Raw genomic sequence first — 60245 nt, 5'->3', positions numbered from 1 at the left:
GGAACAGCTATGGAAGAATGAAGAAGGACTACAACATGGAGATGCGACACAGGTCCACTGAACAAAAGGGGTCTATTCAGACCAGCAGATCACTGTGTCCAAGCCGCACAATGTTCTGGGGCAATTTACTTCATAATTGCATGCCTTACTTTTCTTACTTGGAAAAATAAATACAACAATGCCTTCTCCACAGGGTTATGAGAAATTTAAGTAAGACGTGATAATATCTGGCATATTTTAGGTACTCAAAGATGGCAGCTGACTGCTGCTCTCCTTTCTCTGAGTACTGTGCAAATGTTTATGCCTGTCTTCAGGCAGAATTGACTTTCTCCTCTGCATCATACTTATTTCTACATGCGTCTTATCTCTAGCACTCATGTCCAAATTCACTGAGAAGAGGATCTATGCCCTATTCATGAACATCTTTCTTAATGACATTTTGTAAATGTTTCTTTGGATGAGTAAGTTTAACAACAGAAGGACCACTGAAAGACAATATGGAACTTACAGGAACTTCAGGCAACTGAAGATTAGGAATGGAGATGTTCAAACCAGGAAATATCTGGACACTTAAACCAGTGGAGACAGAGCGAGAAAGCCCTTGTAAGTGATTAAAGTACCCGTGGATTGTGTTCATGGGAAGGAAGCAAGATGCTAGAGAGAGACCCTAGACTGGGTTTTAAGTTTATGACTTGAGTATACTTGAACAAGTAAAATATAATTGTGGGGCAAAATGGGAGGAAATAAATGAACATATGCATAACTTTAATGCTAATAAAAATGAATGCTTTGTAGAAGTAATGACTGTAGTTCTGGAGTTAGGGAATTTTAGGTTTGAATCTTTAATCAGTTATTATCTGGTTAACTATGGACAAATTATACACTTTCTCATGTATAATATATGCAGAATAATAGTACCTACTTCAGGGGGATAATGAGGGGATTAAATAAGATAATTTATGTTAAAGCACTTAGCACAGTGGCAGCAATGCAAGTACTCAAAAAAATGTCAGTTTTAACAATAACACTTACCATCATCGCTTTCATTTCACACATGAAAAATACAGAATCTCTAAGAAGTAATTTTCCCAACGTCACATAGCTAATAAGTGATGGAACCTGGAATTAAGCCCAGGTTGGACAGTGAGCAAAGCCTGTTTGTTTCTACCATATTGTGTCAGACTTACAAGAGAAGCTTGGGGTTTGGACACATGAACAAAAGAATAATTCTCAGAAAGGAAGAGTTGGCACAGGTCTGACCTTGTTGGCGGTGTGTATTCTTCTGAACTGCTCTGCCTCACAGAAGAATTAGTCTCATAGTTGGCGTGAGGATGCCTTCCACCTGAGGTCTGTGGTCCTGGCCCCGACCATGAGGGCTGGAAAGAGGTAAAAATAGGAAGTCAGTCTGGTCACTTCAATCTTCCTTAAATGCTCGTGATAAGTGGGAAATTGATCAGTCAGGACAATGTATTTTTTATAATCTTTATTTATTTTTGAGAGAGCAAAGGCAGGCATGAGTGAGGGAGGGGCAGAGAGAGAGGGAGACAGATGATCTGTAGTGGGCTCCAGAGTGACGGCAGAGAGCCCAATGTGGGGTTCCAACTCATGACCTTTAGAGATGGGCAAATGTTCATGAATTTGGCTGTGGCTCTGGATCTATTACCTGTTGTCATAATCAGCTGCTGCTCTTCATCCACATATCACCTGGACTTAGACAAGCAGGAATGTCGTCAGCTTGACCTTGACTTCTTGGGAGTGGAGCCATTGTTTCTAAGGAAAGAAAAAAAAAAAACATGTCCTGTAAGTTGTCTAAAATAAAAACATATTTAAACTTAAAAAAAAAACCAGAAATATATCAGGTTGCAAAATAACCTCTAAAAGTCTGTACGTGTACACATGGCCAAAACGCATATTTCCAAATGGAGTAAATTTACTTGAAGTATTTTTTTTACATAAGCTTAAAAACTATTCCTAAGATACAGGGTAAACTTACTTTATTTTTAAAGCTGCTACTGAAAGCTTACAGTGAGTAAATGAATTGTGCTGGGTGTTGAATTATATAGTGATAATTATAGTAAAGGCATGGACAAATAAATAAATTTTGTACCATCCTTATAAGACAGTTAAGTCTGAAATCGTGGGGTAAGAAGAAACAAGATGCAAATAAGATTATGCTCGATGTTTAATTTTATCTCATGTTATCTAACTTCAGCATTATACTATCTACTGTTGCATAATATCTGCATCAAAGAACACCAGATGCTTCAGAAAACAACCCCCAAATCTCAGTAAGTTACCGCATCAATGTTCGCTGGTCGCTCATGTAAAGGCAAATGTACATGTTCCTGGTCAGGAGATTCTCCTCCAAGGGTGACTCAGGAATCCGGTTTCTGACCATCTAGGAGCTGTGGGTCTGGAGGGATGACAGAGAAGAATCATGCAGAATGGTGAAAAAAAACAAATTAAAAGTTCGGGCCTAGAAATGTAGCCCAACATAATGCCCGAGGCAAGCCAAATGACTCCATCCATATGCAAGGATGTTTACTTAACAGTATGCATTAATATACAATGAATATATATGCAGAACTGAGAATTTTACATTATTAAATATAGCTTTAAACTTTGACAAAATGAGACTAAGAGTCTTCCCAAGATATCGAACAAATGAGAGCACCCTTAAAAGAATGGGGAAACATTAAGTGGAATCCAGAATCCAGAATTTTCAACGTCCATATGATAGGATTTCCAAAAAGGCATCATAGAAAGAATTGAATGGAAAATATAATGCTTAGGAATTTTTCCAAGCTGAGAATATTCACTATATTCTAGAGTGAAACAACCAAAAGTTACAGTGCAAAGGTTAAAACACCCATTCCTAGGCATCTAAGAGTGTAATTTCAGATCAAGGATCAAGCGGAAAGCCAGATTACTTATAATAATTTTTAAAAATTAGCATTAGGAGTCTAGTCAGAAACATAACAAATAAAAAGTCTGTGAAGAGAGCTTAAAATCAGAGAAGATAAAAGGAGAAAAACTTTGAACATACACTTGTACAACTCATTAAAGAGAGAAATAAAAACATTTTCATATATACCAGAACTTGAACACATGAACACATTCTGAAAGAGCTAATAAAAGATGTGTTCCAACAGTATCAGCAACAACAAAAAACTAGAAATAAGTAACAGGAGGCAAGAACAACTGTACACAAAGCAAAACAAAAATCAGGAACTCACTGTGAAATCTAAATATTAATTTTCTTTTATCTTTTAATTTTTTTAATTTATTTTTAAGAGACAGAAAGACAGTGTGAGCAGGGGAGGGGTCAGAGAGAGAGGGAGATACAGAACCTGAAACAGGCTCCAGGCTCTGAGCTAGCTGTCAGCCCAGAGCCCGATGTGGGGCTAGAACCCACGAACCAGGAGATCATGACCTAAGCTGAAGCCGGATGCTTAACCAACTGAGTCACCCAGGTGCCCCTCTAAGTATTAATTTAAAATAGCAGGCTTATTGGGGAACCTGAGTGGCTCAGAGGGTTGTGTCCAACATCAGCTCAGGTCATGATCTCACGGTTTGTTGGTTTGAGCCCTGCATCAGGCTCTGGGCTGACAGCTGAGGGACTGGAGCTGCTTTGGATTTTGTCTCCCTCTCTCTCTGCCCTTCCCCTCCCTCTCAAAAATAAACAAACATTAAAAAATTAAAATTAAAATAGCATGCTTCTAAATATTTGGAACTCAAATACCAAGTAGTAGCAGCATTAGATTTTGAGATGACAGGAGGAAAGAGTGAACAATAATAAAACCATGTTGAGTGTTTTGACTTTTTGCTGAAGAGTTATAATTACACAGTTATTAGAAAATTTTAAAAATTTAAATATTTAAAAATTTAAGAGAAATCTGAAGAGTATTAGAATATCAGGAAATTAGCAACTTGAAAACAGGAGATACAAAGAAACAAATTCATTAAGTCCATGAATTTGTCTTTTGTCCAACAAAACACCAAAAAGGGAGGAAGGAAAGAATAGAGAAAGCATACTGCTTCAAAGAAGGAAATAAAGTTGGCAAGATTAAATTAAAAGCATGGTCTGTATGAAAGGTCCAAAATCTCTCCTTAAATCCTCATAATGGATTTAAAGCAAATAGGGGAAAAGAGCTTTGACAGGTTAAATATAAGGGAATAGGAAAATATGCACCAAAATATCTAAAAGTTAAAAATATTATGCAAAACAAACCATCAGTATGATGGGGAGTGTCACTGTACACTGACAAGTAGAGTGGTTTATCTAGAAGATGAGACTGTTATGAATTGTATTCACTAAACAAACTCATTTTTTAAAGTTTTTATTTATTTATTTTGAGAGTGAGCGAGCATATCAGCAGGGAAGGGGCAGAGAGAGACAAAGAATCCCAAGCAGGCTTTGCACTGTCGGGACAGAGCCCGACACGGCGCTCAGTGCCAGGATGTCAGATCATAACCTGAGCCAATATCAGGAGTCAGATGCTTAACCAGTTAAGCCACCCAGGCGCCTATAAACAACATCATTTTTAAATGTGTAAGGCATCAACTCATAAAATTGTAGCGACAACTTGGAAAAGTCACAATAACCATCAGACACATTGAAACAACTCTATCAGAACTCATTAGGTCAGAGGCACACACCCAAAAAAAAAAACAAGAAAGCTTGGAAATTTAAAGTACAATATTAACAAGCTTGATGGTGCACATAGTTACAGAACTACAATCAAATCATACATATTCTTTTCAAGTGTGTATATTTATAAAAATAGACTAAGGGCTCAACTACCAAAAAAACTCAACCATCCTGAGAAATAAGTATCACCCTATAGAAATCAACAATCAAAATGGCGGCCAAAAATATATACCTACATATGAAACAACTTACTTCTAAATGACTCAGACTCTAAATAGAAATTTAAAATGATTTAGAACTGACAATCAGAACTGCATATATCCAAAATTGTTGGCTGTAACAAGTGACACAGAGAAATTTATATCCTTAAATATGTAAATGAGAAAAAACTCTGCAGAGTGACAAGTGGTTAACTAAGCTACTAACTTGAGATGAAAAAAAAATTCATCAGAAATTCCACCTCACTTTTAATTTTAGATGGCTTTTAAAGTCAGAGCTCCTTTAAAAGGATTATTTGTAAGAAATATTAGAAAGCTTTATCCTTGTTTAAAATGTACTCCATTAATCCTTTATTATTTAAGTCATTCAATTCTGAAGGGCTTTTGCAATTGTTTTCAGTTGTGATTTCAATTTATCTTTGAAGCTCCAGACCATCAGGGAACATCACCAGGACAGACATTAGTGCTAAGTAGAGAAGGATTTGGGAGGTTGGGGAGAGCTAACTGTACAACTCTTCTTTTTTCCTGTTTTATTGAGATATAATTGACATACAACATTGTATATGTTTATGGTCCACAATATAAGGATCTCACAGATGTACATATTGCTAAATGATTAGTACTGCCCATCCTTCTAAAATTCTTCTGAGAAACTGAAGAGGAGGGAACACTGCCAAACTCATTTTTATGAGGCCATCATTACCCTAATACCAAAGCCCGATAAGGACACTACAGGAAGGAAAAAAAAAACAAAAAACTACAGGCTAGTATCACTGATGAACACAGATGTGAAGATTCTCAACAAAAATACTAGCAAATCAAATTCAACAGCACATTAAAAAAAAACCGAACATCATGATCAAATGGAATCCATCCCTGGGAAATGAAAATGTTCAATATATGCAAATCAATAAACATGATACACCACATGAACACACTGAAAGATAAAAATCGTATCAACTTAATAGATGCAAAAAAGCATTTGACAAAATTCAAGATCCATTTATGAGAAAAATTTCTTAAGAAATTCAGTAGAGAAGGGACATACTTCAACATAATAAAGGTCATATATGCATACCTCTTTATTACTAGCAGACATTTTAACATTGCAGTGACTTTCCTTTTCCTATAATATAACCACAGAAGGAACTCTGATGATGAACACTCAGATAACTAAGACACACTATACTCCGTTACCATGGGCACATTTTGTATACTGCTAAAGGTACAGAATACTATCTAGAAGAACATCTAGCAATAACATGTATGTAAAACACAAATGGGCTAATCATCTGTCAGTTCTGGGTCAGTGTTGATTCATCTCCTCCCCATGGGTCTTATTTTCCCATCTATTTGCAGTCTTGGTAAACTTTTATTGTATTGTAGACACTGATTTTTACTTTGCTCAGACCTGGATATTCTTGTATTCCTAAAACAGTCTTCAGCTTTCTTGTGGGATACCAGTAAGTTCTTGGAAGAGTTTGATCCTTTCAAATCTTCCTTTAAGACTAGTTTGGCAGGACAAGATTAGGGCTTAGTATAGGGCTTATCGTGGCTCCCTACCAAGACAAGAACTTCCTGTGTATTCTACCCAATGTTGTATTCATCAGCCTGACTGATGGGAACAGGGACTGTGCCCAACGCCCAGCATGTATCCAGCACTTTCACTTTTAATTCTTTTAGCTTTTCCCTGCCTCACCTGGAGTAGTTTCCTCACATGCATGTGAGGATCAGTGCTCAGCTCAGTACCTCAGCGGGATCCTTTGCAGATCTGCGCAGTTCTCAGTCAATGAAGCTCTCGCCTCTCCAACAGTCTATACCACAAACTCTCGTCACCTCGGTCTCCCTGGACCCTCCAAATCACCAAGTCCACTGTGTTCTGCCTGGGTTTTCAGCCCCCCAGTGGCACCATGGCCTGAAAACCCTCTAAAGATAGTAAGCTAGACCAATTATATGGCTCTCATCATTTGTTTCTCATTCTTTTACTACCTGACCTCCAGAGTTTAATCCCCCGCCGGTTACTGCTGTTAAAGGCATGAAGATAAATCAAATCCCTGTTATTTCTTAAGTCTTCTGTACTCAGTTTTACAAGAGAAGAAAAAGGAGAATGTCTATCTACCTACACATTCATCTGTTTGTATGTATGTGTTCGAGAGAGGGCGAGAGCAGCGAGAGCAGCGAGAGAGAGAGAGAGAGAGAGAGAGAGAGAGAGAGAGAGAGAGAGAGCGCGAGCGAGCAAGCGAAAAGTGAGAGAGAGAGAGAGAGAGCGAGCATATTTTAAACCTGAATTCCCCAGGTGGCTTTTTTTTTCCTCTCAAATACTGTTAGAATTTTTAAATCAGCTACTAATGATTCAGTCCTGGCTGCTACAATCACCTACTTGGGGACCAACTTTTGTAGCCTTTTCTCTCTCTGAACTTGATAGTTGTTTTAAGCCTCTCCCAAGAGGATAACCGGGATGTAGCGTAGAGTTTGGAGCTGGCATCTCTGGGATGTACTAGAGGAAAAGCACAGGAGACCACGAAGCATCACACAGTAATGCCAGGAATCTGATTCCCCAAAGACTCCAGGCAGGATCCTTCCCACGGAAGTGAGGAAGGTTTGTCTCCCTGTCTTTGTTCGGGACTTTCTTATGTTCCCAGAACGCTTGCATCATGATCTAATAATTAGTCCACAGACTGTATCTTCTGATTAAACAGCTCGTTCCCCCCACCCGTCCTCACCCAGGTTCCTCACTGCGCTTAAAGTATAAAACTAATTTATATACACTAAAACCCTGGACTTTGAGGAACTGGTTTTCTGAGTGTTCCACAAGACTAGCAAAGCTTTCTAATAAATTTTAGCTTCATAAACAAGCAATGTCTTGCAATACGAGTAGTACAGGACGATCAATGTCACATGATCACAACTCAGCCAATGGTTCTTGAAATTCACTTTGATATAGAAGTGCTTGGGATTACAAGCATGTTTCCAGAACAAATTATGCTCACATACCAAGGTTTTACTGTATTTTAAATCTCATGGTTCTTTCTATGTAAATGGATACACCTGATATATATTCCTGACGAATGATTTAAGTTTTTCCCGCATGAAAGGAAGATTCTAACTCTATGGAAAATTTAAAATGTTTATGACAATACATGTAGACAGCATTTTATTGCTCTCGAAAACTAAAAGAACACATTTAAAATTTCCCATGTGCAATGTATCAATTCACCTTCAACAACATAATTGGAAATTTTATCTTCTCCTGTTTGTCCCTTCCTTCCCAGTTTTGATTCATTTTTATGTTTAGCCCTTTAAGTTTCTTGTGCATTTGAAAAAGATTTAATTCACTTGTATCATCCTGTCCCCTTTAACTCTTCCGTTTCTTTACACACCTCTGGGATGCCTGTAAAGGCACTTGGTATCTCTATAGAACAGTACTGGTAACATTCTTATTTGTTTTACCCATGGAGAAATAAATCTACTTCAAAGAGTTAATCCTAGAATCTGCTAAGAAACTGGTCCAAATGTCATTGGCTTCTCACAGTGAAGTCAATTCTTTCAATGTAGTAAGATAATGCACCCACTATTATGAGAAAATTCTTTTTCGCTTTTGGATTAAGAGTATTATTAAGAAATATCCATTTAAAGCACAGTCAATGACAGTTTAAACAGGAAAAGCTATTCATCCCAGATTCATGGTATATAAGCTTTTAGACTATGTGAGTGTGTGTGTGCTTGTGTGCATGTGTGGGTATTACTTATAGGGGTAATAGAATGTTTATAAGATCACTTCTTTTCTGATGGAGAGATGGATGCGTGGATGGAAGGCACTGGAAGAAAGCATCAATTACTTTCATACAAAAGGCAGTAAACACAAAATTTTGAAAAAATTTGCATGAAGCCAGATACACAGCAAGTTTAGTTTCCCCACAATCTTTGCTATTGATTAAACTGGTAAACTCACCTTGGTGAGGCTGGCATAAGGGAGATGAGTGGCCAGAGACCATGCCTGACAGTGAATCTATTAACAATGATGGCTAAAAAGCACAGATTCTGGAAATAATTAAATAAAGAAGTCTTTAGGACCTGGCTAGGAGTCAAAATATGGGTGAAAGCAAGAAAATGAGACATCAAAGAAGAGCCTAAAATCAAATCTTGGAGTCCTGTAATAGAAGGAACAAAGAATAATGAGGATGAGACTTGAGGAAAATGTGAAAAGTTCAATTTCCCAGAGAATCTTCTCAAGACCCTGGAAAAGAGAACAAATCCTTTCATGAAGATATTTAAAGCAGACATATTCATTTACCTGAAATGGCCTGAACGAAATTCTACCCAGAGCCCAGAGAGATTAACTGGAAAACATTTACATTTTATTTTCATGTGCTCGTCTTGCTTTTATTATGTGGTATAGCAGACACGTAACACTGTATTAGTTTCAGGTGTACAACATGATTCAATATTTGTACATAGTGAAAAATAATCACCAAAGTACAGAAACTCTTTTTACTGTGATAAGAAGCTTTAAGACCTATTCCCTTAGCAGCGTCCTTTCCTTCCTATATGTAGCACTACATAAGCAGCAGTAGGAATATGGACTTAGGTTTAGACTATGTAAAATGAGTTACTGCTTTATCTTTTCCCCTTCAAAGAGGGCACCACTAACAACCCATCTCCGGGCACAAAAATATACATACCACTATTCATTTCAGCAAAACCCCTAGCAATAGTAGTGGTAGGTTTCCTAGGAGTTGTTCAAATGGTAAGGAAGGGCAATCTCCAGTCCTTCTCTACTTTGTTGTAGGCAATCCCCTGAGGACCACAATATATTTTTCTAAGGGAATACCCCAATGCAGTCAGAAGCTATGAGAGGGGTGGACTATGGTGTAACAAGGGCTTCCAACATATCCTTGGAATTGTGAGAAACTCCTAACACAAAAGCTAGTGGAACACAAAGATCAAATTAAAACCTTTAGAATTGGAATGGCTAATGATTTTACTCATGATCAATGAAGTGGTTTATTTCTAAGATTCCATTTAATCCTAATAGTTTAATCTCTTAAATAAACCAGCAGAGGATAATCTGTGGGAAAAAAGCACAGAAGAGATGGTAAAATAAAATATAATCCTTGGCTATGTGCACGATTGTGTACGTTTAGGTAGGTGTCACTGAGAAAGTATACAGGAGACATTAAGCTTACTTGAAGACTGCAATCTTATCTTATAAATATAATCCATTTATATTTAAATTATTAAATGAAAGTTCTTATAAGATGTATTGTGTAATCAAAAGGAATTCCTGCTGTTTATATTACAATGCTTGTTTGGCTTTTCTACAATTTTTCCAGGGGCATTTTTTTGTTTTGTGGTAAAATGTCTAGAAGAGGGTGACAAGGTATCATCACTGTACAAATACTTGTTTCACAGCTGTGAAGAAAGTATAATGAGAGGAGGAATGCAAAATAGACAGAATAAAATAAGATCTGTATGTGTTCCTGCCATAAATGAAATAGGTACTCTGTGACTCCATAATTACCACAATTGAAAAGGTAACATACATAGAAAGGTTTAAAATCTACTGCATATACTTTAAAATAAATAGCTAATATAAAAATATTCACTTTTCCAATAGAAAATTGTGGGAAATTTTTTTCATCTTTTTTGTTCTTCACTATACTGCATATGCATCATCATACCCTGAAAATTGTGGAAAAAAGCATTTCCCAGTTAGAAGGAGCACCATTAAAGTGCACTAATGCAATGTTCGTTGTTGGCCTAAGTCAAACAATACTGGTAATTATAAAAAGCAGCACCCATCCTCAAGACACATACACCTACAAACACCTGGACATTCCACCAAAGCACCTAGCAATAGGGGTGGTAGGTCTCTGTTCTGTATAGAACTTGATTGTGTGACTTTTCATACATTTCTTCCCAGAGCCACACGTTCACAATCATGGGGAACTAGGTTGGCTTGCACTCCTTCTTATCGGGCCTCGGGATAAGAACTGGTCCTTCTGTTCTTGCTGCCAAGAGGGATTAACTTGCCTTACTTCCTTGCGCCAGACCAGGCTGGCCCCCTGGAATAGATCAGGGAGGGAAGAGAAATATGCAGATGCCCAGGCACCTAAGATTGTGACATATAAGAACAGAGAAAAAAAATCCCAGCTTCCTCACCACTACACTGAGGCAAACTTAATGACTAACCAGAGGTCACACACGAGAACTGTACACATTGCCCTGGCGGGGACAGATAGTGGCAAGCCTCACCTCAGGGGCCGACGCTATGCCCAGGACCCTCAATTGGGGCTCCAACCACACTGTTCACCACAGGCCTTCCCCAGCCAGAAGGCTGCGTGTTGTGAGTACCCCAGTTGATGTACTAACCCTTTTTTGTACTTCTCTATACAGCTCTTCCTCTTTACGTTTACTATAATTGTTTAATTCCATATATTTCCTTTCCCTTTTAATTAATAAAACTTTTATCCACGAAATGAAGTGCAGCTATCGTGAATTACTAGTCTCCCAGAAAAATGGTGCCTGGCTCAGGTCACTTTCATGAGCACACCTCCACTCCTATCACAGAGCAGGACAGTTCCACATACTCGACATTCTGCTATGCCTCCATCTTCAGAGCAGACATTCCCTCAGTTTCCTTTCTTGCCTAGGTGGATTTCCCGCAGCCAACCTGAAAAAGCACCTGCTTTAATCCACCTAGTAAGTATTTCCCACATCTTGCCCTCAATCCTCTCACTTCCCCGTGGTATCCCACCATTCAGAGGTGGCCTGGACAGCAGTTATGGTCTGTTGTCAGATAATTTCCAGGAGGTTAAATATTGTTCATAAAGATAGGAAGCGTGACAGTTCATTGGTAATTTCCACCTGCCAAGTACTTTGCTAATTGTTTCACACGTTTTATTAACCACATTTTAAGAAGAAACTGAAGATAAGAATGAATACTTTAGTGAAAATCACACAACTGTGCAAATGGAATCCAAACCCCTTGTGTGTCCTACTCGAGTCCAAGTACTTAATCACCATTACTCTCTTGGTGTCCACATGTAACTAAAGATACACTGGTAATGAGCCAGTTTCTGATGGCCTGAGGCTAAAGAGAATATAGTGAGGATGATTCCAAAAATTCTAGAATTACAGAATACTCTAGGACCTAATTGGTTACTAGACATTTCTGGTAGAGAAATGAGACAGACTAGAGGTCCCAAAATAAGCTTCGATAAGATGGCATGTGTGAGAAGTAAAAATTCAGGTAAGGATGTGTATCTGGCCAGCGTGAGTGATAAGAAGTGATAAGAAGCCTTAACAGAGCGCCCCTGGCTCAGGGGGCGTACGATGATGGCACTCAGCTCCAGTCTCAGCTGTGAGTTTAATACATGTGTGAAGTCAGCCACTGAAATATTCGTAGGTCACTCTAGACATACAGATCATTGATATCCCCTCTTATGTCTCAGTATTTAAAATATCTGTTATTGACACAAGTTCAAGTTCCACACCAGACACTTGCCTAAATTTAAACTTTGTGAAATGTTTATAATATGCTATTTTCTGAAAAATGCAGATGATTTTGGTTTTGTCTATTACCATAAAATCCTTTCTTATTTTATTTTGAAAAATACCTTCTTTGCAGGAGCAGTAGGCAAATAGAATGATAGGCTTCGGGACATTTTGGAAGATGTTCATACATGGACGAAATATCTCAATAGATTGTTTCCCACCTTCTGAAATGGCACCTGAATAGTCCTTCATCCTGCCATCATCACAGACACCAATGTAGCAACCAGGTGTGGCCAGTCCAGGTAGTTCATTTATGCACCGAAAGGATGCTTTTTACTCATAGCACAAAAATGTCACAATACAGATAAATTTTTAATTCTATACAGTAGAATTATAGCGTGAGATAATTGTCTTACAACTGAGTGACCCTGAAAGCTCTGAAGACCTTCCTACTCCACACTTCTCACAGAGTATAAATGGAATGTGGATGTCAGTGAGAAAAGTCAATTGTATTTTTCCGCAGGTTCACCATAATATGTTTGTTAAAAGTCCATTGCCAAGACTAGTTTGTTGCTAATCAAGTCATTTTCCAGGTGTTCTAAAGAGGGAATTTATTCAGTTTCTTTCTTAAAGTTTATTTATTTAAGTAATCTCTACACTGAATGTGGGGCTCGAACTCATGACACCGAGATCAAGAGTCGCATGCTCCTCTGACTGAGCGAGCCAGCCACCTCTATTCATAGTTTCTATATTGGGAAAACTTAATCACTTTATCTTCTACCAAGTCCTGAGAAGACAGAAAGTAAATAATGCCTTACTGAAAAACAAGGGGAAAGTTAATGAAAAGGTTAGGGAAGGGAAAGAAAAAGAACAGAACCCCACAGAGAAGAAACAGAGTTGCATTTCTTACATTTAGTCCTGATGTATCATGAAAACTAATGATATAACTCCCATGAGCCACATGCAAATCAGAGCATTAATCTCTAGCAAAATGGTTTATGTTACAGGAACCCACAAACAGATTCCCTTCAACTGCAGTAAATCAAACATGGTGGGTAGTTTCCGTTTGACTGATGAGTACACATGTCAGTGGCAGGAGGGCAGTGACATATGGAAGAGCAATAAATATTTTTTTCTGACACTTCCACAGCCCTTGTTCAATGACACTAAAGCAAGATAGAAGACTTCAGGAGAAAATGCAAGCCTGTCTCTATTAGCTGTCGTGCCACTGCCGAGGCAGCAACTCCAAGGTGATTTGGTGTTCTGTGGTCTAGCTTGCACATTTAGTCTTAAACAAATGAATAGCCTGAAAGCAAAGAATTGATAGTTCCCTCAGAACAGTGTTTGCATTTTCCTTCCAATTATGGCATTCTCCCAGTAACTAAGATTTCCTTCAATGACAGCAATTTAAGCAATCTTTACATTCTATGACCAGGGCCTGACCAAATTTTGTTGAAGCTTTTCTTCTTTGTCCTCCTCAACAATATACTTCGTGTGCTTTCTGTTTGCTTAATTACCCATTTCTAGTGGGAAGAAAATCAGAAACAAATGTGTCAGAATGCATTATGTTATAACCCATGTCCAAGAGATCTGGAAGTATTTATTTCCAAACACCTTGTAGTAATTTTTTTAAAGATCTCAGTTATTTCCCTAAGCCTCCCCGAATGTCATGATTTTGGCACCCACCAAGTACAGTTATCAATGGCTACTATGTTTCCCTCAAATAGGCAAAATGCAATAGATATTAGACATGTAAACAGAGTCATTTCCAATTTGACCTGTGTGGCTTCTGATTCTTTTTGAATACCTACTGTCATATACCACAACTCATATGGTTCAAACACATTCTTGGGCCAGTATTGGAAAGATGTGCCACTCAAGACAGATCCAGAGAGTCAGGCATATTCAGGGATGCTCGGGAACTCATTCATGTACATGTGCGCAGCAAGTGACCAGTAAGAGACAAGTTACTCATTTTCAGATCCCAAAAAAGAAGTGTGACTGACACAGATGCCACATCATGGTAAAAGTAATGTAAGGTTCTGTGGCCATGTTTCTAGTAGCTGTGTTGCTTGCTGAAAGCCTTTATCCCAGCCTCCCGACTGTACTCAAGAGAAATGAACAAATCTGGTTTGGTCTCACATTCATTCAAAATCTGGTTTTTCATATGTAGGAAAACAGTGGAGTATTGTCCAATTAATAAGGACTCAGAAAATGAAATTAAAATTTTCTTCTACAGCTAACTATCTTTATGACTTTGGGTAAGTCACCAATCACTTGCAATTGCTCATTTATAACAGGTCTTGGTTATGCTAAATTAACCTATCGTTGTTCTGGTTCTCAAATTCTGACTTTCTAATTCTTGTTGAATCTAAATCTTGTTGAATAGATATACTTATATCCACCCATTTCTATTTAGCTATTGTGTTATCGTCAGAATTCAAAATCCACAAATCATTCTTGGTTATAAATTATGTTATATAGTCTTGATCTTACAAGATATTTCAAGATTGAAAGTTGACATGAATCCCAAGTATCTTTCTTCTATATACCTACTATGCAAACACTAAAGAACTAGGAATTAAAAATTAAACCTGCTATGTAAAAGTTAGACAATCTGCCATAATAAATAAAACCAAAGAGATGAAACTTCACCATAGTAAAGGGTAATGTTTCATTCAGACATTCATATATTCACTCAACAGCCATTTACTAAGTGAATACCATGAGCCAGATGTTATACCAAATAGTTAAAGACAGAGCAATGAATAAGAATAACATGGGCCTGATCTTAAACGGATCTGTCACTTTGGGGGAAAGTGAAGTCAGACCCCATTAATATTATATTTATAAATGTCTTGTTAGCGTGGTCCCTTTCTTCATAAAACTTTCAGTTGAGCTGGGAGAAAATGTTAAATAACTACATAAACACTTTCACTTGGACAGTTGTTTTAAAGAAGTACGATGTATTGCATTATTCTTCTTTCACTCTTTTGTTCAGCTTCATTATTTTCCATTATCTTCCATTATCTTGTCTTCTAGGTCACTAATTCATTCCTTTGCTTCTCCCAGCCTGCTCCTCATTGCATCAAGCCTGTTGCCAGTCTCATTTATTGCATTCTTCATCTCTCTTTTTTAACTCTTTTCTCTCTGTGGCAAGGGTCTCCCTGATGTCTTCCATTCTTTCCTCAACTCCAGTGAGGATCCTTGAGATTGTTTCTTTAAGTTCTCTATCAGGCAGGGGCGCTGCCTATATTTTGATAAAGATTGCCATTGTTTTTTTTTTTTTTTTTTTAACGTTTGCTGGAATTCACCAACAAAACCACATAGTCTTGGGCCTTTCTGTGCCAGGAGACACTGATTCATTCATTCTTGTTATTGATCTAAAAATTTTTCTTTTTTCTTAGATTCAAGATTCATGACTCAATCTTGGTAACTTGTACATTTTGAGGAATTACCTTTTTTCCCCTAAGTTATCTGATTTGTTAGTATATATTCTTATAGTAATCTGTTATCACATTATGCATTTCTGTGATCACGTGCTGCATTGTTTTTTGTTGCATTTCTCACTTTGCTTTCTGACTCTTATTTTCTCAATGCTGTTAAAGCATTGCCAATTTTGTTTATTCTTTTGGAAAAACTGGACATTACTTTCAATTTTATGCTATTCTTTACCTTTCTTATTATAAGCATTTACAGTGTATATTTCACCTAACATCTATTTAATTTATTTATTTTTGAGAGAGACAGGGCAAGTAGCAGTGAGAGAGGGAGAGAGAGGATCCCAAATAGGCTCTGCACTGCCAGTGTAGAGTCCAACACCGGGCTCAAACCCATGAACCATGAAATCATGCCCTGAGCTGCAATCAAGTCAGACGCTTAACCAACCGAGCCACCCAGGCACCCCCTAACATCGGCTTTTGCTACAGCCGATAGATTTTAGAATATTGTGGGTTTTTCTCTCTGGTTTTGAGACATATTTTGATTTGCATTTGATTTCTTATTTGGCCCACTTTTTTCAGCAGTGGCATATTAATATTTACATATTAAATATTTAATATTTACATTGCAGATTTTCCAACTTTGTTTTATCATTGACATTTAGTTTTGTACCACTGTAGTTAGAAAATACCCTTGGTATGATTTCAATATTCTTAAGTTTGCAATCTTTGTTATATCTCTTTTTACGTGATTTAACTAGGGGATTCTCCTTGTGTGGACTTGAGGAAAATGTGTATTCTGTTTTTCTTGGATAGAATGTTTTATATAGATCTTTTAGAACCACGTATTCTGAAGTATGCTTCAAGTTAAAAAATGTTCTTACTGGGGGAAAAAACACTTTAACCAAGGGTAATTGTTTAAAATAAAACAGGGGGCACCTGGGTGGCTCAGTCAGTGAAGCCCCCAACTCTCGATTTTGGCCCAAGTCATGATCTCAGAGTTGATGACACAGATGAGATGGAGCCGTGTGTCAGGGTCTGTGCTGACAGTGTGGAGCCTGCTTGGGATTCCCTTTCTCCTCTCTCTTTGCTCCTTCCCCCACTCTTGCTCTATCAGAAACAAACATTAAAAAATGTGTATTTTTAAAATAAAGCCTATCAGAAGGGAGGTGGGTGGGAGAATTAAGAGTACACTTATCATGATGAGCACTGAGTAAAGACGTAGAGAACTCGTGAACAGTGGTTCAATATATTGTACACCTGATACTGATGTAATACTGTATGTTAACTACACTGGAATTAAAATTTCAGACCTAATTTTAAAAAACAAAAAAAGGGGGGGCAAAGTAGCAGGGAACATACAATACAGTGGAAATCAACTCACCCTGGGGATCAAAGGAAGCTTTTCCCAGAAAGGGATTTGATCCTATAAGAGAAAGAGGAAAATTTGTTTCTTGAAAGGGAGCAGAGTGGAGGGAGGGGTGTGTTGGGGGGAAAGCTTATGCAAAAGGCTGGATCACCAAGAGGTTAGTGGCCAATTTCACACAGTAACAAATGCATTCTAAATATGACTCAACTTACTTAAAATATTGAGTCAAAATATTTTCACATCTATCTAGTTTATAGAGTGAAGGAAAGTGGTAGGTAAAACTGTAATTATAAAAATGATTGAAATATTGATTTTCAAGAGCAGTTCCAAACACTACATTTACAGAGCTCAGATGCTGAAGAGCAAAGAAAAATAATCTAAGGTACATAGCCCAGATTGTGACTCATACACTTTATTTGTCTTCATCCAGGAGCTTAAGAAAGCCAACTGAGCACAATAAGGATTCCAATCTTATTTCTTATAAGTTATCTTGAATAATAAAAAATTACTCATAGACATAAGGGAAATAAATTAGCCTCCCCCACGAATGCATCATGAAGATATATGCCTTTTATAGAAACAAACTCTTTGCAGGACTGAACCTAAAATGTACTTAGCTATTCCAAGGTTTAAGCTTTTAGACAGGACACCAGCAAAGCTAGATTCAATGATAGGGACTGGCATGAAAAACAAAGCAACACTCCATCAGAGTAGCAGGTGTCTCTGGATCATTCTATTTTCTAGCAAGTCCTAGAAACTTAACTGCTATGACATGAATTTACACCCTTCCTTACCTTAAGTGCAAGGTAGGAACACACAGCCATAAATTGATGGTGAAAACAGTGTACTTTGAGTGCAAACATTTCTTACTGAGGTTTTTAAGCTTCCCATTTCCATCCCATTAAGTCTAGCTGTATTTCCACTTGTTTTCTTTCATAGGTTTTTTTTCTTATTCATCCCTCTAACCAATACTGGTAAGTGTATGAAGTAAATAAATTAGTTTATTTTTGTGTAATATAATGTCATGCTGTACAAACTATGAGCTCTAATTCCAATTCTGCATCTAGCACTATTTTCATTCTTCATATTTTTTTTCAGAAGCAATAGCAGTTAAACTCAATCTAACACATTTTAGACTCAGCCTATATACTTCAGATTAAGGTGGGGTTTTTTCACCTTTTCATTCTCCTTATCGCAGAGAGAAAATTAAGGGGGGGGAACTAATTTTGATCTTTTCTATAACAACACGTTAAAGAAAACTGGAGTTACCAACACTAATACACAATAAATGTCAAATACCAAAGTGAGGCATCAGATTATAAATGAAAGAGAATTGTTTTTAACTCAGAGATGCGCAATGGCATCACCTGAGAACCTCAAGAACGTACTGATGCCTGCATTCTATCCTGAGTAATCATTATTTCATTCAACTGGGGTATGGCCTCAGAATTGGAATTTTTAAAAAATGTTTATTTATTTAGAGAGCTAGAGTGTATGAGCCAGGGAGGGACAGAGAGATAGGGAGAAAGAGAATCCCAAGAAGGCTGCATACTCAGCACGGAGCAAGATCCAGGGCTTGATCTCACAAACTGCGAAACCATGACCTGAGCTGAAATCGAGTCGGATGCTTAACTGACTGAGCTACCCACTTGCCCCTGGAATTGGAATTTTTAAGGCTATCTAGGAGACTGTAATGTTCAGAACTGCTACTTGAGCTAATAGGAATGATTTAGAGAACATTAAGGGGTTCACATTTTCCAGATAATTAAACAGTGTACTTGTTCAATAAATATTTGTTGGATTAAGTCAATAACATGATGCTTCAAGTCATTAAGTGTAGGGAAACAATGCAGAAATTATGTTTAAATTATTGAAACAGTGTCTTTCAGCTAATACTACGTTAGTATTAATACTAGGAATAAAGTCAGGTGTCTTAATGGAGTCTTTTCCCCATAGGGATTCCAAAACCACAGGTAATTCCTCTTATTTCTTGAATCATATATACTGGAGGCTTATTAATGTCTAGTTTGGTTATAATTTGATGTCTATGTACATTTATTAAAGTCTAAAAAATACTATGTTTGAAATAATTATTATCTGGAACTTCTGTTTCCAAAATAGATCCTAACTACTAAATTCGTAAGTATTGTATGACAAAGAAGTAAGGGTACTTTCCTGATATGGACCACAAAATAACAGTTACAGGTTGAGATTTGGGAGGAAAAATCAAGATTGTTAGAAACGCATACTATGTGACTGGTCCTAGTAAAGCAAGTTAAATTAAGTCCAAGTCCCTTCAAGGCTTCTACAACTTACTATGTACCCTCTTCAAGTATAAGTGTGTGGGTGTGTGTACATAACTGATATACACACATAACCGTAATATATATTTATATATTTATAGACAATTCCTTTTGGGAGTTTACAGAAGGACAGGGAATTACTGAACATTAATACCTCCCATGTAGCATCTTTCCTAGACCAATTTTGTATAGTTGTACTTTCCCACAGCCCAGAGCAGTAGCAGTTCTTGTGATGGTCCTTCTGACAGTGTGACACATACCTTATCAATAGGCTCTCAGTGCTCAGAGAACAGAGGACTTTTGAGTCTTTTTTTTTTTTGAGGGAATGGTTGATTTATGCCATCATCGCTTAATTCTTGTCTCTCAATGACGAAAGAAACAACTCCCTAAGTTAGTTGATATTTGCTCTGTCAAAGCATATTCTTTAAGGACTCTGGTTGAAGACCAACCAAACACCTCAGCACCTACTTCAGTTGAGATTTATGTCTTATTCTCATGTTAAGCAACTCCTCAAATTGGGTGTCCCAAAATGAAAAAATTTTTTTAATGTTTATTTTTGAGAGAGAGAAAAACAGAGTGATCAAGGAAGGGGGAGAGAGAAGGAATCACAGAATCTGAAGCAGGCTCTAGGCTCTGAGCTGTCAGCAAAGAGCCCAACACGGGGTTCAAACCCATGAACCAGGAGATCATGACCTGAGCTAAAGTCGGATGCTCAACCTACTGAGCCACCCAGATGCCCCCCAAAATTGATTTTTAATTAACCCAAATATAAAAGATAAGAATGATACACCACGTAAGGAACCTATTCCTCCTCGTCCCTAACTTGGGAGTCGATGCAGATTAATTGCCTAATGATGAAAGACCACAAAACAGAGAGATAACTAACTGTATCCTTTAAAGTTAGTAAAGGGTTTCATGAAATACTAAAAACAATCAAAATTATTGGCTCTGTTTTATAACGTCGATGGGCCTTGAAATCATTATGCTAAGGGAAATAAGACAGACAGGGAGAGACAAATACTGTATAATCTCACTTACATGTGGACTCTAAAAAAGCCAAATTCATATAAACAGAGAATAGGAATTGCTAGGGGCTAGGGGTAGTGGACGTGTATAGGTGTTGTCAAGGGTACACGCCTCCAGTTATAAGATGAATAAGTTCTGGGGATCTAATGTACAATAGGGTAATTACAGTTAATAATATCTTATATAATTACAAGTTGCAAAGAGCATAAATCTTAAGTGTTGTTACCACAAAAGAGAAATGGTAATTATGTGACTTGATAGAGGTGTTAGCTAACCTCTGGGGGGAAATCATTTTCCAATATATATGTGGATCTAATCAACAGGTTGTACCTCTTAAACTTACACAATGTTTTATGTCAATTATATCTCATTATGGCTGGGAAAAAATTATTATCTGTGAGGGGTAAGCTTACCCAATACCTTATCTTCACTTCTTTTGTTCCTCTTACTGAATTCAAATAAAATTTGGTGATTTTATTTAATTTTTAATATAATTTATTGTCAAATTGGCTTATTTAAAATTTGTATGCACACTAAAATCCTAGTTTTGTAACCATTTTTTTAAATCCTAGTTATTCCTCTCTTTATACCTATTAATAAGGAAATATTTAGAATAAAAATAAATTTATTATAGTTTGATTCTAATAAGAAAATTTGAAATCTTTGTATTTTTGATGAGACTTCATATCTTTCTTGGCCTTTAATTTTGAACATGCATAATTTATTTAAAAACTAATGTCATTAACATAAAAAGGCATATTCAACATTTTAAGCAATCATTTTCATGCTTGCAAATTTATGTGGATGAGGTTTTAATTTCCTTTAGCTCTTAGTATTTATTTTGAGAGCCAGCAAAGAGAGAGAGTGAGCAAGGCAAGGGGAAGAGAGGAGAGACAGAATTTTAAGCAAGCAACACGCCATCAGCATAGAGCCTGATGTGGGGCTTGAACTCATGAGGCATGAGATCATGTCCCAAGTCGAAATCACGAGTCAGATGCTTAAGTGATTGAGCCATCTGGTGCCCTTTCTTTCTTTCATTTTCCTACATATTTACTTTTTATTGTATATGAATTTTGAGTAGAGCTGACACATAATGATACAGTAGTTTTAAGTGTAAAACATAGTGATTCAACAAGTTTATACCATAAGCTATGCTGACCACAACTGTTGTGACCATCTCTCACTCCACAACACTACTGTCATACCATTGACTATATTCCTCATGTTGTACCTTTTATTCCTGTGATCTGTTTATTCCAGAACTGGAAGCCTGTAGCCCCTACTCTCCTTCACCCATTCTGCCCATACACCACCTCCCTTCCCCTTTGGCAACCGTAAGTTTGGCCTCCGTACTCTGCTCTTGTTTATCATCTGTTTGGCTTCTTAGATTTCCCATATAAGTAAAATCATATGGTATCTGTCCTTGACTTATTTCACTTAGCATTAAATTCAAAATAAAGATATTGTTAAATAGGGAAATGTGAAATGTTACATAATATACAAAAAGTATTTTCATTCTTGAAAGTGATGAGGATGCTAATGGCACCTAAAAAACTCATTTCTTAATATAACCTCCATTTTATCATTTAACATTAGAATGTTCTAATATATACTAACTTCCTTGCAAAAATTATCTAGGTTATCAGTTGCTAAAATCCATAATATTTTATTTCACTAGGATACTTATGATTTATGATGGAAGTATCTTAGTATTACTTAGAACCCTGACAGGACAGAGATTTATTATAAAAAAATAAGATCAGAAGAAAGTGGAAAATCCTCAAGTTAAGAGATGAAAGAAAATTTGACAGGTGAAAGTGGTCAGGGCAAGAGAAATCAAGTAAAATAGATGTTCTGTTTACAGTCATCCACACAGGTATATGAGAAAGCCCAGAGAGCATGCCAATTTTTTAAAAATCATAAAAGTAGAAGGAAATTTCGCTTTTGCTAACTTATAAGTAGTTCTTTGAGGTTCAGTTTCATGACGAAATCCAAACCTACACTGAACCCGGCAGGAGATCTCTGGTTAGTGAATTGTGGATGGCAAAGACCACCTGTCCTGAGACTATGTTCTTAGGCAGTAAAATAGCCCTTCCTAAGACAAATGAAGCTATGAAGACCTTAGCAGTATGTGTTTTAAAGATGAGCAGCATCTTAAGAGGGTAAAAATCCGCTATGTCTGTATCATCGCCTGGGGCAAAGTGCAGATGGAACTTTCCAAGTCCCTAACTTCATGCAAAGGACCATCGTACCAAATGGTAACTCTCTTTCTGATTTGATGGCCAGGAGCCAACCTCAAAACAAAAAAACCCTTAAGAAACCTAGCAAAGCATTCAACTCTCATTTCAAACTTATCAGGGAAATTTAGGTAGGTTACACTACATGTGAAAATCAGTACTGTTAGCAGGGAAAGAGGTAGAGGATGATCAGTGTGTTACAAGACAAAAGACTGAAGTTTGTTTTTTTTTTTTTTCCACTTTTGTTCAACACTCACTGGCAATGCTATTAGTTCTCACCGAGTCCCTTTATGGCTGTTCGAGAACTTGAGAGAAAGAAACCACCACCACCTTCAGTGAAAACACTGAGGCCCATGCTAGTACCAGTCCAGATTCCCATCTGGCTAACAAAGCAGCACTGAGATCACACTTTTTCAAAGTCTCCAGTTTGAGGGCACCAGAGTGGCTCAGTTGGTTAAGCATCTTCGTCTCAGGCATGATCTGACGTTTTGTGGGCCTGAGCTCTGTGTTGGGCTCTGTGTTGACAGCTCACAGGTGGGGGACCCTGCTTCGGATTCTGTGTCTCTCCCTCCCTCTGCCCTCCCCCCCCTTTCAAAACTAAACATTAGAAAAAAATTTTAAATGTTTCCAGTTTGCCTCAGTGAATGGCACCAGTGACCATCAAAGGCTTAAGAAGCAGCACTCAAGGCCAGAGCCCGTGATCAGACAAAGTGGAACAACTGTGGGACCGCGTGCTGCTTAAATTCTGAAATTTGTGCCAACTGTCATCACCTAAAGAAATACCCTTGACTCATGCTGCATCCCCCAAAAAGGTATGTGAATCTTGACATAAAGTATTTACAGATCTGGAGTGAAAGTTCCCTCAACTGGAAGTATTCTCTGATTAGCCTACCACTTTCACAGCTTCCGGGGACTTAGAAGGGCTCAGAGTTTGCCTATTCAGATCCAGCATGAATAGATGATGTCTTGCCTACTTCCTGCTAGAAACCTACTTCCCTTTGCTCCTCAAAATACTATTTTCTCTTGATTTTTCTCCTGCAATTCTTACAACTCCTTTGGGATACCTCCTCTCTCTGTTACATTATTAAATTTTTTTCTACACCAGAACTAGATCCTCACATCTCTACTCGCTCTACCCTCCCTTCTTTAGTGATCATATCCATACCTGGAGTTTGTAAATCCCCCCAGCCTCATTCTTTATATATTTAAAAAACTTGGCTTTCTTGCTTAACAACTGTATACTTTAGTGTTTTATTTTTTTTTAGTTTCAAGTTAGTCAGTCTTACAAGGAAAGGCAAGTATTCTTGGGGCACCTAGGTAGCTCACTCAGTTAAGCGACTGACTGTTGATTTCGGTCTAGGTCATGATTTCATGGCTCGTGAGTTCGAGCCCCACATCAGGTTCTGTGCTGACAGCACAAGGCTTCCTTGGGATTCTTTCTCTCCTTCTCTGCTCTTCCCCTGCTTGTGCTTACTCGTTCTCTCTCACTCAGTCTCTCTCTCTCTCTCAAAATAAACTTCAGAAGAAAAAGGCAAACATTCTTTGTAAATTTACTTGTTATTAGTAATAACAGGCTTTAATTCACTTTATATTTCTTGTATAAACCTGTATGGTGGCCACATGCAGGCCTGAGTTCCCAGCATGGAGACTGTGGTGCAGGTCTTTAAAAGACTGTCAGTGAATTCCTGATAGCAGGCTTGGTGAACACGGTCTCTTTCCAGAGTTAAGAGGTGAGATAACTGTAGGTCTTGGAAATGGCATCAAAAGTGGCCTTGGTGATTGCCCGTGGTGGCAGGGCAGGCCGGGGCTGAGGAGTAGGCAGCCACAATACTGGCCATCAGCAGTAGCTTCTGGGGCAGTGCCTCTGGGAGGCAGAGATGAAGGCCATACACAAAGAGCCATGGCGGCCAGGTGCCTTGCATGGGGCGCTGTGGGGCCTGTTCACCTTGTTGGCCTAGCAGACTTGTCCCACAGGGATACTGGAAAGTTTGCCCAGGATGATGGCTCCACAGATGGTAGTGGCTACCTCTCTGGAGCACTCACCACCCAGAATGCTTTGTCCATCGTAAGCTCTGATGGCAAGAAATGCCTTGAACCTGGTCCACTGGCCAGCATGGGTCTGCTCATGCACAGGTACAATCTTCAAAAGCTCATCGTTGAGGGATGCCCCCAGTTCAAAGTCACTCATCTCAGAGTCCTTGACGGGCAGGGAGAAGAGACATCTCCTCCAGAGACTTGATCTTTATATCCTTGACCAGGCGGCCCAGCATGGTAATGGGGATCCACTCCTTGTCCTTGGCCTTGCCTCTGCAAGCTCCGTGGCCTTGGCTCCAGATGCTGCTGCTGGAGCCTCTTCAGCTACCCCAGTGCCCCAATCAAGGGCCCCTGCACCCTCCACCCTTCCCACAGTACTAGCATCAGGCACCATTTGAGGTTTCCTCAGAGAAAAAGCCAAGTGTTTGTAAACTTAAAGTGTATGCCTTCTCCATTACCATCTCAATCATTCACTCAGGACTTCAAGCTACAGAAACATTAGACTAACAAATCATCACGTAGGATGGTTATAGTTACCTAAGAATATAAGAATACTCACTGTAGTAGGTCATGCATGATTTTTCCTCATATGGCTCAGTTGTTTCTCTATTTCCGCCATCACACTAAACTCAGTATGCTTAACACAGAAGGGATGTTCCTCTTCACCTCAAAGAGCAACTCCAATTGACCTATCCTTTTTCTATTAGGTGGTCCCAGGCACAAAAAGTTTATATTTTTTAATATGTTTTATTTATTTTCAAGACACATAGAGAGACAGCATGAGCAGGGGAGGATCAGAGAGAGGGAGATCCAGAATCCGAAGCAGGCTCCAGGCTCTGAGCTAGCTGTCAGCATAGAGCCTGACGCAGGGCTCGAACCCATGAACTGTGAGATCATGACCTGAGCCTAAGCCAGATGCTCAACCAACTGAGCCACCCAGGTAACTCACAGGCACAAAAACTTTAAAAAGCTCACTGACATCTTTCTCAACCTCCAACTAATCCACAAGTTCAATCAATTCCTCCTTCTCAATGCATTTGAAAATCACCTCTGAATTTCCTCTTTAACGACCAGCATCCTAGACGAGGTTGATGTTACAATAGTCTCTGTGATTTCTTTAACACTTCAACACACAAAAAAGCAAACACTTTTACTTCCCACATATACATTTGTCCCTCCCTATTCTCTGGGACTAGTTTTTGTCCCGGAGGAATGTTAGTAGTCAAGCCAGCCAAAGAGCATCAAACCTGATTCGACTCTCTGTTTCCTGTGAGTCCTCAATAAATGGATTCCTTTCCCTGTTCTCTATTCATATTTGATCAAATTCTGCCTCTGTTCCTGTAGTCTCTCTTCTAAGCTTGATGACCTCGCACACGTCCTAGCTTCCTAGAGTCAGGTTCTCCGGAACACACCATCAGAAGGGCCCTGACTGAAGGCCACTGTCTGACCTTCTGCCATCTGGGAAGTGCTCCAGTCTCTTCTGAGGACCAGTATCCCTCTGCTTTGATCTTATAATTGGTTTGGATTCCAACATGACCTCTTAGAAAAAATATCTGAGTGTTGTCCCATATTCAAATCAGTGACCTTGGCTTCCCAAGGTCCCAAGTCTCTTACCTAACACAGAGCAGTTACTAAAAATTAATTAAAGAAAGCAGACATGTTCAAAACAAATGGCTCCATGGGAAAGCTAATCAGATAGGGGGTGGGGAACGAGGCAGTTTTCACTTTTTCTAAATAGGCGTTTCTCATGATTCAACCATTAAAATCAGTCAACCAACTGCTTTCATTTATAAATGTCATAAATGTGCAAATTTTTACTTCAAAGTAAGTGCTTTAAACATTGCTAATTGAAAACTGATAATGTCAACACTTTCCATTCTGTCTTATTATTTGAAACCATTAGTGTTTTGTGTCAGAGACATAAATAAAACAATGGGGAACTTTGCATTTCTAAGGTGAAATTTGAAAATCACCTAGAAATTCATCATGCCTGCAAGAATACTTGTTGGAAAACTGACCTCAACGATCATGAAAGCTCTCTAATCTGACTCTTTGAGGTTTGTGCTGCTTGCATTTCCTTCTGAGTGGCAGGGATGAAAGGCTTCTGTAATAATTATCAACGATGACAGAAGACGAAGTTAGTGCCAGGCTCTTTACAGCAGAGGGAAAAAGCAAGTAGCTGCATTTTTGATATGCTGAGGTGGTATTCAGTAGCGCTACAGAATAGAAACATGCACAGAGGACAGCCAGGTAATGCTAGCATGTGAAATAAAACTCTGTGCTTCGAATGATGTTTTTCCTTAAGGGTCAAACATTTATTTTGATTTACAAATTCTATTTTTCCCCAAGAGTAACTGAACACTGTTAAGGTCAGGATTCTGCATGTGTTCACACTTCTCACAGAGCCTTAATGAATACTCCCACCTCTCAAAGCTCTTTTGCATGGGCTGAATCCTCTGGCCAATCAGGCCAACCTGTGGCTGGGCCAGCTCATTAGAGCCAGGGAAATTGATTCTGAGGGAATCATTGAACTCAGAGTGCTCTCAAGAGCTTCCTGTCCAAAGTCAGGCCAAAGACTTTGAGTGAAAGCCAAGAGTCAAAGCCAGGTAAACCAGAAAGAAGCATCACATCCAAAAGAGAAGCAGGGTCACTGACGGCAGAGACGGAGCCCAGAGTCAGAAGCCAGATGGCTACTGGGTTTGAGTGTGATCGAATGGGAAGCAAACAAGACAGCTTTGGCACAACTGCCTTCCAAAGAAGGCAAGATCAACATGGTGGTCCCTCCGGCTCCACTGCTGGTATGTGTAGAAAAGGCAGTCCAGCAGTACCTTTCAATAGGACAGGCTCCATTGAGATCATCACTTGGGGAGAAGAGGGCACTGACACAAAGAAAACTGTGCCTTCCAATAATTAAAGTCAGAATTTGTTTAAAGAATGAAAGATGAGTCAATTAAACAACACAATAAAATCTATTTTATCCAAGACTCTATGGACTAACATTCTCTATTAATTGATTCATCTACACATCCATAATGCAATGATAACAGATGGTTTTAAGAAAGACCCTCAGGCTTTACAGCATTCTGAAGTACTTTCTTAGTGATAAACAAATTATATTTTGAATGGTTTGGAAGTCAACTGTAATCTATTTTTTTCTTAAATGAGAAATTAACTCAATTAAACATTTTAACTACCTACTTATTATGCACAACCGAATGACAGATATGGTACTTTTCTTAATCAGAATGTTTTATTAATCACATAATGCCACACAACAGATTTCTGACTAGACAAAAATGTAAACCGAAACTAAGCATGAGAAATAATGCTTCATGTCTGCTCTCAAGTTATAAAATTAATACTTGACAGGTGTTAAACATATACTAAGTTCCTGGTACTACATTTAATACTTAACATGTATCACCTCCTTTAATCTAAATACCAGTCAATTTCAGTACTTACTATTTTTATGTTATAGTTGAACACTGAGGCTTAGAGATGCTGCATAACTTGGTCAAATTCACATGGCTTGTAAATAAAAGATCTACCATTTTTTATATACAGAGGCAGGTAGGAGATACAGAGGGATAAGAGGTTAGAGAAAAATAAATATTCCTGATTATCCCTACAATGTTGAAATGACAAACTACATCACATTCAATTTATAACTGAGAAACTGAGACTTAGAGAGAGATTAAAAGTCTTAGCTAGGGTAAAGAATGGAAATGGAATTCATTCCTGGCCTTTCAGGTTAAACCAAAAATGAAATCTGAAACATATATAATAAAACATGACATATATGGAATTCCCAATACTCCAAAATTTTTGACATTCAAAAACGGTACTCTCATATGATTCAGTCGACTACATCCTTCTACACAGCACTTAAAAGCACAATTATATTGCCACAATATTAGAAGTCATATTACCCATACTGCCACTCCCTGAGAAATCCCTAATTTGGTACTGCTATCTACATGACGTGTTTAAGCACACACGTAATACTCAGATCTATTTTAAATTTAGAAAGTATCAATTACTACAATGGTTTAAGTGGTAACTTAGTAACAATGTTTAAAATAACACTTTTTATCTAAAACTTTCAAAATATTTTAAAACCAATACTTCATAAATCCCCAATCTCAGTGATGTGGGTAAGCTCTTTAATTACTCAACAGCTTAGAAATGAAAACATACAAAACTCGAGTGGCTTTCTGCTGTCATTCAGTGAGTCAGCAGTGAGGGTAACAGCTTGAGTTACAGGACATTATTTATTCTGTGCCACAAAGTCAACCTCACAATGTCACATCAGGGGACATATTTTGTCTTTCATCTAATACATGATATACCTTCAACGCTATTCCACCTCAGCAAAAATATTAAAAATAATGTGGTGATTAAAGGTAATGAATGAACCAGATGAAAACAATAAAACACTAGCAATTCCATTTGGCACATAGAGTGGCACCACAGCTGGTGTCCAGCAGCACCATTCTCTCTTTCAATGCACAGTTCCAGCCACTGCAACAGCCCTGGCTCACTTTACTTACCATCTTCCATCTGGCTCCCTTCCTTTTCAGACCTGGTCCATGGTCAGTCAGGTGAAATCTCTTGGTTCCATTAATGCTCACAAGTCATTTTGCCATTTGTGGACTGTGAAGTGTCTCAATTTTTCTGTATGCCAAGTGGCCAATACTGCATGCTAAATTCTGTGCCTCATTAAACATGAGGTGAATAAAGGAACCCCTCATTATGCAAAGAGGACCCAGAAAAACTGAGGTGCTAGCAGGCCAGAAGAGTTAAGAGACTGAACTTCTCCTCTGGTGAAATGCCTGATCAAGATCCTGAGAAAAGTGCCTCTTCGTGGTGACTCCACCAGCCTCTGTTTTTCACGCATGGAAAGAGCTTTTCACTAAGTGGAGGACCCTCTACATGGTCCTATATGCACAGATTTCAGTTGTCCTGATTTAGTTAAATAACAACAGTCCTGGACAACTTGATTCACATTTTGATTACCACAGTTTGATAAGTGGGAGAAACTGCTTCAAGTACAAAGACTCTAGCTCTTCAGTTCACAGATCGTTCTGTATGCAACAGTTTTCGACCATGATCAGTGACAAATCAAGTGCCTTCTTTCAAAGTCAGCCAGTAATGAAGTGTCTATCATGCAGTTCATACATAGACAGCAAAGTGTATGGCTGTGTTGCCTCTTTGTTTCCCCATTATAAACCCATGTGACATCACTCAAAAATGGGTAATCCAAATAGGAAATTGGACAACAAAACATAAATGCAACAAAGAAACAGAATGTGATAATATGAGATGTGAAATTCCAATAGAACAAAAGTAGATTAAAATAAAATTGCTGATCATGACAATGTTAACACTCCCATGATTTGAAGGAGTCTAGCTAGATATGAAGCTATAGGAACTTGGGGAAAGTGATCTTAGGGATATAATTAAGGGAAGTGGCTGTAACAAAAAGGATGAAGCTGTACTCGAGGACGTGATGCCACCAAGAAAATGTTCCCAAGAAAGGAACTCTGGAGATGTATCATGACAATGAACAAGTAACAGAATATTAGAAGTTGATTCAATCTTTGAAAAAGATATGATAATTCACCAAAGCATCAGTAAGATTCTTTTATATCCTAAGTTACATGGTAAGAAGAGAGCAGGCACTATTCACACTACTCTTAATAAGTTGTCTAAAAAGAAATAGAACCCTTTATCAGTGTTTCTTTTAAATTACAAGGTACTAAAGAAACATTAGTTTTATTATGATGTTATTTCCCCATCCATTAGCTGAAAATTAGAGAGTTGTAATATTTTGAAACAATTTTCTCAGGTCACAGAAAAAAATCACAATTTCCCTCACTGATTATAAAGATCATTTTGCATGACTTGAAACTACATAGTCATTTTTATGGTCTTGCAGTATCCTTCATAGGGAGTACTTCCTGTTGTTTATTATGGGTCAAAATTAATCTCCTGCTAAAAACTACAAATTATGGCCTAAGCCAGATAATGAATAATTATCTAGTTGAAGGCCTTAAAGAACCATCAAGGCAATGAAGACTACTTTGACCCGGTAAGAACAATCCATGTAAATTTATCTTCTAGAGAACCATAGGGTCTCTGGAGCGTCAAAATGGTTCAGGACCGAGGTGTCAAATGAATTATTAACTGGATAATAAAGGAAGAATTCACTTTCAAACTAATTTTTTTTTATTTTTGTGCTTGACTGGGGCTCTTGGGTGGCTGAGTCAGTTAAGCGTCTGACTTGTGGTTTCAGCTCAGGTCATGATCCTACAGTTCATGAGATCAAGCCCAACATGGGGCTCTGTACTGATGGTGTGGAGACCTGCTTGGAACCCTCTGTCTGTCTGTCTGTCTCTCTCTCTCTCTCTCTCCCTCTTTCTCTGCCCCTTCCCACTCATGGCCATGTGCACTCCCTCTCACAAAATAAAGAAATCAACATTAAAGAAATAAATTTTTTTATTTGAGTATCGTTGACACAATGTTAGTTTCAGGTATATAACATACTGATACAACATCTCTATACTCTATGTTATGTTCCCCACAAATGAAAGCACTACTTGTCACCATACAATCTATTACAATATCATTGCCTATATTCACTATGCTATACCTCCTATTCCCATAACTTATTCATTCAGTAACTGTCAGCTTCCAACTATGATTATTGACCAGGATAGGAATGTAATGTTGATTATTATTCTTTGTATGATATAAAAATCCTCATAAGGGTTTCTCAACTTGCCATGATTAGAAGTGGCTACTGAGTTATCTCATGACAGTACCGATTATTATTTTTTGTTATTTTGGGCCAGAGAAATCATACCTGAAAAGCATTAGCAACAGAGAGAGAAAATGACAGTTTGAGTTCAAATTTCTTATCTGATATTTTGATTACTGTCTACCATCACTATGTTTTACACAAAGAATAGATTACATGTGAAAACACAGCTCATTCTTTCTCATTGCCATGTAGTACTCCATTGTATATATATACACCACATCTTCTTGATCCATTTATCAGGTGATGGACATTTATAATAGAGGACCATAGGGAGGGGAAGGGGGAAAGAGAGTTGGACAGAGAGAGGGACACAAATCATGAGAGACTATTGAATACTGAGAACGAACTGAGGGCTGAAGGAGGGGGAAGGGGCTGATGGTCATGGAGGGGGGCACTTGTGGGGAGAAGCACTGGGTGGTATATGGAAACCAATTTGACAATAAACTATTATTTAAAAAAAACAAAACACAGCTCAGACCCATACGTTCACATAAAAGAAACTTGTCTATCATAGCGCAATCTGCTATTATGATCCTTGCGTGTTCTAAACCCTTAGTAGTAAGGTATACTGAAATGCCCTTTGCTTCCTGCCACTCTGCTGGGGACATCACAGCTTCTAATGCCACTACTTCTGAATATGGTTTAGCACTATCTTCCTAGGACTCAATCCTAAATGCACGGTTTGGGCCTAAGAATCAATAAACAGCTATTGGATTTTGGTTCTCCATCCCATAGACTCCCTGTGTAAAATCTGGCTTTTTCCATCGAATCTCTAAACAACCCAATTCTTGATAGTTTAATTTCATTGTTACACAACCTCAGATATGCCCATTCCACGTGGCAGGTGTGTACCCGTCCAAACATGGGGATTCATAACACATTTGGAATAAAAACATGGTAAGAGTCCATGCCAAGTTATCACTTCAATAAAAGTCAACAAATTTTGAAAAAAAAAATCACTCAGTATATCCCTTCTTGAGAATATATGATAAACTATGGTTTCAGAGTCAATGTAGTTTGATGATACCCTTTGGTTAGCTTAGAAACAAAGGAACATAATTGTATGAGGGAGAAAAGTGAGGGAGGATTTTTTCTCATTAGTTCCCAGGTGTGGACTGCATTTATCTGTGAAAACACTAGGGAGAAATTAGAGGAGCACAGGGTCCTACAAGACTACAATAAATCTATATTAAAACTATAGGTTTTAGTAAAATATGTACTGTATTGCAGAATATGCAGAAATTATTGTATCCTATGAAAATATTACAAGAATAAAAATACTCTAGGATTTTTAAAATTTTAAATGTTTATTTCTGAGAGAGAGAGAGAGAGAGAGAGAGAGAGAGAGAGAGAGAGAAAAGAGAGAGAAGAGAGAAGAGAGAGAGAGAGGAAGCAGGCAAGGAAGGGGTAGAGAGAGAGGGAGACACAGAATCCAAAGCAGGCTCCAGGCTCTAAGCTGTTAGCACACAGCCCAAAGCGGGGCTTGAACTCATGAGCCACAAGATCATGACCTGAGCCAAACTCAGATGCTTAACTGACTGAGTTACCCAGGTGCCCGAGATTTTTTTTTTTTAACAGATGAGAAAAACTAACAAATTATTGTCTTCCATGTAGGAGTTTACCTTAACCATCCCATTAATTTTTATTCTTTACTAAGTTGAACGTCACAGATTTGTGAATTCTAGCAATGAGAAAATAGGCTGATTCAGATCAACTTTTCCACTGACAACAGCTAGGAAATATGGATAAAATATTTTACAGAACACCCCCATCCATCTAATGGCAGCAAAAAGTTACTAGAGCAGTGAGCATCTGTAGACCTTAATATCCAGAAAGGAGTTGAGCCTAGGATTTGGTGACTCAGAGAGAGGTACAGGGGACTAGCTAAGAAGTGGTAGTGAATGAGAGAATTCCTGAGAATTTTCCTAATCTGATAAAAGTTGTCAAGTCCCAGATTAAAGAAGAAACATGAATGTCTAGCAGGATAAATTCAAAGAAAACCTTATCAAGAATGATTATAATTAAACTGCAGAAAGCCAACAGTGAAAAAGAAAATCTAAAAAGTGTCCAGAGGGGCAAAGTATAATGTATCTTCAAAGGAGTAAAAATAAGACCAAAAGTGGACTTCCCCAAGAAGATGAAGGAAATCAGAAAACAATGGGACAATATAATCTAAGCACTGAAAGAAATGACAGCCAATTTATATTTCTGTTTCCAGTAAGATATTCTTCAAAAATACAAGTATGATAAAAAAAACACTTTAGGACAAATAAATCACAACTCACAATAAAGAGATTCTCTTATATAGATACAAGTGCCCAGGGTTTGGCAGGGGTGGGGCACAATAAAAATGATGCCCACGAAGGCTCAAAGATGTAAGAAGGAAAGAAGACATTTAAAAACAAGAGGTTATTATGAAAATTTTACATCAGTACATTTAAAAATGACATGACATGATGTAGTTTACTTATAAAACACAATTAAAGTGCATCATGAAGTAGAAAATCTGAATATTCCTCACCAAACTGCATCATAACTTAATGTTTTCCCACCAAGAAAATCTCTGGGTCATGTAACTTCAACCAGTAAATTACGTCATACATCTAAGAATAAATAACATGCATCTCATACAAAGTATTTCAAAAAGGAGGGGGGAAAAGAGAACTCATTTTATGAGTAACATAACTAAGATACCAAAATATAGTAAAGGCTTCATAAGAAATGAAAATGAAATGTATCAACGTGCACCAAAACACCCCCTAAATAATGCACGAACACATCAAATCCAGAAAAAGCCAAAAAAGAGAGAGAACATATTGATTTATTAGAAGAATGCCAAGTTGATTTTACTTTGAAAATCAATCAATATTAGCCATGATCTTTCAAAGAAAACTCACACAGTTTTTTAAGAAAGATAGAAGACCAAAACAAAAACTTCTTGCAGCTCAGAAATAGAGGGACATGTCCTTAATTGGATAAAAGTTTGTTTTTGGAACAAGGATAATATTTCGAGCAACAGTGATGAAAGATTTTTTTCTGACATAGGGATAAAATAACAATGCCTTTTAGCACTGTATCCAGTCAATATTACACTGGAGATCTTAGTGCTAACAAGGAAAAGAAACAAAAAGCATAAGAATTAGAAAGGAAAATATCAAATACTTGCTATGCAAAATCATGAGATTATTTAGAAAATCCAAAAGAATATGTAGATAAATCACTAGTATTACATATGTTTAATAGTATAAACTGTAAGTTATTATGTCCTGAATATAATATTATCCCAAACTCATTTCTATTTCTATATAGCACAACAAATAATTAAAAAATGGAACTTAAGGGTCACCTCGGTGGCTCAGTTGGTTAAGCATCCGACTTCGGCTCAGGTCATGATCTCATGGTTAAGTGGGTTTGGGCCCCGATTTGGCTCTGTGCTGACAGCTCAGAGTCTGGAGCCTGCTTCTGATTCTGTGTCTTCCTCTCTCTCTGACCCTCCCCTGCTTACACACACACGCTGTCTCTCTCTGTCTCTCTCAAAGATAAATAAAACATTTTTAAAATTTTTTAAAAATTGAATTTAAAAGCCTATACTGTTTGAATTTCCATATAAAAGTTAGACTTTTTCAATTTTTATAAAAGCACCCACTGGGATGTTGACTGGGATTGTCCTAAACCCACAGATCACTTTAAAGACATTTTTATATATTGGGGCATCTGGGTGGCTCAGTCGGATAAGCTTCTGACTTCTGCTTAAGTCATGATATCGCAGTTTGCAAGTTCAAGCCCCATGTTGGGCTCTGTGCTGACAGCTCAGAGCCTGAAGCCTGCTTTGGATTCTGTGTCTCCCTCTCTATCTCCCCCTCCCCTACTCATGTTCTGCCTCTGTCTCTCAAAAATAAATAAATGTTAAAAAATAAATTAAAAAAAAGACATTTTATGTGTTAACACTGAGTTTCCTAATCTGTGAACTTAGTATATATTTACATGAATTTTTTCAAGTAACATATTATTATTACCATATAAAAGAATCCCATTTTATGTGGGTATTAAGATTATTTATAAAGAGGCATTTCACATCTTGTATCAAAATTAATCCTAAGTATTTTATATTTCTGGGTGCTATTTAAAATATTTTTATAAATTCTATTTTTAATTGTTCAGTCTAGAGAAACAAAATTTTTGGATATTGATTCATTCTGAAACTCTGTTGAATTCATTTATTAGTTCTGTTTCCTATTCTGTAGATTTTCAACATGTTCTACATGGTGTAATAATTTTGGACAAAGGCACCAAAACAATTAAATAAGGAAAAGATACTGTTTTACCCTGTGACCCTAGAAGAGCTAAGATTATATATACATGCACATATATACAGTGGGAAAAAACATCATAAAGCTTTGTTCTACCTTATAAAATACACAACTAATTCACTATTGATTACATACTTAACTTATAGGCTAACAAATATAACTTCTAGAAGAAATTATTTAAAAATACCTTCCTGAACTTAAGCAATGTTTTATGAGGGCACCAAAAGGATTAACTATAACAAAAGAAACTGGTAAGTTAGTTCTTTTTAAAAGAATTCTCCTCATCACAAGAAATAAGAAAATAGGGGCACCTGGGTGGCTCAGTCAGTTAAGGACTGACTTGATTTCTGCTCAGATCATGGTCTCACAGTCATGATACTGAGCCCTGCATCAGGCTCCATGCTGGGCATCAAGCCTGCTTGGGATATATCCTCTCTGTCTCTCTCCCTCTGCCTCACTCATGCTTGCTCTCTATCTCAAAACTAAAATAAAATCTTAAAAAGATAAAAAGAAATAAAAAACATATAAGCCATACACTGAAACAAAATATTCACAAAGCACATATCAAACAGAATTTTAGCCAGAATATATAAAGCATTCTACAGTCCTACAACTCAAGGAAAAGAAAATTGACAAACGACTTCAATTTGCAAAGGTATTTATAAAAGTATATAGCAAATAAGCACATGAAAAACAGTTAGTTTCATTACTAAAGAAATGGAAATTCAACCCACAATGAAATACTACTCAAGATCAACCAGACTGGCTAACATTAAATAAACATACACAACCCGAAAACTCCTAAGGATATATCAACAGAAAAATGGATAGTTATACTGTAGTATATTTCATTAACAAATACTATGCAACTATTAGCACAAATTACCTACAATTACCTGTGTTGCTATGCATGACTTATTAATACTGTATTGAGCAAAATAACCACCAAGAAAAGTACTTGTTATATGATACTACATTTATAGCAAAACTTACCTCTGCTGGTAAAGTTCAAGATAGGGAATGCACTTAGGGCTCCAGCTGCTGAAAGAACAATGAGGTCTTTTGAACTGGTAAAGTTCGATTTCTTGGCTTGAGTGCTAGCTACACATGTGTGTTTGGTTTATACAAGTTCTCCAAGCTGTAAGATAAAAGATTTTAGATATGGTTACTTCTATTTATGTACATTGTACTTAAATGAACAGTTAAAACATTGTTTTAAACTGATACTGCTTACAATAGGATAATAAAATAGAAATTAAATATATTCAATGCCTCTGCCCAAAAAAAGTCTATTACTGACAGAAGATAAATAAGATCTAAATAAATAAAAGAATATACCACGTTTATCAACTGGAACACTAAAGACTGAAAAGCATCAATTCTCCTTCAAAATCATCTATATTCCACAGAATTTCCATTATAGACCAAGCATCTGTGGAAATCTATTTGTGCAAATTAATACCCTTATTCTGCACTTCATATGGATATGTAAAGGTTCAAGAAAAAAACACAAAAATTCTCATGGGTTCAAACAAGTTAAAGGAATTAGTCCGCTTGCTATCAATAATTAAGGGAGTGTAGTGTTCTCCCAGTGATAGCCTAGAAAACAATAGAACATAATAGAAAATAAATAGCAGACATACACATATATGGACACCTGAGCAATCAGAAATGTACAACTGAAGAGCAGTGGGAAAGAGATCGTCTTATAATAAATGTGACGACGGGCCACTTAATTAAACATAAGGATTACAAATCTAACTGTGAAAGACAAGGTAAGTTTTAGAATACATCTCCAGTCACTGCAAAGCTGTCTTAAGTGGATACATAAAGCACTAAACATATAGTAGATGAATAATTTGTACTAGATTAAATTAAGATATTCCATAAATGAAAAGATATTAGGAGGAGATGCCTGGGTGGCTCAGTTGGTTCAGCTCAGCTCATGATCTCATGGTTCATGGAATCAAACCCTGTGTTGGGCTCCTTACAGCATGGATCCTGGTTGGGATTCTCTCTTACCCTCTCTCTGCCCTTCTCCGCTGCTTGCTCACTCTCTCTTTCTGAAAATAAACAAACTTAAAAAAAGTACCTATATCCAAAGACACACACCAGGAGAAAATATTTGCAACATACATAACTGACAGGAGCTCAAGTCCACAATATATAATATATAAAAAATAAATAATACATAAAAGATCTTTAAAACATTTTTAATGTTTATTTTCTGTTTTGTTTTGTTTTGTTTTGTTTTGAGAGCGAGCACGAGCAGGGGAGGAGCAGAGAGAGGGAGACACAGAATTTGAAGCAGGCCCCAAGCTTTGAGCTGTCATCACAGAGCCCCACGTGGGGCTTGAACACATGAACCATGAGAACCCTGAGCCTAAGTCTGACACTCAATCGAGTCACCCAGGTGACCCCAAAAAATCTTTTTTTAAAGAATCTTTAAAATACAAAAAGAATTCCTACATATAAAAAAGATATAGACCTAGTAGCTGATGTTACAATGAGAAAGAGACATGAATGGGCCCTTTCAAAATAAGGATGCACAATAATAGATGAACATATAAATGTTTTTCAAGTTGTAGTAATTAGGGAAGTGGAAATTCAAAGTACAATTCTATATTATTACACACCCACTAGGACTACTACTAAAATACAAAATCTGACAACTAAAACATACATGTGTTCTAACTACACTCTTGAACACTACAGGTGGGAGTATAAATTGGTACAACTTTGGGTTATCTACGAAAGCTGACTATACTCGTACAATTTGATTTAGCAATCATACTCCTGACAATTTATCCAATAAAAAGTGGTACTTAACTGCACCAAAAGACATGCTCAAGAGCGTTCAAAACAGCAGTATTCACAATAGCCAAAGACAGGAGACAATCCAAATGTCCATAAGAAGTAAAGATGATAGTGAATCATGGTGTAATCATTTAATGGAAAACCATATGATAAAGAAAGTGAATGAACTACTCGCATGTGCAGTATTATGGATGAATCTCACAAAGCCAAACAAAAGTACCTATACCCAAAGGTCCGAAGGAGGCAAATTTAATCTATGGAGTCAGGCAAGTGCTCACATATCAATGGGGAGGGAGAAACTAGTGACTAAGAAGAGATAAGAGGTAGGTTTCACTGGTGCTAATAATCATTTCTTGACATGGCTGTGTAGGCATGAGCGTGCTCACTTTGTGATAACTCACTGAGCTGGGCAGCGACTTTTTTTTTGTACATTAGAGTTCAATAGAAGTTTATTAAAAATATAATTATAAAGTTAAAAAACAGGGTTTTGAGATGCTTATCTTATGATTATTAATAAGGACAATTTTCAAAGCAAATCAGTAGTGTTAAAAAAATCCAGAGAAGTATTTAACATATTAAAGCGAATTTTTAAATATTATTTGTAGTATATATGGACTAAATCACTACTTTGTAACTATTCTGATTTGAGTAAATTTGACACAATAAAAAGTAAAAACACTTTACTTAATGACTAGTTACTCTGTTTACCTAAAAGTAATAAAGCTCCATTAATTTTAATTATATTTTAGAAATCAGATTTTCCATTAAATCAAGCTGGCCTCTCTCATTTGCCAGAATTAAAGTTTGATGCATTTAGGTATTTCTACACATCATTACATGGTGAATGGAACCAACTCTGATAAAATTTAGACAAATTAGCCTGTCTATGCATTTCTGACATAAGTCATATTAATATTCCTATTCTTTTCTCTTGATTTACTCTTCTTTTTCTAAATCTTTGCCTATCTTCATGTGTACATCATTGATGTGTGGGAAACTGTTAATTTACCATTTTAAATGTCATGTTCAGATCATACCTAAACTTACTTGGCATTTGTTGACACCACAGCAGCTCATAATGGGAGACCCAACACTGAACAGAAAAGCCACAGGGCCTCGGTGATCACGTATTTAATATGAGGAAATGGAACTTTTACTTGTCAACATTTAAGGCTTAGCCTTTTGGATTGTGAGAGTGAGATATTACTCAAAGACCTTGTGATTATTCTTACTCCATTCTGTTCCAACCTATCTTGACTGAGAGGACTCAACCCTACCACAGTAAAATCTTGGATTGCGAGGACCTTGTTCTGTAACTATTCCATAGGAGGAGCAAACATTTCTAATAAATTTCAACATGAAAAACAAGCAATATCTTGCAATACAAACAGTACGCAACGCTGAATGTCACATGATCAAAATTGAGGCAATGGTTCTTGAAATTTGCTTTTATATTCAAGTGCTTTGAATTACACGCATGTTTCCAGAATGAACTTTGCTTGCAAACCAAGGTTTTACTGTAGTTGCTTCTATTACTGTAAACTTAAACCAAGGCACCCAGTCTTTTTCCAGGCTGAGTTCCTAAGGTATTCTCCCAAGCAGCAAAGCCAGTATGTGGATTATGTAAGACAATATAGATGAAAAACATTATTTGAAAACTCCACTAATGTGAGCAGCAAGGAGAACCAGGTCTATAGTACCTAGAGGCCTTATCAAGTATGCTAGTTTATGTTTGTCTTTTTGTACATAATTCAGATTCCCCAGAGGATATCATTTCTCTGGTTCCCACACAAATCTCTGCCAAACTTCAGCCTAGACTTCCCATTTAGGTTGAAAAAATTAGACAATGTTTATTCTCACTTTTCAATAGACACCACTTAAATGTGATTTTTCCTTTAATCATGTTTCCATTACCCTGGGGATCAGGACTCACTGCCAGTATAACAAAACTGGAACGTATGCAGTTTATCCTCAGTCTTACAACTCCACTTAGTCTGACCTTTACTGGGTTCTTCATTGCCTTCATTTCATGGCCAAAGAATGTAAATTATTCCATAGTTTTACTTATTTTTCCTTTTCTTTCTTCCTCCTCCCTCCCTCCTCCCAAACGTCAACCTAATTTCTAAGATTTATTTTGAATGTATTAAGTCACTCCTTTTAATTTCTTTAAGATAACATTTAGGCTATTCCTTTCTCCTATACTAGAGACTGCTCTGTTAAACCCCCTCTTATTATTTCCCATTCAATATTTCCCTTCTACTTCCCAATCAGCATTCTCATTATTAAAGTTTTCATTCCTCGACTTTTTTTTAAAAAATGTGTATTTTACACCCTAATTGTCTATCAGTGATCCAGTGTAGCAATTATCTAATTTAGGTTTACTGATATGTAACATATTTTAGAGACACTATTAGAAATGCATAAGCCACACTTTATTCATTTTAATCACATTTAACAAGTTCTAGATTCCCCTCTCCTTTGCAATATCAAAATGAAACCAGAACCTATTCTCAACTAATTGTCCTAATTCCCTTTTTAATGTCAAATTTTCACTACTTGGCAACTTACAGCCCTCTTTCTACACTGATCTCTTTGTCCTTATAAACAACAAATAGTTCTCTAAATGAATCCTAGCTTTGTCGTGATAGTAAGATATTTCAAGTTCACCTTTATTTCTTCCACCCCAAGCAAGAAATGCTTCCTCTTAGGGAAATATAATGGTTAGTCCAAAAACAGGGGAGGGGAACCTGGTGGTTCAGTCCATGGAGCACTAGACTCTTGATTTCAGCTCAGGTCATGGTCTCGCAGTTCCTGAGTTTGAGCCCTGAATCCGTCAGTGCAGAACCTGCTTGGGATTCTCCCTTCCTCTCCTCTTTCTCTGCCTCTTCCCTCCTCTCTCTCTCTCTCACTATAAAGAATTTTTAAAAGGGGGGGGGGGGTTGGGAAACAGAGTGCACAGTGGTTTGCTTTGTTTAATGACCTGAGTTTCTAGGATGACACCAGAGATTCCTTAGGATTTTTAAAAAGGGAGAATGGTTAGAGATTCGGGAATTCATATTGATTCTTCCAACTTAGTTCTACCTTGGACTTACCTTTATACTTTATTAAGAGAGCTCATTATATCACTGTAATTTTTCTCTTGTAAGTTACCATCTTTAGCGTTATCAAGTCTTAAATATGTCATGCTATATACTGTATATGTGATTCAATTACAGTGATTCTGTGAACCCCAGCCCTGCACTCCAGAAAGACTTTAAGTGTCTCTTCTTAAGTATTTTCTTTTTATTCATCTGGACATGTGGCCAAACTATCCTGAAGGTGGCTTGAAACCATTCAAGTCTACATGTCTACTATGTCAGCTTCACCTGAGACCAGCCTCTATAAAAAGAAGAAGAGATCCAAACTAATCCCAGAGGAACACCAAAATATTAAAGGCATACAGCAATTAGACTCAAAATCAAACCCATGCACTTAGTGGAAAATAATAAACAACTGAGTTGCAAGGTCTTTGCGTAAAATCTTCCAGTTTTCATTCCCATGAACCAAAATATACATCTAAACCCCCATGTTTGATTGAGATATACTATTCTAATCTAATTTCCTTTGTCTTAATCAATGTTCATTTGGGGCACAAGAATTCTAATGAACCTCAATTTTTTTAAATCCTTTAGATATATACTGATCACAAGTTTTCCCAGCCCAGACAAAAGGTATCTGAAAAAATCCAAATTAGTATTGAGAATTATCAGGAGTGCCTAAGTGGCTCAGTCAGTTTAGCATCTGATTCTTGATTTCAGGTCAGGTCATAATTCCAGGGTTGTGGGATTAAGGTCCTCATTGGGCTCTGCATTGAGCAGGGAGCCTGCTTAAGATTCTCTCTCTCTCTCTCTCTCTCTCTCTCCCCCTCACTCCCTCCCTACACCACTCCCTCCCGCCACTCTCTAAAATAAAAAACATAAATAAAAATATTAAGAATTATCAAGTGTTTATGGGGCACCTAAGTGGCTCAGCTGGTTAAGGGTCCAACTTTGGCTCAGGTCATGATCTCATAAGTGTTGGGTTCAAGCCCTGCATGGGACTCTGTACTGAAAGCTCAGAGCCTGAAGCCTGCTTTAGAATTTGTATCTCCATCTTTATGTGCCTCTCTTTCTCTCTCAAAAATAAGTAAATTAACATTAAAAAAAGAATTATCAAATGTGTAGAAAATCTACATCGCTTATTGTAAATGCCTATTATTTATGTCAGAAAGTTGACATATCATCTCATCCATCTAAGACACTTTTATAATTATTCTATAGTGACCCACAAGATTTAACTCAAAAAATACAAAAGCACAAATAATTATAGCACATTTCAGTAAGAATTCCATGAAAGGACCCAATTCCATTGGCCCATTTCCAGATTGGTTTAGCCTTCACAACACAAATGCTAAGTGCTCAGAAATCTACATCTTTAGGAAAGCTGACGGCTTATGTAGCCCTATGTTTCTAGATTTCCTTCAATCAGAGATGAAAATGAGTATTAGAACCTGTGTAAAAATGTAGAAAATCTACATCACTTATTACTTACAACTGACCAAAGTTGGAGAATTAGCAAATCTTCAGTCATCTGAAACTATCCTATGTACACAAGTTCACATAAATCCTTTAATATATGATACAGATTACATTTCAAATGCCTGTGAAGACTTTCCCACCTAACTGGAATTAGCGAGAACCTGTGTGATCTTGCCTCTCATTAACTTTTGTATAAGATTGTTCATGTTATAATTCCATCCCTATATGATGGGATCCTACTGAGCCCACAACGGACAAATCATTGCTCTGAGAACGAGGTCACTTGAATGCTAGGCTAAATGTAGGAAGGGAGGAGAGAAAAGCACTACTTCTCATTTACACATTTCAGCTCTCTACTATGACAGGAGGACCATCGTAGGCAATCTCAACTCTGAAATGCAAAATCCTTCAGGTCCAAAACTACTGGGGGAAAAAATATAACTCAGATATTCTAGGCTGGATAATGTTTTTTGTAACAATTTAAAAATTCACAAATTGTGATGATGGTTATTCATAAACTAACTCACAGACTCCACAGGTGTCTGTGGAATAACACCTCACATATTCTTAGGCACACCAAAACAAAACAAAAACAAAAACTAGAGGTGCCTCAGCAAATTAGACAACGTGCAAAGTATTACTAATTGCATGTTCAACTCAGTAATTTCACACAATAGCCTCAAAGAACAGCTATTTTGTTGATTTTCATGAGTTGTTCGATTGGTTGCTTTTTTTTCTCATCACAGTCTAAACCTGAACGTTACAGACATCATCTGAATTTTTCTTTTTCCATTGTTTAAACTGTGGCTGAACAAGTTTCTATTTCTGCCAGCTGAGTATAATTGCAAAGCCCCCATCCATCGCCATTATCGCCTTTGTTTTGAAGATAAATTCTAAACAAGTTGTGCTATTCTTCATGTCACAGCTTATTTGAAGTAATCACTATTTGGTATCACTACTTAATCTTTTTTTTTTTTTGCTTCATAGCTTTATTGAGATATAATTCATACACTGTATGCTTCACCCTTTTAAAAAGTACAATTCAGTAGCTTTTAGTATATTTACAAAGTTGTGCAAACACACTGGCTACTGAATTTCAGAAAATTTCCATCACCCACAAAATGAAGCTCTATACACTTTAGCAGTTGATCTCCATTTCGCCTCAAGCATCACCCCTGGGCTCTAAGCTACTTTCCAGTTCTACAGATTCACCTATTACGTGTATATTTCACCTGAAAGAAACCATACAATATGTGGTCTGTTGTGGCTACCTTCTTTTGCTTAGCAAAATGATTTCAAGGTTCATCTATGTAGTGTGTACCAGTATTTAGCTCCTGTTAAGGACCGAATAATATTCTATTGTACACATAGAACATATACATATTTACATATGTACATATATATATATATATATATTTTTTTTTTACTTTCATCAGTTGACAAACATTTTGGTTGTTTCTTTTTTCGGCTATTATAAATAATGCAGCTATGTGCTTGCATGAATATGTTTTTTTGTGGAGTTCTATTTTCATTTCTTGGGTACATACCTAATAGCGAAACTGCTCAGTTATATGGTAACTATATTATACCATAATGGTATAAGAGCAATGAAGAGAGTTCCAATCCTCAGTTCATCTTTAATTAGCAATTAAAACTAATCATTTTCTCATTAATAAATGTTGATTTCATTCAAATCAAAATACTAGTTGTGATTTTTATCTTGGGCATTTATTTCCCCCATCTCTTTTTTTCAGGATTAAAAAAAAATTCCAGTGTAGTTAACATGCAATATTATATTCAAGTGTACGATATAGTGACTCAAAAATTGCATATATTACTCAGTGCTCATCAAGATAAGTGTACTCTTAATCCCTTTGACCACCCACTCCCCCCACCCATCTCTGGTAACCCTCAGTTTGTTCTCTACAGATAAGAGTCTGTTTTTTGCTCTCTTTTGTTTCTTCAATTCCACCTACAAGTGAAATCATAGGTACCGTCTTTTTTCTGACTTATTTTGCTTAGCATTATGCTCTCTAGATCCAACCACACTGTGGCAAATGGCAAGATTTCATTCTCTTTATGGTTGAATAATATTCCACTGTATGTATAAGTATGCACATGTGTGTATACATATATGTACACCACATCTTCTTTATCCATTAATCTATCAGTGGATATTTAGGCTGCTTCCATAACTATAAATAATTCTGCAATAAATATAGGGATGCATATATCCCTTCAAATGTGTGTTTTTGCATCTTGGACCAAACACCCAGTAGTGTGATTATTAGATCATAGCGTAGTCCTTTATTATTATTTTATTTTTGAGTAACCTCCCTACTATGTGCCATGGTGGCTGCACAGGGTGGCATAATGACCCCTCAGGGCATGAGGGTTCCTTTTTCTCCAGATCCTTGTGTTTTTTATTTTAGCTTTTCTGACAGGTGTGAGGTGATATCTCCCTGTGATTCTGATGCGCATCTCCCTGATGATGATTGATGTTGAGCACCTTTTCATGTGTCAGCCATCTGTATGTCTGCTTTGGAGAAATGTCTGTCCCTGTATTCTGCTCACTTTTTAACAGGAGTATTGGGGGGGGCAATTGATGCTGAATTGTGTAAGTTCTTCATTTATTTTGGATACTAACCCTTTATCCGATATGTCATTTGAAGATACCTTCTCCCATTCAGTAGGTTGCTGTTTAGTTTTGTTGGTTGCTTCACTTCCTGTGCAGAAGCTTTCTGTTTTGATGTAGTCCTAATAGTTCATTTTTGCTTTTGTTTCTGTTGCCTCAGGAGACTTATCTATCAAGATGTTGCTATGACCAATGTCAGAGAAATGATTGCCTGTGCTCTCTTCTAGGGTTTCTATGGTTTCAGGTCTCACATTTAGGTCCTTAATCCTTTTGAGTTTATTTTCTGTATGGTCTAAGAAAGTGATCCAGTTTATGCTTTCACATGTAGCTGTCCAGTTTTCTCAACATCATTTGTTGCAGAGACTTGTCTTTTACGCATGGGATATTCTTTCCTGCTTTGTCAAAGATTAACGGGCCGTATAATTAAGGGTTTATTTCTGAGCTTTCTATTATGTTCTATTCATCTATATATCTATTTTTGTGTCAATACTATTCTGATTGTGATAGCTTTGTAATATAACTTGAAGTCTGAAATTGTAATACTTCCAGTTTTTTTTCTTTTTCAGGACTACATTAGTTACTTGGGTCTTTTGTGGCTCCATACAAATTTTAGGATTGTTTGATCTAGTTTGGTGAAAAATGCTGTTGGTATTTTAATAGGGATTGCATTAAATCCATAGATTGCATTGGATAGTATAGACATTTTAATAGTATTGGTTCTTCTAATCATGAACATAGAACATCTTTCCATTTCTTTGTGTGGTCTTCAATTTCTTTCATCGATGTTTTATAGGTTTCAGAGTATAGGTCTTTCACCTCTTTAGTTTATTCCTAGGTATTTTATTATTTTTGGTTCAAATGAAAATGGGATTGCTTTCTTAATTTCTCTTTCTGCTGACTCATTAGCATATACAAACACAATGGATTTCTGTTCATTGATTTTGTATCTGACAATTTTACTGAATTCATTTGTCAGTTCTAGTAGTTTTGGGGAGAGTCTTCCAGGTTTTCTATATAGAGTATCATGTCATCTGCAAATAATGCACATTTTACTTCTTCCTTATAGATTTGGATGTCTTTGATTTCCTTTTGTTGTCTGATTGTTGAGTCTAGGGCTATCAGTACTATGTGGAATAAAAGTGGTGAGAGTGGACATGGCTGTTTGTTTCCTGACCTTAGGGACAAAGTTCTCAGTATTTCATCACTGAGATGTTAGCTGTGGGTTTTCCCATATAGGGCCTTTATTATGTTGAGGTATAATCTCTCTAAACCCAGTTTGTTGCAAGTTTTTATCACAAATGGATGTTATACTTTGTCATATGCTTTTTCTGCATCTACTGAAATGAGCGTATGGTTTTTATCCTTTCTCTTATTGATGTCTCATGTTGGCTGGTTGTGAATATTGAACCACTCTTGCATTCCAGTAATAAATCCCACCAGATTGTGGTGATTTTTGTAATGTATTGTTGGACTCAGCTTACCAACATTTAAAAAAATTTTTTTTGGTCTTTGAGAGACAGAGTGAGTGGGGGAGGGGCAGAGAGAGAGGGGGAGACACAAATTCTAAAGCGGGCTCCAGGCTCTGAGCTGTCAGCACAAAGCCCAACTTGGGGCTCAAACCCACGGACTATGAGATCCTGACCTGAGCCGAAGTCAGACGCTCAACTGAATGAGCCACCCGAGCGCCCCTCAGCTTACCAATATTTTGTTGAGGATTTCTCCATGTTCATCAGAGATACTGGACTATCGTCCTCGTTTTTTGTGGTGCCTTTATCTGGTTTTGGAATCAGGGTAATACTGGTCTCATAGGATGAATTTGGCAGTTTTCTTTCCTCTTACATTTTTTAAGAAATTGGAGAAGAATCAGTATTAACTCTTTTAAAAACTGTTTTGGTAGAATTCACCTGTGAAACCATCTGGTCCTGGAATTTTGTTTCTTGGGAGTTTGTTGATTACTGACTCAATTTCACTGCTGGTAATCAGTCTGTTCAAACTTTGTATCTCTTGCTGTTTCAGTTTTGAGAAGTTATATATTTCTAGGAATTTATCCATTCTGTCTACGTTGGCCAGGTTGCTGGAAGACAGTTTTTCATAATATTCTCTTACAATCCTTTTTATTTCTGTGGTGTCAGTTGTTATTCTTCCTCTTTTGTTTCTGATTTTATTTAACTCCTCTCTTTCTCTTTGAAAGAGTCTGGCTAGAGGTTTATCAATTTTGTTGATCTTTTCAAAGAACCAGCTCATGGTTTCATTGGTGTATTCTATTTTTTTTCTTAGTTTCTTTATCACATTTATTTCTGCTCTAATCTTTATTATGTCCTTCCTTCTGCTGGATTTGCAGTTTGTTTGCTCTTCTCTTTCTAACTCCGTTAGGTGTAAAGTTTGGCTTGCTTGAGATTTTTTTTCTTGCTTCTTGAGGTAGACCGCTTTTGTTATAAACGTTCCCCTTCAAAACTGCTTTTGCTACATGCCAAATATTTTGGATTGTTTACGTTTTCATTTGTTTCCATGTATTTTTTATTTCCTCCTTGATTTCTTGGTTGATTCACTGTTCAGTAGCATGCTCTTTAACCTCCATATATTTATGTTCTTTCCAGATTGTTTCAAGTGATTGATTTATAGTTTCATTGCATTGTAGGGAAAAAAGATGTAGAACTCCAATCTTTTTGAAATTCCTGAGACTTGTTTTGTGACCTAATATGTGATCTATTCTAGAGAGTCATCCATGTGCACTTGTAAAGAATGTGTATTTTGCCGTTTTAGCATGAAATATTCTGAATATATCTATTAAATCCACCTGGTCCAGTATGTCATTCAAAGCCACCACTTACTTGTTCATTTTCTGTTTCGATGATCTGTCCGGTGATAAATGTTGGGTGTTAGTTTCCTACTATTACTGAATTAATAATGACTGGTTTGTGTTTGCTGTTACTTTATGTATTTGGGCACTTCCCTTTTGAGTGCATAAATATTGACAATTATAATGTCTTCTTGTTAGACAGTACACTTAATGCTTATGCAGTCTCCTTCTTTGTCTCTTGTTACAGTCTTTGTTTTAAAGTACATCTTGTCTGATGTAAGTATTGCAACTCTGCGCTTCTTTTTTTGCATGATAAATGCTTCTTCATCCCCTTATTTTTTTTTTAAAGTGTATTTATTTTGAGAGAGAATGTGAATGGGGGAGGTACAGAGAGAAGGAGACAGACCCAAACAAGCTTGGTGCTGTCCGGAGAGAGTCTCATGTGGAGCTCAATCCCATGATCCATGAGATCATGACCAAAGCTGAAACCAAGAGTTGGCTGCTTAAATAACTGAGCTACCAAAGTGCCGAATTTCCTTTTTTTTAATTTTTACTTATTTTGAAAGAGACAGAGAGAGTAAACAGAGGAAAGGCAGATAAAGGAGGAGAGAGAGAATCCCAAGCAGGATTTGTACTGTCAGCATAGAGCCCAAAACAGGGCTTGGTCTCATAAACCATAAGATCATGATCTGAACCAAAATCAAGAGTTAGACACTCAACCAACTGAACCACCCAGGCACCCCTCCCATATTTTCAATCTGAATGTGTCTTTAGCTATCAAGTGAGTCTCTTGTAGGCAGCATTTAAATAGGTCTTTTTTTGTTATCCACTCTGTCACCTTTTTGTTGTTGTTGTTGCCCTTTGCCTTTTGTTTGAAACATTTAGTCCATTTACGTTCAAAGTAATTATTGATATGTATGTAATTATTTCCACTCTGTTATTTCTTTTTGCGGATATTATCTGTTCCTTTCTTCTCTTGCTCGCTTCTCTCATCATTAGTTGTTTTCTCTTACTAATATGCTTGGATTTCTTTCTCTTTATTGCTTGCATATATATTACTGGGTTTTGATTTATGATTACCATCATATTTGTATATAACATCTTCTGCATAGAGTAGTCTACATCATGTTGATGGATGCTTAAGTTTGAACCCATTCTTTGCTTCTCACATTTTATGTATATCGTGTTATACTTTACATCATTTTATTTTGTGAATCCCTTAAGTGATTTTTATTGATATACTTATTTTTACTACTTTTGTGCTTCTTACTTTTCTCACTCTTACTTACAATCCCTGTTTTCCACTCAAAGAGTTCCCCTTAACATTTCTTGTAGGGCTGGTTTAGTGATCATAAATTCTTTTAACTTTTGTCTGGGAAACTCTATCTCTCCTTCTATTCTGAATGATAGACTTTCTGGATCCAGGATTCATGGCTGCAGATTTTTCCCTTTCAACATTTTGCATATATCATGCTACTGTCTTCTTACCTGTGAATTTTCTGTTGAACAATCCACTAGTAGCTTTAGTGGGTTTCCCTTGTATGCAACTTTTTTTCTACTACTTCTAACAATTCCTTATCACTACTTTTGCCATTTTAATTACTAATGTGTCTTGGTGTGGACCTCCTTAGGTTAATTTTGTTGGGGGAATCTCTGTGCCTCCTTGAACTAAATTTGTTTTCTTCCCCAAATTTACACAGTTTTCAACTATTATTTCTTCAAATGAATTTTCTGTCCCATTTTCTCTTTTTCTGGGATCCCTATAATGTGAATGTTATTATGCTTGAAGGAGTCACTGAGTTCCCTAAGCCTATTTTCATTTTGCATTATTTTTCCCCCTCTCACTTCTTCAGCTTGATTGCTTTCCATTACTCTGTCCTCCAGGTCATTGATTTGTCCTCCTCCTTCCAGCCTACTACTTTATTCCACCTAATGTATTTTTATTCAATTACTGTGTTCTTCATTTCTGATCTTTTTAATCTCTTTGTTAAGGGTCTCACTGATGTCCTCCACTCTTTTCTCAAATTCATTGAGTATCTTTATAATTATTACTTTAAATTCCGCATCAGGCATATTATTTATCTCCATTTCACTTAGGTCTCTTGCTGTGATCTGTTCTTTCATTTGGAACATATGCCTTTGTCTCATTTTGTCTAACTTCGCGACTGTTTCTGTGTGTTAGGAAAGTCAGCTAAGTCTCTTGTTCTTTCAATTAGTGGGCAGGGCACACACTTTTCACAGCATAGAATTGGTCCTCTTCCGCAGGGTACATGCAGCTGCCACCAAGCCTGGGCCAGCCAGAGATGCTCCATAGAGCAAGTGCAAATGTGATGCCTACAAGTTGTGCATGCTCTTCCTCTTCCACAGGGCACACACAGTCTCTGCCAAGACTCATTCAGCCAGGCTGCTCTGCAAAGTATGCAGGTGGAGCACACAGTTTTAAGACACGATGCACGTTCTCTGCAGGAGGTGACCAGCCACCACCTCCACTGAAACTAAGGCCCCACAAAGCATCCTGTTCATAGACTCAATGTTGGCAAGGTTTGTGCTGGTCTTCCGGGGAGAGGGGACTCCAGAGAGCTGGGACTGAGGTAGGCCTGGCTGGAGGGAGTGGGGCATGCATGGTATAAGCAAATTAAGCAGTAAAGGCCAGCACCACGTGGGTTCCCACAGGTGTCTGAGTGTTTATGCTGAGGAGAAGGGGAAGGAAATGGGGCCTCCCAGCTCCTTTGTTCCTGGGAAAAGTCCCTCTGGGAACTCAGATTACTAAATAAGTCTCCCTCCAGTGTGCCCCCAGTGTTTTTCAAACTGCTGCTTCTATGTTGTATCTTCCAGGACCATTTTGTTGTGCTGTCTTCTTAAATGTAGGCCATCTGTTTCCTTTAGCTCTCTGCCCTGCCAGAGCTGAACCTGCTCATTTTTTTTTTTTTTGAGCTTGCTCGTTTTTAAAGGTCTAGGCTTTAAGTCCTGCTGGTTCTAAACACTCATGAAATTTGGTCCCTCTGGTCTTCAAAGTCAATGTTATGGGGATTTGTCTTCCTGGTGAAAGCTCCTCAATGTGATACTGTTTCTCTCCCTGCTCTGAACCCATGGCTCCCTACATCCAGCTGCCAGTCCCATGGGGTTTAGCTCCCCACCACATTCCCACCCTTCCTACCCTTTTCCATATACCCTATTCTCTACATTTAGGTTGGAAGTTTGTTCTGCCAGTCTTGGGGTCATTTTGTGGGTTTACACTAATGTGACTGTTACCTAGTGGCATCCGTAGAACATGGTGATCTTAAGGTCCTCCTACTCCACCATCTTCCAGGGAAGTCTCCCCTTTTTAGCTTTTAGAGCATGAAAATAGAGCCATAATTTTAATGCATATGGCTTAATGCACTCATCCAGACTTCTTGGTGCTTCTCGCTCTCACAATCCAGCCTCACTCAAGCAGGCTTTCAACCCTCCTTTCTCCATCCAATTACTATGGCTCTCTTAAAGTAATAAAGAACTATGAGGCTCATGATTCTTAGCAACATCAGGCTTTTAGAAGTTGCATAAATTATGATAGAGAAACACTGAATGTTCCAGTTAGTGATGAATTTCAAATCACTGGGTCTATAAACACGGATTCATAGTTTAAAGTATACTCTGTCACTTTGTCTTGTTTATAGATGCTTATGCTCACATTCAATATGAGGCCTCAGAACCTTGATCTCAGTAACAATTGTTCCTGTTGTTTAGAGCTTGTTTCGTACTACTATAAAAATAATGCCACTCAACAAAATAACTGCTGCTTACTAGGGTTCCTTTGTTTCCCTTTTAATACTCAAAGGGAAATGCTGCAAGACTGATATTCATTTCACATTTTTATATTCCTGCTCACTTTTAGCCCAACAGACTGCCTGAGCAAAGATATCAGTGGCACAGTTTTAACCACATAAATTGGATTACTGCTGCTCTTTATTCATTCGGCCTAGGCAGCATAATCTGGACTGTTTTTCTGGTGCTTATTATCTGTGGAAAAGAGGCTAAATGGCAGAGTATTTTTCACCCTTTCAGCCAGTTGAGCCACAAATATTTTTGATTCTGAACAAATACTTTAGTTTTCCATCCAAATTTTCAGACTGGCCCCCTTGCTTCTAGTGTTACTAATCAACATCTGGGCCAACAGAGAAATTGTGCTTCATGCATGCAAACTAAATCACATTCATTTAGTCTACAAAGAATAGAACTATGTTGATGCCACAGAGATACTCCACTTATTAAGCAGGTCCCTTTGCACCTGTTTGGTGATTAACCCAATTTAAACTAGGCTCTTCACTAAATATTAATGGACTTGGGTAGGCAAAATTTTTCAAATCCTTGGCACCTTCAATAAAGGAGTCCTCAAAGAATTTTATAAAACATTAGCACATTTAGAGTATCCTAACTGTGTATGTGCTTAGTGTCCACGTTGTTGAGGAAAGACAAGCAAAATTACTTTAACATCAATTTTAACCAGAACAGAGAAATTAAAAATGTGAATGCAATAGATAAAGGAAGAAAGCTGTCAAGGACAGAAGGATTTTATGGTCGTCCCCACTCAATAGGAGTGCTCAATACTGGCTACGTATTACAATCATGAGAAGAAGATTTTTATCATGTGAACATTTACAACAGTATTCAGTATGTACATTCCAGGGACGTTATCCTTCAATAAAGCATTAAAATACTTAATAATCAAGGGATGGGGACTATCCCAAATAAGCTGAAATCTAATAACTGGGCGACGAGAGGTGGTTTTCAGCACTTAGCGACCTGTAATGTGCATGCCAATCACCTCAAGATCTTGAAGTGCACCGTGTGATTCAGTAATTCCAGAGTATGGCCCATGATTTTGGATTTCTAATAAGCACTCTTGTAATTCCTACAGTATTCCAGCAATCATGCCTTGAATGTTACCAAGAGTTGCACAGGCCTCAGAATTCCCTGAAGGGCTTGTGAACCAGAGTGCTGGGATGGGACCTAAGAATTTGCGTTCCCAGGTGGTACTGATGAGGCTGGTCTGGGAGCAAAGTTTGAAAACCAGTGCTCTAGGCCACATCCAAACCCTACCCTGCAGAAAAATCAAAGTTATGAAGACACAAAAATAGCTCTCATAAAGTAAAGATACTAAAGGAGGAACCCTCTGAAATGCATTAACTCACCCAGCATATACCTTTAAACATATTATCAGATTTCCTATACACATAAAATGGAAGCTTTCGTTTGAAGCAAAGTTAACACCCTGCTGGTAACAGACTGTTCCAGGGGTCAGATGAGAAGGGAGGGAGGAGCAGAAGTATTAAAAAGGAAACACAGTACTTAGGAAAGCACAACGTGTGTCAGTGAACTCTCCCAGTGAAAACAATAACAATAACAAAATAAATATGTATTTATCAGTTCCTTGCACTCGCTCATTATGCAGCCAACTGTTCTCAACAATCAGCAATATGTAACCACCTGCATTAGGCTTAGTCAGAACTGACTGCCAGTGAAGTTCAGAGGCGTGTGTGGCATACAGGCTCTTCCCTCCTGCTGGTAACTTGTATCTGTATTTGCTGAAATCCTAGATCAGGAGGAGCTGCTCAATAAATGTTAATATTCTAGTTTCTGTTTTACAACTGCCAAGTGCTAACTGCATGGGCCCCATAATTCATTTCTGCACATACTTCCCGCGTTTCCTATCCCTCACCCATGTAGAACTTTAAAAAAAGAATTTGCTCATCTAGCTGACCCCAAACTGAAGAGACCCTTTTATCCGATGTGACCATTTCCCCAGCCTTTGCTCCTTCTTTGAACCCTAAACCTGATGCCACCTTTAATCTGACCTGATGTTCTTCTGCAGCCAATCTGCTCATGTTCAAGTTAGGTATAGGGTCCACCTACGCCACTGACTGAATGCACACGTCCTGAATTCTTGTCTGAGGCGGTTCGAAGTGTTGTGAGTTTCTCTGTCGCTCTTTCATCCCTACAGCAAGAAGTAAAGAATGCCTAAAATGATAAAACTGCAGTAAGGATGCCCAAAGTTGCAACACACTGGCGTGCGTCATCAATACAGACGCTGTCCCAGATGTCCCTCCTGGGGGAAGAGGGGAAAGAAGAGCCAACAGACCTGCGGAGCACTGTGATGTGAGTGCAAACACTTCATGTCTAGATCCTTCATAACCAAATATAACATAGCACTGCCTAACTAAACAAAAGAGATTAGCCCTAAATTAGTGGTTCTAAATGGGGGGGGGTGCATCCTACAGGGGATAGTAAGTAATATGGTTTGGAGATAATTCTGTAGGTCGCTACTAGGGGTATACTCCTGATGTCTGGTTAGCAGAGACCAGGGATGCTACTAAGCATCCTACAAGTGGGCCTACAACAAAACTATATCCAATGCAAAATGCTGGGACCTGTCTTAAATCGGTAATATTTGCAGGAAATATTTTCCAAGTTTATCTGTGGTTCTTAAATTTTCTTTGCAGTAGGCTTTCTGAAGTACACAAAACTTCTCTCATATGGTGTGTGTGTGTGTGTGTGTGTGTGTGTGTGTGTGTGTGTGTGAATTTATTCCTACTGAAGGAACAATGTATGGTCCTAACAGATTATCTGGGAAACAGAGGCTATCCCAGCTAGATGAGCCAGCCCAAGAGTAAGGTGAGACAAAGATGATTTTTATGACCAAAGACGGGGGGGGGGGGGGAATCAAGAACATTCCTCTAGTAGAAGTTAAAGTAAAAAACAGTTTCATATGTTTGACATGAATTTCAGACCGAAGACCATTCACTCAGAAGACAATGTCTCTCTGGCCAAAAAGAAGAAAAGGAAAAGAATGCCACATGGCAGGAAATGAGTAAAGAAAAAACTAGAAAACACCATGAATACCTCTGACTTTGGAACAATTGCAGGGGGAAAGAGGATAACTCTGTCAGAGCACTTTTTTTCTCTCTGAAGACAATTTCAGAGATTGCTCTAGGGGGACAAATTCACCATATAGAGAAATTTCTGGCAGGGCAGTTACAGAGACCCATCTTTGGAAGGCAATCAGGATCATTCTGATGGAGAGAAGCACTTCTTGGAGTTAGGAGGTTCCTCTAATGTAAAAGAGCCAGTAGCAGAGGTAAAGATAGGTTACAGGAGAGAGGCACCACTGCAGAGAACCACTTTTACACTGGCATTTGGAAATGGCGCCACACCTGCGAAAACCAGTGACATGCAGGCGATGTTGTGGATATCTACTGCTGAGCAAAAAGACACCCCAGATTTGCGTCCCTTAAAACATTTACTCTCCTCATGAATTTTCAATCTGGGAAGGGCTCAATTGAAGGAACCTGCCTGCTTCCCACAGCATCAGCTGGGATGGCTCCAAGACTGGGATCTGGAATAATCAGAAGGCTTGCTAGCCCCCAGGCATCTGGAGGCTGATGCTGGGAACACACAAACAGCTGGGCCTGGAACAGTAGTGTCCTGCTATCTGTCAGCCCTGCATGACCTCTGGGAGCTATTCAGCTTACAGTTTCCTGGGCAACGTTTGCCTGGCTTCCTGGAAATTCTCCACAGATATCCAGAGCTTAGTTTCGAGAAAGAGGCTCAAGGACCCTCCTATACAGATATCTGATGCTTTTTCTTCATGAGGTTCCCCCCTCACTCGGTATTCTGCTTTGCAAGTTCTAGCTATCTCAGTCTTTCAGTCTTTTTAACTCAAGGGAACGTGCACCCTCTATTTGCCAGCCCCTCCCACCCCACCCCCGACCATGTGGCTGGACAAGAAATGCCACCAATCAATAGGCCAGGGCATTTGCAAAGTTCACCTCAATTGTTTCCCTTTTCAGAGAGATCACAGTCCTGAGTTTCCACTTTTCCAATGACTAAAACCTACTGTCTAACATATCTTTTCATTTTCCAGCTGTTTATAGAAGGTAAAGTCTAGTCCCGTACTCTTTCATGGCCCACAGCATTGCTTAGGAAGGATAACTTCTTACGCTCCGTTAAAGATACATCAAGTCCATCACACTGTTATCTCTGCTACTATTAGTGTTTGACCATTTCCACACAGCAAGAAAGCAACATAAAAAAAAGATGTGAGAGAGACTTAAAATTTTAAATCTAACCAAGTTGCCATTCCCATGTTTAAAGACCAAAAAAGTACCCTCCCTATCTGATATTCACAGGTACAGAGGCTGACTGCTACAGATTCCTTGTCCGAAAAGAAAACCGCATGGATAACTGATGCTCCAAAAGAAAAGAATCTAAAAATTTGAATGTAAAACTTCATTCAGTGATCACTATTGGAAATATTATATGAAAGAGTTAAGAAGAGAATCTTAAATTCAAAAGGTCACACTAGTAAAAATTTAATGAGGTTCTCACGCAGACGTTCAATGAGCTTTGAAATATAAATAAATAATGCTTCATGAATCCTGGCAGAAAAATGGAGTCACCTATCAAGGGGGAAATGTACAGTGGCCTCAGACATTCCACAGGAGTAGTTAATGCCAGAGGGCAATGGAACACCGTCTATGAGTTCTGAGGATCAAGACTAAGATATCTGAACACACTGTTATTTAACAAGATCAGCAAAAGAAAGGCGTTTTTAAACATTAAAGAATTCAACTCCTCAAGACACTTTTGGAAAAACTATTCTACAAAAAAGTTCATGAAACCAACAGATAAAAAGAAGTGATAGGGAACTATAAAACTAGATATAGAACCAAGCTTAAATCATCAGGGCAGTGCCCCCCCACCCCTCCCTCCCCAACACTCATTCTTTTTCTCTCTCATACACATCTGTACACACACAAACAGAAATACATAGAAATTCATATAAACACAAACGCACACATAAACTTAAGTACATACCTCTACATACCTCTACATATATATTCATATATGCATATACACATTAAATGTTACCTAGGACTGTGACTTCTTAACTGGGAGGTTAATAGATGTGAAAGGTAAGAGTCATATTAAGGTAAAAATTACCCTTAAAGATCCTTTAAATCTCTAAGGGAGTTCAACATACAGAGTTTTGTGCCTACAACCTAATACATTAAGTATTATAAAATACACTTACTTGAAAACTACTCCCTAGACAAATGGAGGGAACAAAAGAAAATCTGTATGCAGATAACTGGGTATTCAAACAATTCTGCCTTTAAGCTAGTTATCAAATCTTCATTGTGATTGGAGGATTGCTGAAGAATTCAAAACTATTTCTGCTCTCCCGCAGTGTTGATTCCATTCTGTCCTAATATTATGCATTTATTCACTATGCAGCTCTCTGGGAATTCAAAAAAAAATTCAGTAGTGAATTGAAAAAGAATTGAGAGTTCTACAGAGGTCTCCCTTGCCTACAGAATTCACTCCAATTTGTTTAAATATCAAACATCTATAAACATAATAAATGTTAATGAAGTGGATCACAATTGCAGAGGTGTAAGGTCAGCTTGTAAAATCAGTGTGTAAGTTACAGATTCTATTGTAAACCCTGCCAAAGTTAAAAAAACGTGCATAACAAAAATAAAAGGTGGAATCAGTTTCTAAAAATGGTAAGTCTCTTATCTTTAATAGAAAAGAGTAAGACCAATGCCACCGAAAACTGAAACCTAGCTTTGAAAAAGGGCACAATGGAAGCAAATTATTTGCTCTATATAACCTTTTGTCTAAATCACAAATGGGTATTTGAGTAACTGGGACATCTTGTATTGAAGAATACAAATGAGAGCTTCAGTTTCACTTCATTTCTTTGGTCTTCAATTAAGCAAGTCAAACAGATTTTAACAGCTTTACTTAAATTAGCATATATAACATGTTATTTTTATAAAACTATTTCTGTACCCATTTTTCTATCTGTGTGCATAATTAAAGATGCCTGTAATGAATCAAAATATTAACCCCAATAAATTCTGATGACAATTTGAGTTGGTTCGATTTTTTTTTAGGTTTTAACTATATTGCTTCAATTTTTAATGCACATTTTATTTTACAACATACTCAGATCTCAAAAACAATAATCAAATCTCTCAGAGACAGTGAGAAAAATGTCACCATGCTATCTTCTCCATTGCCTGACTCCTGCATTTCCATGCTACTCTACTCCACTCCTCCAGGACTACTCTAGGGTGTCAAAAAGAAAAGCCTTTCTTGTCCTTTTGGAAAAACAAGTCTCTTATCCATATACACACCAAATAATAGATACCCAAAGAGATCTAGTTCAGAACTAGCCATGAAGTTATAAAAACTTTATCCCTATAGAATAGATTTTTTAGAATTCTGTCTTCATACAACATGTTTGAAATGTTGAATTGTAAAATGCAAGGATAAAAAGGCTAAAAACGGACACGTACAATTTATCCATACCCAATTCCATCAGTTCTGTGATATAATTCAGAGTTTGGTGGTTTGTTCAAGTGCAGTTTAATATAATACATGCATCAATGAGTCGCTAGCTAATAACTCCCCAAAGTTGCATAGCTTTTATGATGTTGCCCACAACCAGTAAGATGGATACTTTTTAATGACAATGATATAGAGTTTTTAAATTTTTCTTCTTGGTCTCATCATTATGAGGATCATTAGAAACACAACTTAGTAGTTTTGGCGACACTATGTGTTATAGATGGAATATATGCATCCCCTCTACATCCCCTAAGTCACATGTTAAAACCTAAGCTTGAATGTAACAGTACTGGAATGTAGACTCTTTTGGATGTGATTAGGTCATCACAAATGGCCTTAGGCTTTTATAAAAGAGATCCCAGAGAACTCTCTCACCCCTTCTACTGTATGAGGACACGTTGGAAGCCATTTTCTGAACTCACTAAGTTGAGAAAAACTCCTTTTCAGGCGCACTTGATAACCACTACACTATGGAAACCCCTGAGAAAAAGTTCTTGTCAGGTAAGGCAGGTTTGCATTATTTTTGCTTGAGCACCAAACCCCAAGGTGCCTTGGTGACTGGTATCAGGAATGACTTGCTCCCTTATCCTAAAAATATACTAATTATACCTTGTGAAGGAACTTTTTATAGGAATTTCTTCTTTTGTGTTCATAGGAGCAAATATTACATTTCCTGAGAAACCTGTTTTACTTTCCCCCAGGAAAACAGGCTATTGACCCCTGCTCACAAAGAACTAACTTTTGCTTTTGCTATACTAAAAACATTGCTTGTATTTAAAAGCTCAGGATACCTTCCTTCCCCATATGATAAGCATCTAAGTCACCTACATCCATCACTATTGATAAAGATTATGCATGAGTCTTCTACTAATCTATGTTCTGGGAAATTTTTACATACCAAAGAATTTGTCATCAGAAATCATTGTCTAAGGCAATTGCCACTTCTGTTTTATATCCCATATATTTCATCAATAAGTAAAGCTGACTCTCCTGTCAGTGCAGAGATGCCTGCCTGGTGATCAGAAAGAAACTCGAGGCTCTCTCACTCTCCCTTTTGCCAACACTTGTCTAACCCGACCTCAGTGTTGCGTTACTTTACTGAGCCCCGTGTTGAGGCACCAATTTGTCGTAACC

General features: G+C 37.6%; 1 pseudogene; it reads right to left on the bottom strand.

The window, feature by feature from the left end:
• Positions 1 to 24327: 24327 nt before the first annotated feature.
• Positions 24328 to 55925, bottom strand: LOC115283351 (annotated as a pseudogene).
• Positions 55926 to 60245: the final 4320 nt, after the last annotated feature.

The sequence above is a fragment of the Suricata suricatta genome, chromosome X, assembly GCF_006229205.1.
Source record: "Suricata suricatta isolate VVHF042 chromosome X, meerkat_22Aug2017_6uvM2_HiC, whole genome shotgun sequence".
NCBI classification, from domain to species: domain Eukaryota; kingdom Metazoa; phylum Chordata; class Mammalia; order Carnivora; family Herpestidae; genus Suricata; species Suricata suricatta.
Note: the sequence above shows the minus strand (reverse complement) of the source record. Positions and strands in the feature narration are given on the sequence as shown.